The sequence below is a fragment of the Erigeron canadensis genome, chromosome 8, assembly GCF_010389155.1.
Source record: "Erigeron canadensis isolate Cc75 chromosome 8, C_canadensis_v1, whole genome shotgun sequence".
NCBI classification, from domain to species: domain Eukaryota; kingdom Viridiplantae; phylum Streptophyta; class Magnoliopsida; order Asterales; family Asteraceae; genus Erigeron; species Erigeron canadensis.
Window position 1 is genome coordinate 31429354 of NC_057768.1, and position 61524 is coordinate 31490877.

At 31.5% G+C, this 61524-nt stretch overlaps 7 protein-coding genes and 1 non-coding gene across 10 annotated transcripts in view; all 8 read right to left on the reverse strand.

The window, feature by feature from the left end:
• LOC122578607 (uncharacterized TPR repeat-containing protein At1g05150-like) overlaps positions 1-2030 on the reverse strand; it is a 2788-nt gene extending 758 nt beyond the window's left edge. The window contains exon 1 of the mRNA XM_043750601.1: positions 1-2030. This exon is cut by the window's left edge and continues 758 nt beyond it. Coding sequence (XP_043606536.1) covers positions 1-1870 — 1870 coding nt within the window. The 5' untranslated portion in view covers positions 1871-2030.
• Positions 2031-4477: 2447 nt separating this feature from the next.
• On the reverse strand, positions 4478-11311 carry LOC122578333 (probable 1-acylglycerol-3-phosphate O-acyltransferase). Its single transcript, XM_043750275.1, has 9 exons — positions 10956-11311; positions 9885-10121; positions 8260-8306; positions 6776-6894; positions 6497-6657; positions 6133-6242; positions 5958-6057; positions 4876-4999; positions 4478-4772 (listed from the first exon to the last, which is right to left on the reverse strand). Exons 1-9 carry the CDS (start codon positions 11159-11161, stop codon positions 4647-4649), a joined length of 1230 nt encoding a protein of 409 aa, XP_043606210.1. The 5' UTR covers positions 11162-11311; the 3' UTR covers positions 4478-4646.
• Positions 11312-20366: 9055 nt separating this feature from the next.
• LOC122579723 (aldehyde oxidase GLOX-like) lies at positions 20367-23273 on the reverse strand. Its single transcript, XM_043751947.1, has 2 exons — positions 21515-23273; positions 20367-20647 (listed from the first exon to the last, which is right to left on the reverse strand). Exon 1 carries the CDS (start codon positions 23201-23203, stop codon positions 21539-21541), a length of 1665 nt encoding a protein of 554 aa, XP_043607882.1. The 5' UTR covers positions 23204-23273; the 3' UTR covers positions 20367-20647; positions 21515-21538.
• A 5770-nt stretch (positions 23274-29043) lies between these two features.
• LOC122579784 (histone H3.3-like) lies at positions 29044-30044 on the reverse strand. The gene is made up of 3 exons (XM_043752019.1): positions 29785-30044; positions 29443-29533; positions 29044-29350 (listed from the first exon to the last, which is right to left on the reverse strand). The coding sequence occupies exons 1-3, from the start codon at positions 29985-29987 to the stop codon at positions 29180-29182; spliced, it is 465 nt and encodes a 154-aa protein (XP_043607954.1). The 5' UTR covers positions 29988-30044; the 3' UTR covers positions 29044-29179.
• Positions 30045-38787: 8743 nt separating this feature from the next.
• LOC122579786 (histone H3.3-like) lies at positions 38788-39880 on the reverse strand. Of its 2 annotated transcripts, none has more exons than XM_043752021.1 (4): positions 39809-39880; positions 39574-39641; positions 39102-39192; positions 38788-38958 (listed from the first exon to the last, which is right to left on the reverse strand). In XM_043752021.1, the coding sequence occupies exons 1-4, from the start codon at positions 39878-39880 to the stop codon at positions 38788-38790; spliced, it is 402 nt and encodes a 133-aa protein (XP_043607956.1). The 2 variants fall into 2 exon arrangements, with proteins under 2 accessions (XP_043607956.1, XP_043607955.1); XM_043752020.1 differs by having other exon boundaries at positions 39574-39656.
• A 3398-nt stretch (positions 39881-43278) lies between these two features.
• LOC122579638 (histone H3.3-like) lies at positions 43279-44482 on the reverse strand. Its single transcript, XM_043751845.1, has 5 exons — positions 44432-44482; positions 44055-44167; positions 43843-43925; positions 43586-43676; positions 43279-43449 (listed from the first exon to the last, which is right to left on the reverse strand). The coding sequence occupies exons 2-5, from the start codon at positions 44124-44126 to the stop codon at positions 43279-43281; spliced, it is 417 nt and encodes a 138-aa protein (XP_043607780.1). The 5' UTR covers positions 44127-44167; positions 44432-44482.
• A 3737-nt stretch (positions 44483-48219) lies between these two features.
• Positions 48220-49069, reverse strand: LOC122579639 (histone H3.3-like). Of its 2 annotated transcripts, none has more exons than XM_043751847.1 (4): positions 48965-49069; positions 48759-48826; positions 48497-48587; positions 48220-48390 (listed from the first exon to the last, which is right to left on the reverse strand). In XM_043751847.1, exons 1-4 carry the CDS (start codon positions 49043-49045, stop codon positions 48220-48222), a joined length of 411 nt encoding a protein of 136 aa, XP_043607782.1. In that variant the 5' UTR covers positions 49046-49069. The 2 variants fall into 2 exon arrangements, with proteins under 2 accessions (XP_043607782.1, XP_043607781.1); XM_043751846.1 differs by having other exon boundaries at positions 48759-48839; positions 48984-49045.
• Positions 49070-59234: 10165 nt separating this feature from the next.
• Positions 59235-59318, reverse strand: LOC122580721. The gene has a single exon (XR_006320863.1). It is a non-coding gene; the product is annotated as a small nucleolar RNA R38 (small nucleolar RNA).
• Between the last annotated feature and the right edge of the window lie 2206 nt (positions 59319-61524).

Consider the following 61524-nt stretch of genomic DNA (forward strand, 5'->3'; position numbering starts at 1 on the left):
GGTTGATTGCCTTGACTGCCCCTACAAAAGTCTCGGCTTTCAAGAAACTTAGTAACCTTCTAAGAATGCACTCCAAAGCGGCCTTACGTATAGACTTTTCAGGTATACCATAACCAGAATAGCTTAAAGGGGTCTCGGTTTCATTCATTTCCTTCTTAAGAAGCTCGACATCACATTTAAACAACCGGGTTATTCTTTGAAAAGATCGAATATCAAGAGCAGTAGCCAATTCTTGTCTCAATGTCGTTTTTTCACTTAAGGTTTTGAACTTTGAAGGCTCTATGATAATAAATGAATCTTCCCCATTTCCGTTACCCTTTAATTTCTTTTTCTGAAGTTGCTTCAAGTGAGATAAAGCATCATGTAATTCAACCCTGCTAGTCATCTTTAAAGCTTCTTTTAACGATTTTTTAGCTTCGTCGGTCTCACCAGCCCCTAATAACGAAACCGCCTTGTTCAACTGAGCCCTCCAATGGTTAGGCCACAATCCCAAAACCCGAATGTAAACCTCAGAAGCCCGTTGGTACCGACCCATATCCATATACAGACCACCTAGATTATACAAAGCATCAACATGACCAGGCTTCAAATCAATGGCTTTTTGGAACTCTTTAACCGCATTATCATCATTACCCATTGCGTGTAAAGCGGAAGCAAGGTCACAATGTGCATCTGCATAATCATTTTTCAAATAAATTGCTTCTTCTAAGGCCTTAACAGCAGCTTTATACTCGCCCACACCGAATAACGCACTACCTAAAAGCTTTAAAGCTCTAAAATGAGTCGGACAAAGAATTGCAGCCTCTCTATAATGTTCACAAGCACTAATAACCATACCTTCACCTTCAAGTGAAATTCCAAGATTCACATGAATTTGAGGAAGTAAATATGCCCATTGAGTACCACCGGCTTCTGCTGCATCCAAAGCTAAAATAAACTCATCCTTAGCTTCACCATGCCTTCCAAGAACATAATAACAATTCCCTGTTCGAAAATGAGGCCTAACATCAGTAGGTTGTAACTCACAAGCCCTTTTAAAACACACTAATGCTTCTTTAAACACCTGCTGATCATATAAAACACGACCAATCGCCATATGCCCATCAAACGCTTCTTCTCTCGACCTAGCACCATCTGCTCTAGACCTCAAACCTCCTAACTCCTTAACAAAAACAGCATACTCATGCTTACTTTCATCCCAAACAATCTGTTTATTATTACTATTCATCTCCATAGACGGTCCAAGCTCCCTAGACCACCCCGGATCAGAAAACACATCCGAATTCTCCCCTCCTTTCATCTTCAAATCCTTCATTTGTTTAGTTTTTAACCTCTTAATCAAAACCTCCAAATCATCCACCAATTTCCAAGTATCATCAAACACAATCCCATGGTTTGGCGAAGCAGCCCAATTAGCAGTCCTCAACTGCGTATGAGGCTGCTTCTGGGTCGTCTTCCCTTTATCCTCAGCAACAACAATAGAATTCGAATTATCCTTAAAAGACGAAGACCCGACTTCATTCACATTGCCAGTATCAACAACAGCCCCATTATTAACACCAGTATCCTCATTACTCTTCAATTCGAGGCCTAACGCCTCAAAATCTCGATCAACATCACCAGCACCGTCATCATAAGTCCTTAATAGACCATCATAAGTAAGACCCTTTTCAGAATCAATAAAATCGCTATAAGTACGAAAAACTTCATCAAGTATTGCACTAATTTGTTCATTACTAAACTTAACTCTAGGGTTTACAGCTACAACAAGTGCAGACATTTCATCTCTATTTAAACCCCCATCTCTATTTAAATCAAACTGCTGAAATATTCTTTTTACTTTTTCTGATCTGCTACCTCTAGTCGCCATTATTCACTATTTTCTTAGCTCACAAGTATGCAAAACAAATATATTTAACTAAAGAAACCTAATTGGCCGAATAGTTAGGCTATAATATAGGAAATTTTGTAAGGCCTGAAATAACTACAGCTAGAAAATAACGATACTAATAATAATAATAAGAACAAGAGAAATTAATATAAGAAAATTAATACTAATAATAAATATAGAATGAGAAAGAGTGGATGTGAAGGTGTGTGTGTGTGTTTGGCTGGGTGGGATGAAAGTGAAGGTAGGGACTGAAGAAAGTAAAGTAAAGCAGCCGCACGAGATTCTGTTGATTTAATTCTCTGAAAATAAAATCTTGTTTATAGGAGGATGTTTATATGCAACTAAACTTGATTAGGTCGGCATGTGTACCTATATATTTATATTTATATTTATATTTACATTTATTTAATTTATTTCTTTTTTGCTTAGTTAAAGTATGATTTTAATGACTTTTTCTTTTCTTTTCCATGCCTCGTGATTTTCAATGACACACATATGTGTATCAAGAGATGTTTATCATAATGTTTTCAGTAACTTACTTGATTATTACAGTTGCGTAACATAAATATAACATTTTGAGTGACTTACTTGGTTATTACATTTGCGTAACGTAAATATTAAAAAAAAAAAAAAAATTGGTTATAAAAGTGACTTTTTGCATTTAGTTAGCAAGAAAACTCAATTTTAAAAAACAAGTAAATACAAATTCTAATTTCAAAACATAATTTCATACACGCCTTATTGTTAAGACACCTTAAACAAATGTTACCCTACTTGTTCTACTTGATTGGTTAAAATAATATTATTATCAAAGGGTATAATGAGTAGATTTTCTAAGACTCCTTATAAATAGCTATATAAAGGATTTACCCTCTTGGGGCATCACTTCAGGTTATCAAACGTATATCGAAGCTCTAAATCCAAATAAACTTGTCACACTGATTGATATTTCTTTGTTAATTTGGTTGATCTCATGTCACTAACAATTAAAGTAAAATTTTATCGTACAGACTTGCATTGTGAATACATGAGATATTGAGAGTAACATATATGTTGAATCTAATTGCTCATCAAGACCTCAAATATTGCTGATAAATCACATAAAGAAAAAGAATTAAAATGATAACATGTTAATGAATTGGACTTAAATATTATTAAGCGGAAGAATAGCTATATGCACCCGTGTTACATCCAATATAAACATTTTGTTAAATACCAAAACCGATGTCGAAAGTTTCTAGGAAGCAAAACTTAATTCATTCGGTTGGGGATTTCCGTACAAGTACCGATTCAATTCAGTTTTTTTTTTAACCCATCCACAAAACACTCGGATTATTATTGTTTTACTGTTGGGGCCAACATTTATACGTCCCGTGCTTTCAGGGATTAAACCTACAACCGGTAGAGCTTAAGAGGGTAGCCAATGGACTCGTCCCTGAGCTCGTTCGACATCTTCGGACGAGTCCACACCGTTGGGTGGGACTCTTCCCTGGGTCGTTTGGGTCGCTCGTCCGGGTGGCTTTCCTGCAGAGACGAATGTGTTTGGTTGTTGTTGTTTTTTTTTTTTTTTTAAATGCAATGGCTATAAATTCAAAAGGAATAAGACAAAACTAACTTTCACCATTTGGCAAGTTTAGCCCCTAAACGGCTATGTAGTTCAAAACAGGTTAAAAAAAGTGACAACTTTAGTCCTTAACGGCTAGTTTTTCAAAATGGCTATATATACACTTCAAGTGAACCACCATTTGACGTACCAGAGCGTACGTTCGAGGAAAGGATTGCACATCACCAACGTACCGGCAAGGAGCTTCGAGATCGCATTGTGCATTATGCTCTTCGTCATGATCTTACGGAGCATATATGGCGCCTCCCGGCTTAATGTGTGTTTTTTTATAATAAACTATTGTTAATGTTTTTATTTTAATGTGTGTTTTCTTTACTTGAAGTATTGTAATGTTTTTTTTTTGGTGTGTTTTTTTAGATAAATTGTGTAATGTTTTTATTTTTAATGAAGTGTTTTTTATTTGTGTATGTTTTAGTTCGTTATAATTTTAGAGGGTTAAAAGTGTAAAGTTTGGATAAATGGATAAAATTAGATAATTTGTGGGTCCAAAACTAGTCCTTAAGGGATGAGTTCATTGGGTGCATTTTGGAAGGATTAGTCATTGGAGTATTTTTTGCTGATGTGATGCTAATAGAGACTAGTCTTTGATGGATAAGTCCTCACCATTGGGTACCCTCTAAGTGATTGACCTTCTACCCAAGAAGAGCACCATCCCAAAGCCATAGAGCCCCAATCCGAACAATAAATCCCATCAAGGATTTTGTCAAGGCCCAGGTATGAGATAGCTCTAACACATGACATTCCTAACACCATTAACCTTCAAGATATAAGCATTCCCTTTTCCAAAAGCATTAAACGAGTAAATAGAGAAGGTTTTTCTTGTATGTACATGACCAAAGGACAAGTTTTTAACTTAAATGTGCACAACTTAGCCGGGGTCTTGACATTGCTGTTTTCATCCCTCCATTGATGTTACCTTGCTATGATACAATCTTGGCAAATGAAATATTTGAAGGGTGCAATGGTGCATGAAAACTTAATTCATCACATAAATATGTTTCTGTACATAATGCCAATAGGCATCAAACCAATCTTGCTATGATACATGTGCCGAAACACGGGTGTTTTCTAATATGAAAAGCGTATGAAGGTTTATTTTTTACATGATTGATAAATGGTCGTAAAATAATGTTAGACGGATGTAACACCTTCCTCAAGAGGATAGTTGGCTGATTCCGGAGGAAGAAATCTGCTGCAAGCATGTAATACTGCTGAGTGGAATCCTTTTGCATTGTCTAAAAACACAAAGTGACCGGCCTGCAAATCATATCGTATAAGCATAAGTTAGAACCATCAGATTTTTAACTGAACTTCCTATGTACCAATTACTAAAAATCTATAATATATCACAAAATCAGACCTGCGGGACTCTTATGATTTCACATGGAACAGTCATATTCTTGCGAGCTGCATCTGCTCCCAGATAATCCATCCAGTCATGGACACCATATATAAAGGTTGTTGCCACTTTCCACTCGGAAGATCTGCACGCCAAAAAAAATAAGAAAAGGAAAAAAAGAATGACATTGTTACTCCTGATTAATAAATTTACTAGCCAAAAGCTTGATTCTATTTTTCGTATGTGCGGGGGACTGAAAAAATCAGAAAGAAGTTGCAGTTTATAATGACAGGGACTGAATTGCAGAGAGAACATTTCATTGCATTTACGTGATGAAATATCTTAGGTTTGCTGATATTTCAACCGCCTTTCAGAATCGTAAGTTCATAACCTAAGTTATCCGTACAGAATGAAAAACATTGATCCCACAAAGCTCTCCCCTATTAGAGCTTTCATTTACAAGATAAGATTCATTCTTCAGAAAAAGGTGATTTAAAAAAAAAGGAAATCCTAGAGTTGAGGTTAAGGAGTCAAGCTTGAAGCTCCAATCACTTAGTAAGCTAAAAGCACCAAATATAATGTTGCAAAGCTTCAATAAATAGTTTACATTCGTCAAATCACAACATATAGGATAGAAAAAAAATAGAGGTAGCAAAATGACCTGGCTGGGGTTATGGGTCAAAATAGGTTCGTGTCAAAAGGTGATAGTGTCTGTAAAAACTGGTCCGATTGGGTCAACTTGCAAATACCTTTTTATAAAACTTTTATAAATTTAGAGATATTTAATGTGATAAGTATGATTACAAAAATATATTTACTATAACTATTGTGCCAGTGGCTAATAGCTTCTAGAGGTCGCTTGATTATTTTGGTGGTGTATGACTGATACAATCAGTCTCACATAGTGGTGCTGTCACAGTGTAGGATAGATACCCAGTCACTCACTTGCAACCAATTTCCATTTTCGGATTTGAATAGCCCTCTTTCTTGATTTAACATATATATGAGCTAGAGTTACCTATTGGCCCATCATGTCACATGGAGTCATGGATAGAAGTGTTGCAATAAATAAAAATCTTTCCAAAATATATATACAAACTCACCTTTGTAATAGAGGACTCCGAGCAAATGCACCAAATGAGAAGATATGCTTCATACACAACTCTCCACTAGCCTTTGCCACCGAAGTGTGGTAAAGATAATCTTCAATAAAAATATCAGCTATTAAAAATGATTTTCCTGAAATATCGATATGTCAAAATGGTAAATTTCAATCACCTGTAAGTAATTTTGACTCTTCCTCGGCTAACACTTCGCCAGTTGCGTATTGACCAAATCTTGCACTTGTATATTTGTGGACCAAATTTGGACCAAAAGGGCCTAAACCTCTGCATCAATAAACTCCACATTTATATATGCTGAAGTACATTAGTATTATTTCTTACTACCTTAGATAAGAAACAAATAGGTGCATCTTCAGATCTATTTCTGTAAACAATCCATGATGCCCATAATAAAAAGTTCATTTTTATTGTTACTTTAAAAAAAGAAATTTTTTGCACAATCCAATATAATTTCATGTAAAGAGTAATGTTTGAGAAAATACAAAGAAGAAGATAAAAGCAAAGAAAGACTAAATTACCTGATGATCTTCAAAGGAGTAAAGTTAGACTCCCACAGATGATTCAAAATAGCACCCTTCCATGTTGCTTGGAATTTAGTAAGTCGTTCTGATTTATGTTCAGTTTCTGAAGTAAACCCAGCAGGTCCTACCAAAATCAGATGTTGTACATGCTCCGGATGCTTCAATAATTTCAAGAATTAGTATACAATAGTTTTTTGATATATAGAGAGTGGCAAGGAACTTGTTTGTTTCTGAATAATATTTGGGTAATTAACAGAGTAACAGCATGAATCTTACTTTTAGAGCATATTTGGCTGCAATGTACCCTCCAAATGAGTGCCCAAGCAAAATAAAGTTGCTAAGGTTTTTGACTTTGCGCCATTCCTCAAAGGAATCAATAAACCAGTCCTCAGTTTCTGCATTACACACATTAAAATGATTATATTATATTGATTACAAATATATACTACTATACTAGCACAGTACCCGTGCAATGCGGCGGCGGTGGTGGCAGCGGCGGTCGTCTGGTGGTGGCAACGACTAGTGGTGATGGCGGGCGACTATTGGTAGTGGTGACGGCGTCAAATGATGTAGATAAATGTAATTGATGTAAAGGTGGTAGTTGATATATGATGTGTATCAGACCCGAAAGTAGCAACACAATAAGAATAAAACAGAAAATAAGAGAAAGAGAAGACAATCGATAGATAATCTGGATTAACGCCCCAATGGCCCTATCTGGATTAATGCCCCAGCAGCCCTAGTTCCTAAGAACAATAATAATAATCTCCATACTCGAAACGGTGACCTAATGACCTTATTTAACCAAGCTGACAACTTACCCTAACTTGGTGCACAAGATACTAAATTAATAATAATAACGCCCCATTGGGTTGGGCCAGACAAGAGGGCGCATATTATCATTATTAGTTATTATTATTATTAATTTAGTATGTTGTGCACCAAGTTAGGGTAAGTTGTCAGCTTGGTTAAATAAGGTCATTAGGTCACAGTTTCGAGTATGGAGATTATTATTATTGTTCTTAGGAACTAGGGCTGCTGGGGCATTAATCCAGATAGGGCCACTGGGGCGTTAATCCAGATTATCTATCGATTGTCTTCTCTTTCTCTTATTTTCTGTTTTATTCTTATTGTGTTTCTACTTTCGGGTCTGATACACATCAATTGGTATTAGAGCCAGCCCTACCTTTCGAGGTTCTAACACTCGGAGTGGTGGCCTATGGAGTGGTGGCTTGGACCCAAGGAGAAGGGTGTCAACCGTGACCAACATAGCCGTGACCAACAAGGACGTTGGCTCCTCAAAGGATGGGGTATTGATATGATCCCACATCGGCCAAGTATGGGATTGGTTGGTGGTTTATAAGCCTAGATGTCCCTCCTCCTTTGAGCTAGCTTTTGGGAGTGAATTCTACACTTAGCTTATGGCATGATGCGAGCCTATCAAGGATGGGTTCGTATCAATATATTGTAGTAGATAAGGGTTTAGGGAGTAAATTAGTAAGATAAGGGTTTTGGGTATAAATTAGTTCATTAAGGGCAAATTGTGTAATTTTTATAAGTCTTTCCTAAAAGGGGAGTTCATTAAGGGTAATTCCAATGTCTCATTTTTTTATACTATTTCTGAAAGGAGAAAGGGGCTAGAATTTTTATAATGTAGTATAGGTTATAATGTTAAATTTCACAAATTCAAGACTGCTAACAAGTGTGCAGTACAAGTGTGACCGCTAACAAGTGTGCAAGTACAATTAATAAAAACTAACCTTCAGTACTTTTACAAGTGAAGTCTGGTCTGCTAGATCCACCCCAACTGCCAAACAAACAATATCAGAAGAAAGAAACGACCGGATGAAAGTACAGCGAAGACAATGAACACCTTTAAGCTGAATAAGTAAATTGAAGAATGAATAGTAGCAAGAAGAAAATATTTACGAATTATAACCAAAACTAGTATAGTGGTGAGTTGTTCTACTAGCAAACATGTTGATTGCATGCCTGCATACATACATACATACTATAAAAAAAAGGGGTAATTGGATGGAAACCCCTTGATCCCATGTACCATTTGGTACCCACTAATCCCCCAGCCAGGCTAGTGTCCAGGTGATTGATTCTCAACCACTTAATAATCCCCTGATCATCTCAAGTTTGCCTTTGACAAGACTTGAACCCAAGACCTCCCCTGGAAAGTAGCGGCTGGTGACCACTGGGCTATTACCCAATGGTTACATACATACATACTATATACATATACATATATATATATATAGTGAAGTGATCAAGTGAGAACCAATATAATGGTGAGAACCGTGAGAACCACTAAAAAACTATCTCTTAGACCTTAGAGTTAAGGGACGCCCGTACCGTATTCAACCGCCATTATCTCTTGGATCGCCACTCATCAAATCCATACCATTCTCATATGCGTCCGGTGACAACCCCTTTAGAACCGATAAGGGCAACGCCCGTACTGTATCCATACGTTTTCAACACGTAACCCATTTTTTTTTTTTTGGAATGAGTTTTTGTTAAAAGAAATCAAAAAATTAAAAAAATCAAAAACTAAAAATTAAAAAATTAAAAATTAAGAAATCACACCAAAAGGGAAAAAAAAAAAGAGAGAAACTAGTGGTTCTCATGGTTCTCTCCCAGGTTTTTGTTCTCACATTAACCCTACCCTATATATATATGGGAAAAGTGAAGGTGGTGTTATCTCACACCCAGGTTGGGTGAAAACCACTCGCATGTTAAAATTTTTAATCCACCCAAAACAAAAATAAAAAATCATTTACTTTTTTGAAAAATATATTAAAAACTCATGTTTGACCACCAAATAACCTGAAAGGCGACCATGAATTTTGAAAACTAGAATGTATGGCCGCATCAACTAATTTTACACTAAATGTTTTAGTAGATGTGGTTCTCAAGTGTTTGTATCTGGTTCAATAAAAGGACAACATTCAATTCGAATTTATGTCTATTCAAGAGAACCAGTGGGGGTTTTGAGAATTGAAGTGCCTAGGCAGATTCAGTAAAAAAAGTCCCCTAACGTCTAACAAATTCAAAGGTATAAATTTTTTTTCTAATAAATGATAACTAACGTCAGAACAATAGATTATATACATAACAAAATCATAATATTAATTAGTTAAATGGAATCAGATGCATATTTATTTATATATATAACACATTTATACATTATATATAAAAAAAATTTAAAATTTTGTGCCCCTCCTCTAGGTCTCCCCTGAAGTGAACATAGCATATGAACCTCAGCAAGTGAAATACACATACATTTCCCTTCTAAAGGAACAAAGATTTGAAGCACAAAAGATTAGTTTCCAAAAATAGCAACCAACATCGCAAACTAATCGAGTACTGAGCTCACCCAAGCTGATCAATGGCAATAACCCTGAAGTGCTGAGCAAGGGCATCAAAATTTCTAAAGAAGAAACCTTGAGAAGCCGCATATCCATGTACCATTACAAGAGTAGGAGATCCCTCTTTGCTATTGAAGGTAATAGTATTGATAAATCTTGGTTCATTTGTGGCGGAGCGAAACCAGCTCACTTTAGACCCTGGTGGACCAGACCCGATATTAACCAGCTCTTGAGTATAAGGTGTCCTGATATTCAATCCAAAACAATTATTGATCTAAAGATAATAAGCATTGCCAATTGCTAAGAAAAAGTTCAAAATGAAAAAAAACAACCACATATCAATCCATCAGACTGCTTCCTGATTTTAGGTGTATCGTGCTACTATGAACTGAAAAGTGTACAAATGCCGCACTTTTTCGCCATTCCACTTGGCACATAAGGACAGATCAGTAATACCGACAAGCACATTCACCACTCATGTTTTGTAAATACATGTACATCAGAATTTGGCTAATTACACCAAAAAGGTATCTATCTGTCCTTGTTGTACTATTACGTGTATTGAACTTTAAACCTAAACTTTTAACGTATCAAACACTCAAATACATCCGCCATCCGGTATCTTTCCATCACCTAAATTCAGTAAAAACAGTAAGAACTGACATGACAGCCATGTAAGTTCCACGTCATAAAATCTGATCCCACGCCACCGCTTATAAATGTCATATCGATATGATAGCAGTAAGCTAAAAGTTCATTACATACAAATGTAAAACCAATACATATACAGTAGTAGGCCAATAACTAAACATGGATAGTTTACATACACAGCCAACCTACTCAAGTTCGATTAAATCCGAGTGCCCGAGCCTAAACAAGCTAGTGGCAACTTCAAACCTAAACGACCTAAGGCCCGAGCTATGATCAGTCAACTTGATTTGACTCGCAAACAATTAACATATACTAAATTTCAATAAACATAAAAATCTAACAGATAACACATACACTTAGAATATAGGAATACATAATTCACAACCATATAAAACAATATATATATATATAATATATATAACACTTACTTAACGAGAGATAGAAGACGTTTTTCAGCAGAAATAATGTGATCAACTGAAGTCGGAATCCACCGGAGAACAGATGGCCATAACGATCTCGTCGCCGTTACCGGTGATGCATTTTCCGTTGCCGGAGGAGATGAGTTCAATTCATGTGCCATATGTTTGGCCGGAGAATTCGGAATAGAACGTCTCAGGCCAAACCTAGGGTTCATACAAAGTGATAAACAGTGAGCTGTATGTATATATATATATACAGGTTGATTGATTGCGTGGCTGGCGGTTACACGCAGATCCGAATTCTGACTTTTAAAGGAAGTAAAATTCCGGAGAACAAAACGGGGAAAGGAATCTGATTGAGTTACGGGATTTTTGGGGGAAATGTGAAATTTTTGTTATTAGTCCCTCTACTATAATTTTACTATAAGTTTGACTATACATTTTTGGGAAGGATGGAAGTAGGGATCTGGTCGAAATCTGGCCTGAACCGGGTTGATTCATGACCGGTGAGTGCATGAAAAATGACACCGTGATCCGAACCATGAAGCTTCGAGTCGGGTTCAAGCAGGTCACAGATTTTCTTAACATTTTCTTTTTTTTGGCATCACCCGACCTGGCCCGACTAACCCGTGACCCGGGAATGCAACAAACGATTGACCCGTGACTCAACTTGTTAGGGCTTCAAGCGGGTTGGTTTCGAGTCGGGTTCAAATTTACAGGTCTTTTGCTCATCCCTATATAGAAGTGTATTTATAAAGGATAATGATTCTTTAAATTAAAAATTGGAAAGATTTTCATTTTTAGATTAAATTTGACCCGTGATATGTATGTTTGAATTCTAAGAAAAAATAAAACCAAAGATTATAAATTTTGGAGCAAAAAGATTTGGTTAATATATTATAGAATTAGCATTACCGCATTACACTTGAGCTTGAGTTAACATAACAATAACAATTATTATTATATAGTAGATAATAATAATAATAATAATAATAATAATAATAATAATAACTTACAATTAATTTATGTCAAAATAAATAATAAGGTTAATCTCTTGCAAAATAAATAATAAGGTTAATCTCTTGTATTTTCAATTTAAACTTCAAAATATTATAGCTACATAATTAAAATCAATAATATCACAAAGGTTTGATTAAACTCAAAATCAATCATATATGCCAATTCTATTATAAAATCCACTAAATTTAAACTTAAATCATTAAATTTCGAATTTTACCCATAATATAAATTAACACAATAACTTGAAACAAAAAACATTTCATTATTTAACTATAATAAAGTAGCACAAAGCCACAAACATAAAGCCTCCCTTTAATTATGATCAAAAACATAAGATTTTAATAAGCTTAAGGCTGTTTGTTAGTCTTATGTTGGTAACGTTAGATGCGTGTACGGTTTTGGATGATATAACTAGCACAACATCTTCAAGTTTCGTCTTTGTGGTTTCTTCTTGTTTTAGACGTGTTGAACGTTGTAACACCTCAACAATGGCGGAATCATGAGGGTTACACCAATAGCATAGCACGACATGAAAATTAAGTAGAGACATTCTAAATGCATAAAAAGGATTAGACAATCCATACAATTTAGTTCAAATACAAGTACCGGATTATATAAAAATGCATAAAGAGCACACCCATCAAACGTTTACAAAATACTAGTTCAAAAGATGGTAAATGATCCTAAGCATAACCTATAAATCGGGAACTATGAATCACGGATCCACAAAGTCCAAGTCCAATCCTAGCACAATTAAGCAATAACTCATCCAATACGTCTTTGATTAACTTGTTCACCTGAAAAGTGTACTAAAACGCGTCAACATAAAGTTGGTGAGTTCGTAGGTTTAGGTAATGTAAATCAAGTGTCGGGATATCAACCGTTATCGATAAGTGAGGATTAGGATACCTAATCACGTCGAAGTCAATACAATAAACGTTAAATCACAATAATCGTCAATATATATATATATATATATACGTCATATTATGGGCTCAAAAACCCTTATCCCATGTATGATCATGTCGGGTGTGGATTCGTTAATCCACCGTCACGTCAATACATAACTATATATAATATACGTCACATGTCACAAGTATAACATCATAATAAAGTGGCCATGATCATACCGGGTGTGGATTCGTTAATCCACCATCACGTCAATACATAATAATAATATATATGTCATACGTTACAAATATAAATGTCACCTATAAGCGTCACATGACACGTATCATAACCAATCAATTATATATCTAACGTCTCATTTCATATCACAACAAATTGTATCAACCGACAAACATTTAAACAACGAGTACACTTTCCATTTCAAATAAAGTAAACGTAGGGGCTACGAAACTCATATTTGCCTTAAATGTTGGATTAAAATCGAGTTATAAGTATTCAACGAAATATAATTGCCCCGAATTCTTCAAAGTTTACGGCCTATCAATATGTTTTTACAACATTCATATTAATATAAACATGTTGATTTAAATACTCTTGCATGTATATATTTATTTGTATATATTACATATGTTTATTTGAAACACTTACATATAATAAATATATATATATACACACACACATATATGAGTTGTATTCATGAGAAACCACCCAAATTTGTGAGATCTGATGAGCGGTAATTATATAGACTTTTACCGCACTTGTTTTGGCCATTTTATAGTCATTTGAGTGAACTTATGATACTTAATGACAAGTATGTGTGATTTCAGGTTCATTGCCCGTGGCATGAAGGAAAACATCAAGAAATGATGATAAAGGACTTAAAGGAAGATAAATGATGGTTCGATGAAGATTCGGGTCGAGATTTAAGACTTAAGATGAAGGAACTTGTGTTAACTTGAAACCTATGACCATGTGTTAGTATTTTGGGCATAACTTCTTCATACGAACTCCGTTTTAGACGTATAAGCTATCCACGGAACCGGGAGAGAAAGATCTACAACTTTCATGTTCAGCTCCAGGACCAGCGCCGCTCACAGAAGAGCCAGCGCCGCTGGAAGTAGGTCGGCCAGATTTGGACTTTTCGTAAACCTATAAATACCAACCCGAAACCCTAAAATTCGACACTCTATTATTCCAGACAACTTTAGGGCTGCTCCTAGGGTATTTTCTCCAGATCTAAGCCGTCGTAACTCCTCCATATCACACCAGAGATCAGACATCGATTCTGTACTGCAGCATCATCAATCTAATCTCTATTTCACTTTTGGTACATTATGTTTTCTTATATTATTGATTGTGATTGTTCTTTTACCATGAGTAGCTAGATATTTTATCATCTACTAGATGAAGTGACATGATTATGTGACTGTTGTGTTTATTATTGTGACTGCAGCTAGTGTTTTGTCGTGATCTTAATGTATTGAATCTTTATTAACTATTATTGTCTTGTTGATTGTATGATTATGCTTTTAATGGTATTACTTGCATGATAATATTATCTTGCTTGTTTGGTAAACGATTGCTTAATTCATGGTATGATAAAGTACAAGATAATACTAATAGGAATCAACGTGTCAGTAGTTTGATAAACTAGTACACAAAATTACTGTTGTATTAATCTATGCAACCTGAACATGTTATGGATCTGATTCGAAGTAGATGATGCCTTTAGTTATTATTGTTTACAAAAAACTCTTTCAGATTAATTCTTCGGAATTACTAACTTGCTTAAATTACTAACTGCTTTCAAAACAAACTGACATTGGGTCACTAAACCAACCCCCAACAAATCTTAGTATTACTTGATCTTGCTTAGTTCTTAAACATAGTCCCTGCGAACGAACCTGGTCTTACCTAATAGCTATATTACAAACGAACGGATCCACTGTCTGTGAGTGTGTGTTTAGTTTGGTATTTCCTTGATTTTATAAATTTAAAACTTGACTGCTTTTAATTATACACAAACGACACATCAAGATCCAAGGGCTTAATCTCAACCATCGGATCAAATCTAATGAACATTCAAGATTAAAAGGAAGCTTACACATGGAATTGAAATCTACATCTCGGGTTGTTTTCCGTCGTCATTTCCGGCGATATCTTCAACTCTCGAGAAATCCCGGCGAATTATTCCGATCACTGTCGGCGTCTAAAAACTCCGACGATCTACTCCGGTGAACCAGTATCCAATCAAATTTGATTGGTAATCATCACCGCCGTCGAAAAACTCCGGTGAATTACCCCGACGTCTTTTTTGGGTGGATACGGTACGGGCGTTGCCCTCATCTGTTCTAAACTGTTCGTCACCGGACGCATATGGGAATCATATGGATTTGATGGGCGGCGATCCAAGAGATGGTGGCGATTTGATACGGTACAGGCTATGTCGGCGCGACGCCGTGGACATGAGAGACAGAGAGAGGGAGGGATGGACTATGTTTGTTTTTGTATGTTGCTGATGTGTCAGTGATGATGGTTGTGGCGGTGGTTGTCTCGCCGGAAAAGAAGGAGGAGGTGGTAGTGGTTGTCTCGCCGGAGAAGAAATGGTATGGTGGTGGTTAGCAATACTAGTGGTGGTGGTGGAGGTTAGGTCGCCGGAGAAAAAGAGGTTGCCGGAGAGAGAGGGGGAGCAGAGAGAAAGAGAGCTCCGATGTGTGTTTGTGTTACGCGGTGGGTTGAGAGGGAAAGGTTTTATTATTAAAGGAAGGCAGTGTGATCTCATCCATTGGATGGGGTAAAATGGATGGTTAGGATTTAGTTTTTGGGTTTCAAAGATAATTATGGTTTTAAATGAATAAAACTCATATATATATATATATATATGTGTGTGTGTGTGTGTGTGTGTGTTTATGTACGTATGCATACATACATATATTTATATATACTTTATACATGCTTGACATCAAAAGAGAACCAAAAGGACCCCAACACAAGAGCTGATCGACACAAGAAGGAAGATAAGAAGTTAAATCAAAAATCTGGAAAAAGAAAGTTTTACACCACCGTAAGGTACGGTGGTGATTGGCGTAAGGTACGGTACCAGAAAAACAAGGGGCGTAAGGGCGGTATGGTTGGCGTAAGGTACGGCAGGCAAGGCATAACTGGCGTAAGCTACGATGGTGACCACCGTAACTTACGGTGGTCTGCATTTAGCGTCTTATACAGCAAAAACTACCGTAAGCAGGGAGTTTTGGGCGTAAGGTCAAAAATGGAGTTGCAGCTCAGCGTAGGCTACGATCAGGGGGCGTGGCTACGCTGCACAGGGTCATCTTGGCGTAAAGGACGCTGAAAATTGCGTAGGTTACGGCTAGGGAGAATCAAGGGAAATTTGGGCAGAAAATAAGAACAGACAGTTGACTTTTGAAGTCAACTTTGACCTTCGACCTTGAAACCCTAATTCAAGTGACTTTGTTCGATTTGGTGCTAATTCAGAGTTGTTTTAAGCTTCAGTAGTCTAGATGGGTGTTAACAAATCCAAATCCTTTACAAAATCGTCCCATAATCATTATTTAAATTAAAATTTGATTTTTAACCTAATTTTAAACTAAAAACCTTAATTTCGGTTCAAAGGGGTTTTAGTCCAAATTTTGTCCAATTATTGCTTCTATTAGACTTGAAAAAAGTTTTCAAACACAACCCACTCCAAGATTTGGCCCGAAACATCAAAAATCTGATTTTTACCCATTTTATAACCAAAAACCCTAATTTGACTAAAAACGGGTTTGACTTACATTTTTGACCCAAAATTACTTTGTTTTACTTAGTGACATGATAATAAATATGAAATAAAGATGTAGGAACAATTTGCTTACCAAAATCTTCCAAACAAGCTCCGAATTTGACCCGAAAATGACTATTCATTGCACTTGAAGATTTGATCTTTTGATATGGCGATTAAATGATATATTGATGATTATTCAAACTTAAATTTAGCCAAACTAACAATCAATGAGATGAGAATTTAGCGAGAGAGAGAAATGAATGCAAGCATTTAGTGAGAGAAAGATAGATGGTGAAAGAATTGAATGAATAAAAATAATAATTGATTATGATATCAACGACAATATAATTACCTATTATTAGTGATATATAGATGGAAAGCTTAAAGACTTAGATAATAAATAAATAATTAACTAGTATTACCTAAATTCTCATTGCCATTAAATTTATGTTGGACACAAACATCACAAAACCAAAAAATTAATGATCAAATTTTTTTTAGAAAAATAATCAAATCGATATCAAAATCAAATTTCTAGAAGTTGATGTACATGGAAAACTGGTGATGGCTATGGAGATTTGACGGTTACGCTAGATAGAATGTTTGGAATGTTGGTATATATATTTCTTTGAGGGATAAAAATATTTATCTTTAATATGTGGTAGTTATCCTTCTAATCGTTTCCAATCATCTCAAAAATTAGACAGAAAAAAGCTGGAGCATTTACAACTTACAACTTTCTTCCCTTGTCATCTATTTTTTTTCCTTTCCATGACATCTATAACTTAAGAATGCAATTTATATATTTTTTTTCCTTTCTCTTTAATAAAAAAATTAAAGAATATAGTGTTGGAGTCCATTAAATTATGTTTGACAATTTTTACTTAGAGACAAAATATTGACAGGCCATTTTTGTCTTAAGGCCTCATGTTAATTCGTAAACTTCAATTTCTATTCCTCAAACTTTTTACATAGTAGTAAGAGGTTGCTTGTCGACATGGTTTGCAATTACATACAACATATGCAAAATACCTACTTCTGCTAGTCTATCATATCACACGATTTAGCCTATTTACTTGGACATATGTGGTGAATTTATTTTAAAAACCTTTTTTTTTATGCGAGAACCTTTGAGAACTTTTTAAATTAAGCCCAACCGATGCTTATTCTTTACATGAAAATTGTTTTTTGATTGTTTTCTGAATAACTTATGTGTAATTTTGAAGTTTATAATTGTGTGGAGGCATGGATTATCATCCGTTATACAATTATGTGGAGATTTGGATTCTTGATCACACGTGCACGAATATTGATATGATCATATGTATGCAAGTCGATCACATGTAATCATAGCAATATTCGTGCACATGTGATCAACAATCAGAATCTCCACATAATTGTATAACGGATGATAATTCATGCCTCCACACAATTATAAACTTCAAAATTACAAATAAATTATTCAGAAAACAATCAAAAAATAATTTTCATGTAAAGAATAAGCATCGGTTGGACTTGATTTGAAAAGTTCTCAAAGGTTCTCGCAAAAAAAAAGGTTCTCAAAATAACTTTTCACTATATATATATATATATATATATATAATTTCCTTGTTTTGAAAACCATTTTTTTTAAGAACCATGAAAACTCTCAAATTATGTATTGGATCACATATTTTTTTTGTTCATTCACATGTTAAATGATATAAAAAAATATATTGTAGAAGAAACTTTTTTAAAAAACCTTTAAAATAGCTTTTTGCGAACTTGTGAATGAATATGTTCACGTTTTCGTTTACATGTTAACAAATGAGTATATATAAGGTTTTGAAAAAAACTTTCTTCTACAACATGTATTTTTATAACGTTTTACATGTGAATGAACAAAAATAAAACATATGATCCAATACATAATTTAAAAGTTCTCAATATTCTTAAAAAAAAATGGGTTCTCAAAATAAGGCTCATATATATATATATATACTCTTTTCATACCAACATAAGTGTCTTGTTGATAAAAAAAACACATTTTTTTTTTTGTAAAATGTTTAATTATTGTATTGGCTAGTTACAAGATAATATTTATTTTGAGACACTAAAAAAGTCATCTGGCTAAAATTGGTTTATCCGTAAGGAATTTTTTTTTTCTAGACATATTATTATCTCACATTATATTATATTAATTTTTCACAACAAATTTTATTGTATAATTGAATTAATTTTTTTAAACGTTAATAATGTATTGTATTAACTAAATAATTATCTTCCATGATTAATAAAGTATATATAAAGTTGAATTCAATAAATAAGTCTAAATTATTTTTAATGATGTATTTATTCTTTATTGTCGATGTCATGGAAGTTTACATTAATATATTATTGTAATTTACCAATAAACAATAAAATTACTGTATATAAATAAAGGGTTATATTAATTTTTCACAACTGAGTTTATTAACATATTGAATTAAGTTTTTTTTTAACTTCAAAAGTATATTGATATAATTGATTAATTATCTTTCAATTATTATAAAGAGCCCCTAAATTGCCATAATGGTCCGAATCGATCATTCGGGTCACAAATGACATAAAAACATAAAATAATAACGTTATTAGAAAGTGAAAATTGATACAATACTACTCAACAAACTTTAAATTTTAAAATTTCATCATAAATTTTTCATTACAAATGCCATCTACCAATATATATGATATGGTCTTAAATTATTTTACTAAAAGAAAAGATTATTAAAGATTAAGTTTTAATTACAATCTTTATAGTAAAATTATGAGGTCATTATTTACTTTATTAGTAGTCAATCACAACATTAGTGTTTTAACTTTATATGTATTGATTTGGACCAAAAAGTTTTAACAAAATTTTCTTTTTTCCTTTTTTTTATTTAACGCATCTAAATTTGGTTTGTATTTTATTATATTTTTATTTAATTATTTATCTTAACAAAATTATATTAGTCAATTAAATAATATTTAAATCGGAGTATGATTAAACATAAGAAACATAAGATATGATCTTTATAGACAATTATGAGCCTATAACATCAAATGAGGTATTCATAGACATTTGAGTCAAATGCGTCCAATCTTTATTACGTGCAATAATCTTGTGATATTTACATAAAGACTTATGTAATAGTGAACTTTTTACTATTGGTCTTTTATAAATTACAACAAATTTTTTTATTGCTAATCAGAGAGAGGACAACTCACAAAAAAAGACAACCACCAACGCTTAAGGTTTGACTGGATACTCTGAACTTTTTACCTTTCATTTTCTCTAATCCCAATGGTGATTCTAATAACCAAAAGTAGTTAAAGCAACTTAGGACATTTGTATGATCCTAAGTGCGAAGTTGTTCATCATAACCGACTTTTACACTCAACTTTTATATAAAACATTTTTAAAATATTTTTACCATCTTATTTTAACATGTTATTTTTATAATTACTAAATATGTTATTATGAAAACTTAATATGTTTATCTCGCGTATTATACGGGAAAATAATCTAGTATATATAATATATTAATATATTAATAAAGCCACTAGCAAGACATTAATAACAAAAAACATTTACAAAGTTAATTAATCGAGGGATTCAGACTTAAGCTTATATTGCGCTGTATATCTATACTACCATTTTTCCTTTTCTTAAATTATTCGAGTAAGTTTGAAGCCTAAAAATTCCTCATTATTCGAAAAACTTATCACCTAACATACATGGTTAATCAAAAATACCATTAATGAAATAAGCCTCAACTCTTGTAAAAACTAAACTACTAATATTTTTGCATTAATAACCTACACTATCGCGATCGAAGCCGCCACCGGTCGCTGCTACCACAATCGCTTTTTGGATTCGTCAACGGGTGCTTTGAAATCATCCAAGTTTGCATACAATGATAGGATTAATAAACTTGCGGTCCTGTGAATTCTTCGAAGGATTTAGTATGTGCATTCACGGGTTCAAATTCTGTCAACAACAATCATACTACAATGTAATCCCAAGTTAATGAAATAACGACATTTCCGTTATTGTTGGCAAATAAACCTAAATATTGTAAGGCCAATATTATAAATAGATCATCATGCAAAGAAACAAGGTTTGTTTGAAGACGACAATATGAATTTCGGCAGACTAGACTAATTGACAGCGAAACGCGTTTATTGCCCTTCAACTCATTGAAAAACAGTTGGCAACATAACTTTCAAATATTATACTCGATATTTAAAATTAATTTCAGTTATTTTTATTATAAAAAAATGGTGGCATATTAACATGCAAATTAACTTCTATGGTCTAAAAAAAAGGTTATTAGAAAAAAATTTTGTGCGGGCATATATGGACTTGTGTTGTTTATTTAATATTTCGTGTTTTTTTTTTTTCAGTTTATTATTATTATTATTATTATTATTATTTTTTAACGGTAAATTTGAGATCAGCGACATGCATTTTCATATATCAAACTCTAATTTCAGAAGAAATCTATAATGGGAAAATCCTTGTTTTTATTCATGAGAGCATTTTGTTAACAACTCTATCAAAATAATTATTATATTAAGGGGCAGTTTATTTAGAAAATCACAATATATTACATTTTGTTTGTTAGTTAACCGTTTGTGTCACCAATCATGTCACCATACCTTCACGGACCACATCCACAAACATACTGCCTATAATCAAATGTACTTTATAGAGCAAGTTGATTTTATAAAGGAAACAAATTAGATCCTAGATCTGTAAAGAACTAAAGAATATTACGTAGTACAATACAATAATTCAACTATTAAAATTATCGATATATATAGTAGTTATGTAAACATATTAATTAAATTAAACCTTTATAACGTATCCTTTTATGGCTCAATGCATGACGATCCAAATGCCTTCACTTGGGATTTTTTGATGTACTACAAATAGCATATAATACCCGGGTGGTGCAATGATGCCGGACATTGGTGCTGTTATGTTAACCTCGTATGTAGATTTCCCGACACTGTTTGTGGTATTGCCGCTTTCAAGAACCAACAACCTTTGGTTCATCGAAAACGAGTGCGTGTTAAATGAGGGTGGCACCATTGTCACCGCAACTCGATTCATATCCACCTGGTTTTGGATTGTGAACCGAACAAATATGTGTTCACCATATTTAATACTAGTATGGGTCTTTGGTGAAATGATTGTGGGTCGAACTCCAAATGAACTTGAGTCCAAATATGATGGTGAAAAAGCCTCCAAACTTAATTCAGTAGGAAAAAATACGTTCGTGAAATTATAATACACGTGAGGATTACTTCCCCCAACCAAAATTCTCCCATCTCGAACCAAAATTGCAGTCGAATGGTACATTCGGGGTATGGTGCTTGGATTTTGCACCTCAAAACGAGAGTTAATCGGGTAACAAGGTCGGTAAATTACAGGATTGAAAACCGGATTCCTCCCATATTCCCAACCAGCGGTCCCACTTGCCCCACCATTAATTATTAAAACATCTCCATTTGGTAACAATACCATATCACCCATAACCCGACGCAAAGGCATAGTTTCCATAACCCATTTTGGATTTGGGTCAGATATTCTAATACGACCACAACTATCCAAAGCAGCATCATATGTCTTATTTTGAGCTTTCTCAAATGCACCTTTGGGTGCGCCCCCACAAACCAAAACTTCCATCGCTGGCACATCCCCATGTACAACGTGCATGGGCAGCAAAACAGCTGAACCCGTACTTGGATAATTCCTCGGATGTCCATCCGGAATCTCGGGAAACGTTTTCAAAACCACATTCCTTGAATAATCAAACAAAATAGCACGGTTATTGGCGAAAATAAACAAATGTCCATCCGTATTAAGAAACACAAATGGATACAAGTTATTTTCAATATTTTGATCATTAGTTTGTACTAAAAAGGGCAAACTAAAAGCTTTTTCATTCACCATTTGTTTAGGATAAAACTCGTAGTTAAATTGTCTGCGACCTCCTATCACAATTTGTTTACCGTCCGGTAATATATGATTAGTAGCATACCATCTACGATTCACTAATCCAGAGTTAATCTCTTCCCAATCACATTTACTACTACTACTACTACAAGTATTATTAAACACCCTAACCACATGATCACCATCATTAAACCCACCAGTTTGAATTAAACTACCATCCTTCATTAAAGCACCAGAGGAACACCACACATCCGTGAGAACCATAAGTGGCCGAATGGAGTTCAATACGACATCGTATACTATAGAATGAGCCGTACAATCTTTCTTCAAAACTAATTCATGTGGATCTTCACGACATTTACCATCCGGGAGTGAAATATTGGATGGACCAAAGTCTGTTCGGTCGAAAATGATCACTCGGTCAGATGGGAGAAGTTGCATGTGCATGGCGGATATGCCTATGTTTTTTTGGACAAGTGACCAACTTCCACCAACTGCGACGACGGGCACGGTGGCGACGTTGATGAAGAGGTAAAGGAAAGAAAATGAAAGGATAAGGAGTAGTGGATTTGTAGAAGCCATTGGTGTAGTGGGGTGGATTTTGTAGTAACGTTTGTCCTTATATGTTTGGAATGTGATAATTTATTGTTGTAGTTACTTCAAAGTGTAAATGATATTATTATAACTTATAAGTTTTGTATATATATACAATGGAGGAAAAAGACCCGTGAGAGATGGCAAAAGTGTCATTGTCAATTTTTATGACGTACATGGTCCTATAGATAAATAACCAGAGGTTATTTGTATTCATCCCAAACTGAAATTGTAAACTTGAATTTCTATGGTTGCTCTTGTCCTCGGTCTCTTTTTTTTTTTTCCCTCTCTATATATATTGATGCACATATCTTTGTTTGTTTAATTTAAACTGTATAACGTATATATTATAATAATATAAACCATTAAAAGTTAGTGTAAATGTAGATCATTAATTTTGTTGTTTTTGTTTTCAGTTTACCAACTAGTTAATGACAAAAGTAACATTTGTGAGATGCTACTAATTAACGTCTCTCAAATTAATACATATGGATACTAAATGCTTGAAACGTAAGTAGTACACGGATTTGATCAAGGAAATGTAGATTTCGTATGTTGCATTCCGCTTGTTTTATTCCTTTATATAGTTATTTTCCTTTATGGTTTCCAACTAATATAATACACTTTTATTTTTTTTTCATTTTTAATTTTTGGTTTCCTTGCACGTACAAATTAAATATATGTATTTGACACTATAATCATTTTTATTTTTAATAGATGTGCTTTGTGGTATTATTGTCCTTAAAAAATTATCAATTTCATATGCTAAAGTTCTAAAAATGTATAGCAACATAACATCAATAACAAAAATGTATTAATAATAGAAACCATGCAATGCATAGACAAAAACTAATGTAGTATTGCATTTAATAAAATTTATTTGATATGACAAATTTTGAACTAACTTATCCATAAAAGACATAATTGTTTTTAATTAGAAGGTTGTAGAGTTTTGATTCCATCACGTCACACCTGGTTCCATCGTTCGGATTTCGTCATAACTCAATCTCGTTCAAGTTTTTTTCTTCGAGTTTTCCTTGGTATCTTGCAAAGTTTTTTTTTCCTTCTTGGTATCTCGTTCAAGTTTTTTTTTCGTCATAACAATTATCAATTAACATTTCAACAATTATCAATGTATTTTGTTTGTTATATTTGAAACTGTATAACCTTTACTACTGGAAAAGTTAGCGTTTATGTATATTGTTCATCAATTTTGTTGTTTTTGGTTTTAGTCTACCAACTAATTAATCACAAAAGTAACGTTTGTGAGATGCTAATAAAGTCTCTCAGATTATAAATTACATATGGATACTAAATGCATGAAACGTACATGGATTTGATCAATAAAATGTATCTGTTCCTATCTAAATTAAAACTGAAAATCCATATATCCTACATTTAATTAGTTCATCCTCAATCTTTAATTAATATGTCATATTCAATTCACTTAGCCTATAAGTTTGCTATATTCTAATTAATTTGATTATCCTAAAGGACTAGACTTGATAGCAACGCTGGCTTGCACCAATCGATCACCATTACTACATATACGAAATACCTAACCTAGTTTCCCCCTCATAATCCAATTAATATGTTTAAGTTTTGTCATTTAGTCATTGTTCTAGATTAGATTGATCTTGGTTTCTTGAATTGCTTCAAACTAATATTAAGTTAACCAAATTAAAAAAAGAAAAGAAAAAAAAGGTAAATGGATGGGAACCTTCTGATCCCATGTACCATTTTGGTACCAAAGCGCACACCGTATAAAACTCATCTGATAAGTCATCATCCCCATACATGAAATCACAAGATATAGTTTTTTCACTTGTCTTTGATAAGTTTTAAATTTATGATCTTTAGCATTCATTTGTGGGCATATGTGGTTACGTGAAGGTTTACCCCATTGGTAGTTAACCAAATTAAAGCCAAACCATCAACCAATCAAAGCCAAACAATAAACCAATTCGAGTTCCGCCCAACTCAAAAACCGTTTTTAAATTCAATTCGGCATTTTTAAATTTGGTTTTGTTTGATTTTTGGGTTAAACGGTACAAACCCAAAGTGCCAATGTGTAAGCATGAAACTTTGTCGCAAAATAAAAACTTGGGTGATGATTGATACTTGAGACGTACAATCAATGCAAAGGAAACCAATTGGAAGACGAAAACCTCCACACAACCTGGCTCAAGGTTGGAAGTATCGTAGTTCATTTTCAGCTACAAACATAAGTGTTTAGGCACGCTCTCTAATGAGTGATCAAATGAACAAAAATGTGCTACATCATTTTCAGCTCTCTAATGAGTGTTTAAGCTCAAGGTTAACTGGAAGTATTAAAAAAAAAAGTTCAGCTTAAATTGTTTGTCGTAACATTACGACACGTAGACAGAACCTAATGAGTGACCAAATGAGAAAAGATGTGCCACATATTAAAAGGTGTGACTGGTGAGACAAGTTTGGGACATTTCAATTATGGTGCATCATTTTGTAATTTTGTAGGTCTTTTGATATTTTTTTAACAACGAGTTTTGTCCTTTGATCTATATGTTTATAAATATAAAGTTTGTGCAGTCAAACATCAAATGTAATCAATTAAAATGAGGGGTGTAAGTGTGTAACAAGCAGCACCGTGCTGCCTCTCCCAATCAACTTCACTACATGAGTAAATGAAAAAAAGAAAATAAAAAAGATAGCTGGCAGCACTGTACTAAATAAGTAAATACAAATAAGTGTATATAAATAGATATGTTGTTAACGTGAAGGGTCAAGTGAGAACCAACATATATGGTATGAGAACCATTATATCATTTTCATATATGTCCGGTGACAACCCCTTTAGAACGGATGAGGGCAACGTTCGTACCGTATCCATACGTTTTCAACACTTAACCCATATGATTTTTTACAAAAAAATAAAAAAATAAAAAAATAAATTTTGGGATGGGTTTTTGTTAAAAGAAAATAAAAAACAAAAAAAATTCAAAAAATTAAAATTAAAAAACCACACAAAAAAGGAAAAATAAGGAGAGAAACTAATGGTTCTCACGGTTCTCTCCATATTTGTTGTTCTCACGTTAACTCTACCATGTTGTTAATAATCTAACCAAGTTCTGCCATTGTGTATGAAGGTTTCACTACAAATCATATTGCATTTGTTCATACTTTTAGGTGAGTGTGAACAAATTAAAAATTTTGTCACGCTTTTTAGTGTGTAGAAATATATTGAATTAAAAGTGTGTGGATAAATTTCCATACACTTTTAATTTAATATATTTTTACACACTAAAAAGCGTGACAAATTTTTTAATTTGTTCACACTCACCTAAAAGTGTGAACAAATGCAATATTGTTTATAATGTTTGTCCTAAACAAAATACTATTAACCCAAGCCTAACCACATGGAATGTTAATATCAAGTACAGTATTATCTTTTTTATTAACAATATATGGTCGTTTTGAAAATTTTGGATTTAACGTATTGTTTTATGGGGTTATCAAATATGCTATTAACAGCAAATGGTTATCTGCTGTTTCATCTCATATTCAGCAAGAGGTTGAGTTTTTATTTCATCACCTGGGAAAATTAATATGAGGGCAGAAACTGATGTTTGCGGTATATAACATTTTCTCTTCTTTTATATCCTATCATATCATGTGTGTCTATACATGAAATGAACATGTCATGTTCAGTTGGCAGGATATGGTCCTATAAACACTTTTGGACTATGTCCGATTATTACATGTTAATGAATCATTAGATTTGGGATTGATTAGTTTATGTAAAAGCATGGTGCTGACCTTTGGCAAAAACTTTATAAAATATTACTAGACAATAAAAAGCATAATTAAACTATAGAATGTTACAATTCACTCGATCCACTTTTCACCTCTTATTCAACTCAGCCCAACCTTGACCCGTTTGACTTTTACAAGTCAAACTAGGTTCATAAAACAACTAGTTAATCACCTCTTAATTTCTACTAACTTAATTTCAACCTTTCAAGTTTCCATCATCACCAAAACCACTTAGTATCGTTTTCGCTACTACTGACTAGGTTTGATTAGTTTGACTTTTGGAGTCAAAGTAGCTAAACACAACTAGTTTTAACTGTAATCAACAATTAAACTAGATCAGTAACTACTATTTAATATCCATATCAAAGACATAAACATATATCGCATACATAGCGTATCAGACCCATTCTATTCCATCATTAAGCTTCAGAGTTCAGTAGACAATATTCATGTTTGAACTACAGAATGATCCTGCAAGGCACGCTCTCCATAGATACGATGAACAAACTGGATGTCTTTGGGCATGACGGTAACCCTCTTGGCATGAATTGCACACAAGTTGGTATCCTCAAACAGTCCTACTAGATAAGCTTCTGCTGCCACTTAATTGAATTGCTAAGTGCTAACAGAACATGGCTCTGAAACTTCAAGTTAGTCTTTGACCAAATAACAACAATTGAATCATTAGCAATTTTACTACAAACATGAGTGTGTCACATCAACATATCTACAAAACACAGTAATCACTAATAATGACCCTGAAATCCTAGGCGATTTCATGAATTAGCCTCTGGAATGGCAGTTTGCAGTAAAAAGTTCAGCAATTTTTTGATACTTGCGGATTTCATGTACTGTATTACTCAATATACTAGGTAAACAAAAAAATTATAGAGCATCACCGATGGTTTAGCACTTTAGTCATTGAAACAATGCTTTTCGTGCGGACAATATCCCACTTTACTTCTATATTGTAAAAAGTCATTTACTAAAATCTATTACAATGCAAAAAAAAAAAAAAACTTACAAAAAACACACATCAAAAGCTTAGTAAACTCTGTCTTTGGACGAAAGGTCTTTTATAAGTCATTATAATCTCCGATGCTAATAAGCTATAAATAGCTTGTTCTGGAAATTAACAAGCCATTGAATATATAAGTACCGCCCAGTGGGGATACTCTGACAAAAGACTTTTTTAGTCGACACAAATAATTCACCACATTATATCTGAAGACTGGCAATGACTTTATTAACTAATGACTGCTAATCTAATTCAGAATTGGAGTACACATTCTCTATGTACTCATAATAAACTACCTGAAACTATATATAAGCAAGGATATTCAATGACAAAATCGGTAAAGCAACAAGTTAATTGATACAAATTGTTGTGAAGCGCCTAATCAGCTACAACGTACTAAGTGGTATCCATACTTGGCACAAAGCATTCAAATGGGCAAAATGAGCTGAAACTTGATTGAATCTAATCTAACAAGGTATCGATCATATGAAAAAAGTCAGGTTCACATCTGGTACGGTCCAGTTCAAACACTGATCAACGGTTCTAATTGAAATGACTGTAAATTATGATGCCTCTTATATCATCAACAAAAGTCTGAGTCCGGTTTAAGCCTAGTTCTAAACCAACATTGAACGAGTGTTATGTAGTTGAGTAATCCAGTTTTATTGTTTATAGTTTTCTGGTTTTAAACCATTACACAAAGAATCAACCAGACTAACTGAGGGCAGACTAATCATGATTCGCTCGAAACAAATTTGTACTGGTCAAATTAATATTTATATTATACTTTCAAACAAATCCTTAATATATTTACTGTGTCAACAACTTTCCTATCTAAAAATATAACAAGAATTATTCATCAAACAAGATTTGGCAAAAGAAAGGAACAAACAAACTTTTCAAGTATGTAAGGCCCTGATTGTTTAGGACTAAAGGAACATAATTAAAAAATATTTCATCCATTAAGTATATAAAAAGTGTTTGTTTTATGACTTAATAAACAAAAAAAATAATTGTATTGACTTAATCTATAAATTAGATATTGTATTCAGTTACTTTATCAATTAAAATAACACAAAGGCCTTAAAGCGACATAAACTAGTCTCCAAGCTAATCATTAGTATTAATTAACTATTGTATTAAGCTGAATGTATTTAAGTATGCTCCCCACGGATACGACGGGCCAACTGCACATCTTTGCGCATGATGGTAACTCTCTTGGCATGAATCGCACTCAAATTGGTATCTTCAAACAGTGCCACAAGGTACGCTTCGGCTGCCTCTTGAAGTGCCAACACAGTATGGCTCTGGAACCTCAAGTCAGTCTACAAACCAACAATCGAATCAGTAAAAGAATTAAAACCAAGATAAATATATGAACTCTTTTGAAACAGGGAATGTATAACTAACTATTCACCTTGAAGTCATGAGCGATTTCACGAACAAGTCTTTGGAATGGCAGTTTTCTGATCAAGAGATTGGTACTCTTCTGATACTTGCGGATTTCACTGTAATATTAGTCAATATATATAGTTAGTCAAATTAGTTAACTGCTATACTAACTTGGGTTATTTGATGTGGTTTATTGATTAGTATTTCTAATCTTACAATATATATGGATCAATTTCTTTGGCCTAATTAGGTTTAATTACTAGGTTTTTTTTTTATAGACTAATTGAGTAATAGCTACCTAAAATACATCAAGGTTTAATAGGAAATTAGAAATCGATCGGGAGGCTATAATTAGTTAATTACTTACCGAAGAGCAACAGGACGATAACGATGAGGCCTTGTTATTAATATTGGAATTCTGTTCCTGCCGCCACAACCACAACCACATACTTTAAGCACCTTCCTCGGAGCTTTTCCAGCACTAGCCATGCGAGCGCTTTGCTTCGTACGAGCCATATGTATTATTGCGTTTTGGATTATTCTTTCAGAGGAAACTATGTTACTAACCATATAACTATAATATTATTATATTAATTTAGTTACGTGCATGTCTAATGTTAGTTTGGGGTACTATATGTAAGGCTAGCTAGATTAGATGTCGGTTTCATGATGAATTTATATGGTGATCTTTGTGTTTTTTTCCTATTGGTTGTATTGGGCACAATTTAGATTAATTTTGATTGGTTATATATTATTTTTTCCGGATGTATATAACTTGTGTTTTTTTTTGTGTCTACAATAAGTACAAATATGATTTGTTTTCGCTCCTTTTAGCTATTTATTTATTTCTTTTTTTCGTTTGAATGACCTTCATCTTACTTGTTAAACTCGGTTCATAAAACAATTAGATAGTCGATCACCTCTTAATTTCTACTAATTAATCTAATTTTAACCTTTCAAGTTTCCAATTTTCATCATCATCAAAACCACTTATTTACATCATTTTCAGCACTGTTGACCATATTTGATAAGTTTGACTTTTAGAGTCAAACTAAATAAACACAAGTACACAACTATAGTTTCAACTATAATCAACAAATAAACTTGATCAGTAACAGTATATTATTCAATTTCCATATCAAAGACACGAACATATATTACGTATAAAATGTATCAGATCCATTTCATTCCACCATTAAGCTTCAAATAATATCCATGTTCAAACTAAATAAAGAATGATCCAGCAAGATTTACCAAATTAAAGAAGTCTCTGGAATGGCAGTTTTCTAATCAAGAGATCCGTACCCTTCTGATACTCGCGGATTTCACTGTATATATATATTCATCAACATACATAGTTAGTTAATTAAATTAGTTAACTGCTATACTAACAAACATGAGATAATGGTACTTGATGTGATTTACTGTAATTTGTTTAATTAGCCTGATTAGGTTAATCAAATTACTATGGTTTTTATAGACTAAGAGCTATTTATTTAGAATTTATAAAAACTGATCATCAGCTAGCGTAGTTAAGTTCTAGTGATTATAAAAACTAGAGATATGCGTGGTCTGGTTTGGTTGGTTTTTGCTAAAAATCTCAACCAAATCAATGTTAATGGTTTAACATTTTTTCAAACCAATCCGTCCAAATTGTTATGCCAAATCAAACCAACCAAGACCAAATAACCGGTTTCGTTTGGTCCGGTTAAACGGTTATCATACTTTTGACGTTCATATATAAAAGCTTTTAGTAATACTAAATTGCAAAAGTTTCACTTATACTTAAAATAAAATATAAAGTATTTTGAAAAATATAAATCATATAATATTGATTAGCTTGGTGATTTAGGGATCGTATCTTTGAAAATTTTAAATCTAGAATTTGAATATGTTCAACTTTATACCAACTAATAATTTGTTATTTATAATTTAAAATATTGAATATTAATATATATATATATATATATATGATGCAGTTTCACATATCAAATGACTCAAGACTAAAGATTAACCAAAAGACCGAAAACATTGACAAAAGTGAATTTTCATACTTATAATAATAAATAAAAAGATAACTTATAAAAATAAAATATAACTTATTAAAATAGAAAGAAGACAATCTAAATTAACTGCATTGTGGGTTGGGTCAGGTTACGGGTATCCTGCATCATTCTCTTCCGCTTCGAAAAAACTCGTCCCCGAGTTTTCAGCAAGCTTGAAAAGATCAAACGAATCACAACTACCCGGATCGAAAGGAACATCAACACGATTCTTATTTTTTATTATAATTATTACTTCCACAAACATCTTAACTTTATAATGCATCGCACCTCGCTCAAAATCTGTACCATCTGAATCGTACATAACATTGGAATGTAATTGAGTCCATTGGTAAAATTTGGTAGATCCGATGTCAAAATTTGCTTGTAAAATCGGACATGTTTTATTTTCCAAAAGCTTGCACTCCATATTTTCTCTCAAAATATCAGAACCCATTATTTTGATACCTTCTTTTTTGTTTAAACTAACCACTTCATCAGCTCCACCCATACTTCCTTGCATGAGTCCCACGTAACCTAAATTCTTAGAAAAACTCACATTACTAGCTACATCAACCAAAATAGTTTTACCACCGATTGTAGAATCACTTCTAATTTTAAATTCCATATTAGTAGAAAATGATATCTTGTATCTTTCAGAATTCAAGCTTTCCGTATTTGAAGGCCACAATATTGTAACATTCACAGCTTGCGCATTACCACCACTACCTAACGGAACTTCAACCTTGTTCTCAAAAAATTCATCAAACACAGGTGACAACTGATACATACCTGATGAAACATCTTCATCTTCCTCATATGCATCAAACACCGGAGGAAAAGCATAGCCAAACTCCTCTTCATATTCACCAAATCTCGGTGTCTCTTCTTCTACAAAAAGCGGATAAATTGGTTCAAAGAACGGGGGATTGGAATCAAAAGAAGGATACTCCTCCTCCTTGTTCACATCGTCTCGGACGGTGTATCTCGATTCGGTTTCCTTCCTTATCTGCCGTTGCAGCTTGAGCTTGAGATCTCGAATCCTTTTTCGGATTTGCCTGATCTCGTGTTGTATTTCAAGATCTCGTACTCGCCGTTGAAGCCGTTTGATCTCAAAGATATCCCGTGGGTCACGGACCACCATAAAAAAATGAAACTTTTGTGGCAATAGTTAAAAAAACATATGTTTAAAAACTAAATAAAAGCAAACTTTTGTGCTAAAAGTAAAATAAATTAAAGTTATGTGACAAAAGTTAAAACGTTAAAGTTATGTGGCGAATATTAAGAAACCTAAAGTTAAAAGGTAAAGTTAGCTGATAGGGATCATTGTTGTAACAAATTTAATGACAGGGACTATAATTGCAGGAAAAAAATTAGCAGCAGTTAGCTGATGAGGACCATTGCTGCAACAAATTTAACGATAGGGACTAAAATTGTTGAAAATGTATGGCGCACGCAAACCAATTCATGCTTTTTAGTATATATAATAATAATAATAATAATAATAATAATAATAATAATAATAATAATAATAATAATATGCTTATCGAACCCAATTTTATAGCATTATTTTTTAATAATTTTTAGTAGTAGTCAATATTGGACAGAATCAATTAATGTTAAAAGAAATTCACAAACAAATTTATAAACGTGCTTCTCGGACCTACATTAATTCCAAAAACAAATAACTTTAATTTATTTTAATCAAGTAACCATATAATAAATCTATTAAATACTATTAAAAGTATATATATGTAAGAGGGATATATTTTGACTAATCATATAAAATATAAGTATTATTATTATTATTGTCATTTAATAAAGATAAAATAATTAAATTTGATCTAATGGTTTTAAATTAAATTAAATTGAAATTCATCTAAAAATTCTTATTTGATAAACTCAAGAGTTATATATTGACCATGATACTAATATCATTAATTAATAGCGAAAAAGATGAATATTAAAATCTGTTCGGTCTGATTGGAGCCTTCCACATATATGTGTTATACTCGTATACAAATTAATACGTTATTTTTTATTTTTTTTGTGTAATACGCGACATATTTATATCTATATAATTATTAAAAGAATAGTTAATCAAGCATTAAGCATTTTTAAGCCTTTTGCAAATCTAAAATTATCTTAAAAATTTGCCACATAGGATTTTATCCATGTGGCGTCTTCATAATTTTTTTTCCACAATATTGATATTTTATTTTTTATATATCAAACAAACCTTAATTTTTTTGATAAAATAAAAATAAGATACATCTTAAAAATAGGCGACCTTAACAAACCCACCCATTTAATTCAACCGGTTTAAACAACCTTTTTCAAACAAACCATTTGTTTTTCAATGATAGCTAATTTTCTTTTAACCTTCAAAGGCTCTCCCATTTTTATATATTAAGCCAACTTTAATTATTGATTGTAATGCTCAAACAATCTTCCATCAATTTTTTCAAAGCAATCTTGAGGTTTATTCTTTGATCAGTATAAAAAAGTAAACATATAAATCACCATAATTTCTTTTGTTTTTCTTCGTTAGTAGCAAACGCATAATCAAAACGAAAAAACTATACATAAATTGTATTATTTCCATAATTCTCATTAGTAAAGAAAAATATTACAATGATAAAATGTTTTTTGATGTCAATTATTAATTTTTTTTTAAGTTTGGTTAAGAAATATTAGTTTCATTTATCAGGTCATGTGAACTTCAGATGAATTAATTTTACATTAAACAATAACTTATAACATCTCGCGCATCGCGCAGGTAAAAGACCTAGTATATATATATATATATTGATGTTGTATTCTAATACAACTTATATATCTTAATTGGTTATTTAAAGTCCTCACGCGTATAACTTTTTTCTCGTCAAAAACCAAGAATATATATACGGAGTAATAGTTTTTTTTTTACAACAAGCTATATAACCCAACTTGGAAACTTGATAATGGAGCAAACTTGACAACAATTAGTTTGTTTAATTAACTTGTTTTTCTCTCGTAAATATATATATATATATATATGCCACAAATACGTATATATATTCGTAGGGTTTTGTTCCCCGGCCAATTAAACAATAAATCATTCGCATGCATGCAAGATCATCCAGCTTGATCATCTTTTATATTCGTAATAATAAACATTGGAATGGCGGCTGCAGGAGAAGAAGAGAAGAAGGAGCATCGGATCGATCTTCATATGGATATTAGAAGTGCTAGTACTAGTATGGATGATCATCGTGTAGACACCAGCAAGGCGGTGATGTCATCATCATCTATCATTAAAGATAACCAGCAGTTGCGGCGGAAGATGAAGAAGGAAGAAGAAGAAGAAGATGCCTGTTGCTCATGTTGTGGCGGGAGGATAGGGGCTTTCTTCTCTGGTTTAGTTTTGGCTCTAATAATTGCCTTTTTTTCAGGATTTTTCTATTTTGATCGAATGCACCATCTTAACCGTGCGTGATCGATCTATCAATTAATTACTTGATTCTTGATTCTTCCTATAGCTAGCTAGAGCTAGATTTATTTCTCATGTACTTGATCAATAAAATTGTACGTACGTTGACCGTGGCATCGATCAGTTTTATATACAACTCGCTTTTTTAAATCTTATATTTTTCCTTTTTACTTTTACTTGTATTTCCTTCTTCTTCGGCTATGATTTTATGTTATGGTTATCTATAATATAACTAAAATAGGAGGTTGGGATTTAGGTTTCGACTTCATATATATTCTCTTTTTGTTGCTATTTTTTTATGGCAGTTTTTTGGTTCTGTTCTTGTTTACGCTATTCCTCAAGTTGGGATTAAGGAGTTTATAATTCTGTTTTTATTGCTGTACTCGGAGAAGAATTATGGCTGTTTTAGGTTACTACTTTTGCTGCATGATTAAGGTTGTGCAGATTCGTGGTTTCTTACAGTCTCTCTTGCTTCAGAATTTCATGTTGGTTTTGCTGCATAATTTTGGCTTTTTGCTGCTTAAGTATATATATGGCTACGTCTTTGGCTCTATTTTGGTGATCTAGGTAATTCTTATGTTGTTTTACTTAATAACTAGATTATTTTCCCGCATAATACGCGAGATAAACAAATTTAGTTTCAAAATAATATAATTAATAGTTATGAATAAAACATGTTTAAATAGAATGAGATTATTATTAAAAAAATACTTTGTATCAAAGATATAATTATAAATAAATGACATGCATATACTTATCCCTAACAAATAAAATGACCTCATCACATAAAAAATATACATCATACAAATGAATTTATTTGAAATATATGTTATATATAGATGAATTAGCTTTAACCTTAGCCTTAATTATAAAATTACTTCTTTTTTTGCAATTGTATTTCTTCATATTCTGTTTCGTTTTTTCTTTTACATTTTTTAGAAAGTCATCATAATTTAATAGTTTTAAAAAATAAAAATAAAAGTCTAACACTTATTTGCAGATAAATAAGGTAGTGTATATTTTTTAATCTGACTTATCATTAATGCTTAACAATAAAAAATAATGTTTATTTTTAATTAGGTATTTATACATTATTAAATTAAGTCATCATACTTTTTTACTTTGTCAGAATTCACCCGAGTTCGGATCCACTTTTTACATTTATGGGGTGGGTTATTTACGGGGTTTTTCAAAAGTTATAAGTTCACATTTTACTTATTTACCTATAATTTACCTATAATACCCTTAATGAAATAACTTACAACATAGATTATTCAACCCCTTAAAGAACCATATTAATCCTTCTTACATCAATTAATTTACATTCACCACCATGTCACCACCACCGTCACTGCCGCACATCACCGCCACCACTGTCGCCGTCCCCACACCTTAAATATTCGTATAATTTAAAAGTACTGGTGAAATCATATGTCGTTCAAAGATTAAAAAAAAAAACTTAATATTTGAAATGTATGTTTAATATTGATGAATTAACTTTATTTATATAAGAATATTCTTCTTTATATAATTATATTTCTTATTTATAGTATGGCTCTTTTAATCTTTTTTGGAAGCCATGACAATCTATTAGTTATAAGAAGTAAAAAAAACAGAAAGAACTTAAGAGAAAAAAACGTAATAAATAAGTGGGATTTGGAGATTTCATCTTAAATTTTTGTATCTCTACTACATTGTAAATTATTTGTCCAGCCAAATTTTTTCACCTTTTCAACTATAATACCCTTAGAGGAAATCTCAGTTACTCATTTTAATCTCTCTCCTCAAATCTCAAGTATTGATATTGTCATTCAATAAAGATGAAATAATTAAATTTGATCTAATGGTTCTCAATCAAAGAAGGATTTCGTATATGCCGTAACGATTATTTACATAAACGCAAGAAGGTACATACTCTTAATATCTTATCTTATTATAATCAACAAATTGTAATATTACTATTATTAGTAATTGTAATCAAAGTATATTTTGAATATAATTCTTCTTATATAAACCGAACTCTACAAGTAAAATTACAACACACAAAATCATTGAAAATCCACAAACCAACTACTACTTTTATTGTTCTTAGAAACCATAACTAATGGAAACAAAATTATTTTTTTGCAAAACATCAATGAGAACTCAGTCAATTATAAAATTAAGGTTAAGATATAGCTAATTTGAAAGAGTTTGTATACAAGAAACTCTGCTACACCATCCAACCTCAATATGATTTAGCATTCAATATTTATATTTGAATATTTGGAAAAAAAAATTGTATATTTTTACATTTTAACGTATAATTATTTTTATGTTACATATACTGAGGCCATGTTCTTTTTTCCGAAAATAGACTTAATAATTAAGAACTTAATGCATTCAGTCAAAATTCATGTTCTTTTTTTGATTTAATAAACTTAAATAACCGTCAATTACCTATTTTTTTATTAAATGTATAATTGCATACAGACATTATTTATATACTCAGTCACTTAATATAATTATCACTTAATGAGTACAAAAAAGAACGGGCCTTAATTCATATATTGATAATATTTTAAAACCTGTGTATTTGACACAAGTCTAATATACTAATAAAATTTTTAATATTGTAAAAAATTTTACTCTTTAACAACGCTATTATTATATAACTTTTTTTATGTTTGTAATTGTGACCCGAACCGTCTCACCGACCCATTATTGCAATTTATGAGGCTCTTTATAATTTTTGGAAGATAATTAATTATTAATTTAATATACTAATAAAATCATTTGTTAAAGATTAATATATTAATAAAACATGTTACGATCCTTTTTAAATATAGTATCAACGTGTGATGTGAAGTAACTTAGTTCGAGAAAATCTATATATTAATTTTATTTTTATATATTTCGAATGTGTTAGATATGTGATGTGTCTATTGTGAAAGTTTAAGCAAAATCAAAGGAATAATGTCGTTTTTACTTAATAATAAATTTGGTAATAATACAATTATTTTGATTTAAGGGTTGTAATTAAAAGTTTTAACTCATCTAACGGTCTTTGTTTGTTTAGGAATGAATTTAGTACCTTGTTATATATATATTGGTACATCATTAATTAAAAAACAATAAATAATATAATGCAATTTGACAAATTGTAATACTCCGTACCATATAATAATAATTGAGAAGGGTATATTTTGACGAATCATATAAAGAAATAGCATTAATATCGTCATTTTATAAGGATGAAATAATTAAATTTGATCTAATGGTCTTAAATCAATCGTTATATATATATTGGTAGATTGGTAGATTCTTTCTTCTAGATCAATCGTTAACACGAAACTTCTTGGTTCATTCCACTTATCAAGGTTAATGACTTCACCGTTACGGGCCTTAAAAAATTGCAATATTTATCAGTTTAATTACATGGCCCAATAGGCCCAATTTGCGCCGTTAGTTACCCTATATATTCTCATAGTCTTGTTTGTGGACAATAACACCCTGCTAGCAATCTTGCATTCATTCCAAAAGAAATAACTCGTACATCAGTGCTAATGTGGACAAAATAGATTTACTAAAGGGTTATAATTAATCAGAATGATTGAATCTGGTATAAATGTTTGACAGCTTTGGTGGAAGTTTTTGTTCATCAACAACTAAAATTAAAATTCTCAATTATCAAACGATCAGAGTGTTATTGTGTACGTATTCAACTTTCATATATCAAAATTAAAACAAGAATCTATCATCCAACAAGATTGCCAAAAGAAAGAAACAAACAAATTAACAAAGTTTTCAAGTCTGCGAATTAAGCAACATAAAATTATTCAAACTAATCATTATTAATTATCAGTTATGATCATAACTAAGCACGCTCCCCACGGATACGACGAGCCAACTGAACATCTTTGGGCATGATGGTAACCCTCTTGGCGTGAATCGCACACAAGTTTGTATCCTCAAATAGTCCCACAAGGTACGCCTCCGCCGCCTCTTGAAGTGCCAACACCGCATGGCTCTGGAACCTCAAGTCAGTCTACAAATTAAACCAACAACATATCGTAAATTGATTAATCAATAAAAGAATTAAAGAAGTTTAAAAGTGTGCTTGATATATAATTGTAAGATTAAGATACATATGAACTAATTAATGAAACAAGTAACAATTGACTGTATTACCTTAAAATCCTGAGCGATTTCACGAACAAGTCTCTGGAATGGCAATTTGCGGATAAGGAGTTCCGTACTCTTCTGATACTTGCGGATTTCACTGTAATATTCATCGTCAACATATATAGTTAGTTAAGTTTAATTTAAGTATATATCTATATACTAACATGGTTTGATTGCGTGGTTTATTGCTTTCTAATAATCTTACAATAGTGGATCAATTTCTTAGTCCTATGCTTTATTAGCTAGGTTTTTTATAGCGTAAATATTAGCTAGGTCGAAACCTAAAATAATTGATCAAGCATTTGAGGGATAAGAACGAATTGAATGATTATTTTCAGTAAGCAATGATTATTATTATCTACAATATATATGAGTTACATAAACATTGTTAAATTTAAAGACATCATAATGCATTGAATCAATAACATTGATCTAATGATAGTTGCATTAATCCGATTTAGGAAGAACAAAGGCTTACCGAAGAGCAACAGTTCCAGGACGATAACGATGAGGCTTCTTCACTCCTCCGGTTGTTGGAGTCGTTTTCTTACAAACAGCGTTCTGTAAATAATTTCCAAACGATTTACAATTAAAATCATAGTTAAAATTAATCTTATATATTAGTAACATTCTTTGAACAAATTAAGATATAAGTAATTACTACGCACAACAAAATATATATAAAACACTAATTTATAATCGAAATCACATACCTTGAGAAGAATAGACTTCCTTGGTGCTTTTCCACCGGTAGACTTGCGAGCGGTTTGCTTGGTACGAGCCATAGATTATTATTCAGAGAAAACTATACTAAACGATGATATATGTATGATCGAAAAATATAAGATTAATTTTATTTTACGTGCATGTATATATATGTTAGTATGGGGTGCTATATATATAGGCTAGACTAGATGATAAAAAAGAGTCGGTTCCAATCCATGATATATTAAATGGTGATCTTTGTGGTTTTTTCCTATTGGTTGTTTGGGGCATTTAGATAATTTGATTGGTTATTATTATTACACTACGGATACATATATTTTGTGTTTCTTTTGTGTCTAGATAATGTACAAACATTATTTCTCAATTTGATTTTGTTTCTTTTAGTTTTTTTTCGTTTGAATGACTTCCATCTTAAGTTTATAATAATTAATAATTATATTAATTATTTCAAATTTCAAATAATGTTTTATGTATCTATAAAATTTTTATTCTATTTATTTACTCATCTTAAAAGGTACGATAAACTTTTCTTTTAGAAATAATTGATCTAATTATCATACTACACAACAATTAGTTGTTTAATTAATTTAACAACTATTATAAAATTATTATGATACTTGTTTTATAATGTTGAATCTTTTTTATTAAATTACATATTTTTTAAAATAATACAACATCTTTTGTTTTTAAAAATATCTAGTCATGTAACATGATAGTGCAAATGGTTTGGCAGTTTTATACTTTGTGGTTTCTTTTTAATAGGTCAAACGTTTAAATGTTATCACATGCAAATGTGAAGAGGGGATCTACTCATCTACATTTAAAAAAAAAAATTTTAAGACATTATCAGAATTCGAACACAAGATAAGTGCATGAGGTTTAAAACTCTAATGTTCAAAAACTTCCTGATGACCCAATAACCAAAAATCATTAGCCCAATTTCAATCGTAATACCTTAATACTATAACTTTTATTTATAATACTAAATGTAGTCTTAAAGTTATATTTAATGTACATAAAAGTTATTTTTACTTTTCATGTAAATAACTCACACCTTGAGTTTTATGATAAATATATATAACCATATAATATGTACCTTATATAAAATTCTTAAGGTTTTATTTAACAAAATCTTAATAATAATAGTAATAACATCTAACTCACCAGATCAATTATACGGGTTTAGGTTAACTTTTGTTGAATAGTGACATTTCTAAATTTGAATTTAAGAAATTTGGAAATTTTGAACCATTTTTTTAAAAAAGGTTATGTTAAACAAAGCATTAAGGGTTGTTGTTAATGTGAACTAAATAGTTCTACGTTTACAATAAACTTATGGGGGTGAACATTTGATAAGAAATATACTATTTTTTTATGCATGTTAAGTGTAACCTTGAATTTTTTTATAAAAAAAAATATTCTTTATTAGTTGTCTAATTGCGAAGGATAACATATATAAATTTTTTATTCAATTCTTTTTAAGTAAATATTATGCAAGTATATAAAAAATTGCATGTAAAAAAGATTTATAATAATGAATTATAACTTTGTTAAAACCTTCCTCATCTCTTTATATAACTAAAAGAAAATAATTTTTTGATTAGTTGACAATTATTAGAAAATATCATGTATGATTTTTTATTATCTGTCATACTTACATTAATTTTTTAATTTTAAGCATTCCTTTAAAAATCATTCTTTATCCTAATCATCATTTAACTAATAAAAAAAAGTAAAAAAAAAAAAAAACTATATATGTAATTATGTAGTAGTAAATCTCTTAATGATCGGCTACAATATATGGTGGATATGTAGTCTAATTTTAATAATTTAATTAGATTTTAATATATATATATATATATATATATATCTTAATCTCTTAATGAGTTATCAATTTTTTATATTTAAATTACTATATTTATGATGTCATGTATGATCTTAATCATCACTTTTAATTATAATTCTAATTATTAATATTTTTTTCTTTTTTTTTATAAGTACAAAGATGTTTATATACATTATACTATGTTTTCTTTTATTAATTCAACAATAACTTTTTTTTATAATGAGATTGTTTATTATATTATGTTTATCTTTTCGAAAAGTATTTATTATATTATATTTAATGAATATATATTATACATTTTTTAAGATTTATAAATATTTATACTTATTAGTCATGCTTTAACATATTTTACGCATATCATATATTCATAAAGTATAATTTTATTGTTTGAATCAGTTGTTATATGACAGATTTTAATATTATCATAAATTATAAATAATAATGTAATTATCTGTTATTGTTTTTTTAATTTATGTTCTCTATATATTAGTCTCGCACAATGTACGGGTTTAATCTAGTATTGTATGAGTGAACATAAATATGGATGCAATCATGCCACGATGCGGAAATCAGAAACCCAACATCTTCGAGCTGGGTTTTTCAGTCTGTGTGTATACGGGTCAAGAGTCGAGTATATATGGGGGTTAATTGTTTAAGTTTTTTTAGAAGATTCGAATCTGGATACGATTATAAATGAAAATCCCCCTAACCAATCATATACCCAAAAGGCCAAGACCAGTCTAAATTGAACCCGTACACCTGACTCCATATCTCGAGTATTATATATACATTAATAATATGTTTACATTTGGAAGCATATTGATTATTGATATCAATTCTTCAATGTTCAATCAATAGAATTCAAGTTCATCCTCTCAAAATTACATACTACTAGTTCTTTTTTGATAGGTATACATAATACTAGTTAATACAGTTAATTTTTTCTTTTTTCCAAGACCAGCCCAAATGTGATTGATATATTGTATATAATCTCAAAATCAGTTAGCAATGTCGAACAACCACAAAGCTCAGTTATTGATAAATGAACATCGATCAACACTATCGATCCGTCATTGATTTAAGCCACAGATAATGTCATCATTATAAACGTTATGACTAATTGTTGACTTAAAAAATATTAATGCTAATAACGGATCCTCAATCACCCGTGTGGAAACCCGGTAAGTAGTCATAGACTCGTCGGGTTGGAATTTGAGACAATGATTTTAATCGGATCCTAGTTCGCGGCTACTTAAACCAGGCCGGATGGCCGGCATCCCTAATTGGGGGAGGTAGTTGATTGTTCATGATCAACAACTGAAATATATCAGAAACTATATATCATTAAGAAGACACCAATAAAGATTAAATGTAATTGTATGGAGTAATACTCGTATATAAATCTCAATTGATTGTAAACCCCGTTTAATAGATTTCCAAAAGTTTCAATTCCACATCAAAAAAGCAAAGCGAGAATCATCCAACAAATTAAGATTGCCAAAAGAAAGGAACAAGCAAAAGTTTCAGTATGTAATGCAACATAAACTTATTCAAGCTAGCTAGACGATCAAAATTACATGATGATGATTAACAAAATCAAGATTCTACTACTTAAGCACGCTCCCCACGGATACGACGGGCCAACTGAACATCTTTGTGCATAATGGTAATCCTCTTGGCATGAATGGCACACAAGTTAGTATCCTCAAACAGTCCCACAAGGTAAGATTCGGCTGCCTCTTGAAGCGCCAACACAGCATGGCTCTGGAACCTCAAGTCACTCTACAAGCAGGAAATATCAATTGACAATCGAATTAGAATATGTATTTCAAACTATGTGACTATATAATTAATATCATCATTATATAACCTATATGCACTAAGATCGATATACATATAACAAGTAATGCTTAAGCACCTTGAAATTCTGAGCAATTTCACGAACAAGCCTCTGGAACGGCAATTTGCGGATCAGGAGTTCGGTGTTTTTCTGATACTTGCGAATTTCTCTGTATATATTCATGATGATATCACAAACATATATATATAATTGATTAGTAAAAGTTAATTCCCATATAGCACCGGATGAATATCACTGTATATATTCATATGTATGATATATTCTAAGGTTAATTTAATTAGAAGAAGAAAAATTAAGTGGAGAAGCTAGCTGACCGAAGAGCAACAGTTCCAGGACGATAACGACGAGGCTTCTTCACCCCTCCAGTCGCCGGAATAGTTTTCTTACAAGCAGCATACTGTACGTACGTATATAATTATATACCCAATAATTTAATTACAAACCATATATAAAAATAATCGAGCAAAGGTAAGTAACAACTGTTTATTAATTGTTTACGAAAATCACATTGATTAATAATATATACCTTAAAAATAAGAGACTTTTTCGGAGCTTTTCCACCAGTAGACTTGCGAGCAGTTACCTTGGTTCGAGCCATTGCGTTTTAGCTAGATTCAGATCGATCGATCGATGAGCTAGCTAATAACGATATATATATATATAAAAACAAATCTTAGTTAAAACATTAGATATGTATATGATATATATGGAGTAGTATATATTAAAAACAAAACTTGATATATATATAATATACGTACGTACTACTCGTAATTAAAAAAGTTAAACGTATCAAGAAACCTTATGAAGAATACAATCGATAAACAATTAGGTACTGTATTATATTATATTATATATAGTACTAATTAAAGATTTAAAACTAATTATTAAGAGATCAAAAGAAACCTGCTGTGTAGACAGAGAAGATATATGCGACAGATGAACATGTAATTAGTGTGGTACTGAATGCATGTATACGTATGTTTGTATGGGGTATATATACACACACAATCGTAGAGTCGGTTCCGATATGTTCGGAATGTTTTGGGAATAGAAAAGAAATTAATGATGATCTATGTGCTTTTTTCTGATTGGCTGCTTGAATTATTTAGACAGTTTTGATTGGTTGTTGGTATATCACCCGGGATCGATATACACATGTATATATTTTGTGTTTCTTTTGTACTAGTAAATGTTATTTTTGTGTTTCTTTTTCGAACATTTATCATTTGTTTCATTAAAAACATCTCTACCCAAATAGTCAAATACTAATTCTGCCAATTCGATCGATCAGCCAAAGTTAATTTGAGACATCAAGGACGTATATAGTAGTTATTGGTGATTTATGAATCATCGATTACAGCACAGATAACTTAACACTGCATGCAAAAGATACTAGCTATATATCTGGTTAATTATCTAGCTACATAATCATCTCGGTGGATTTTACCTTCAAAGTTTGATTGCACTGCAAATTAAAAATCCTAATTAATCCAACATTCGTATATGTATGGGTCATATTTGGCAAACACTATGTCTCTGTTACTTCTCGAGGAATAACATATCGTGCGATTAGACTGGGGCGGTATCACATGGTGGGCAAAGGGGCAAATGTCCCCTCAAAATTTAGATTTTGTTATGTATTTTTAAAATTTTTTTATCGATTTTAAAAAATTGCTTATAAGTTTTTAACATTTTAACCACTTTTATATTTATATTTCATGAATTTTTTAATTTTGCTTCCTCTGAAATTTTTTTCTAATACCGTCTCTACGATCAGGTACTCCACATCAATCTTCTTGGTTTCACAGACGATAGTCATATATGCCAATTATAATGGCTTTGTCCGAGGAGGTGGTCGTCGACAGAATGATCAATTACAAAATGGCGTGTACATCCTGGCCCATTCCTTCTCGGACCGGAACCATTAGGCAGACCCATTGTTGGCACAACTTAGTAGACATGCACAAAAAAATCGGTTAACTTAACCGAACCGGCTAGAAACTGGTTAACCTAACCGGTTAGTAACCGAGAGAGTACAAACCGATCATAGGTTAATAAAAACCGACGATTCTTGATCGATTACCAATTCCATGACGAGAACCGATTATTAATCGGTTATTATAGGTTAACCTATAATCGGTTAATAATAATAACCAACTATTATCAAAATACCACATGCTCTTTTGTATTCCACATGCTCTGTTCTAATACCCACATGCTCTGTTGCTGTATTTCTTCATCCGTGGTCCATCAATATAATCAAAATCAAATCTAACTTCAATTACGATTAGTATTTACATCTGAAGTTATTATTTGGAAATGGGTGTGCTTCATCTGCAACAAACGGCTCTGGTTTCTTTTTTTTTTGTGAACTGTGAAATATGTGTCTTCTATAATCGTTTATATATGTGGATATATATGAGTGTGTATATATAATACAGATAGATATAGATATTATCATTATCATAAGATATACATAACGTGTCATTTTATTATTTACACAAGATAAGAAGACACTAGCCTATTGCATTAACGTGTCATCATAACAGCAGCCTATTATATTAACGGTTAAAAAAAACCCGAAATAGGTTAACCGGTTATTATTAACCGAAATCGATTACACCGGTTAAGGTTTTTCCAAACACAAACCGGTTATTACCGGTATAGGTTAACCGAAACCGGTTATTTTTATAAAAAAAAAATAACCGGTTTCGGTTACTAAAAAAAATAACCAGAACCGGTTAACTGATATTTGCACCTCTACAACTTAGTAACCTCAATAGCCCATCACAGCTAGCAGAACACGTATGTACGTGGATTTTAATGGGCCGCTAGCTAAGCTAATTAATACTTCGGCTGAGCACAACAGGCCTTTGATGCCACTAGGCACATCAGCATGGGGACAATGGGTTAGCTGTCCCACTTCGATTTTAATACAATGTAATTTTTTAAAATTTAAATGATATATTTGTAAAAAAAATTTCAAAAGTAAGTAGGAAATAAATACAAATGTTACTTTCGTTGTCAACTTGTAATAAGGTTATTATTTGAATGTCATTGGTTATTGAAACATTAATTTTAAGATAGATTTTTTCATTGGGAGATTAAAAAAACTTGAGTTGTTTTGTTTTTTAATAAAAAGAATGAAGTATTGTATTTTTAAATATAAACGTTAGACACGGTATGGATAACAAATTCTTTTGATGGTCCATTTTTTATTTTCGATCTAGGTCCCGTTTTTATTTTGGCATTCTCAAATAGGACTCTTATAATTAGTATGACCTAAAGTTATCCCCTCGCAAAAACTTTCCTGGCTCCGTCCCTGAGGCACATCACACTTTCTATTCAGGCCATCTCTTATAATTTTTATTGGGCCTTCTAATTAATGGGCTATCGTCGTCTCCTCCTTTAGTGAAACCACTTACAATGTTATGCCGCACTATAAAATGGAAAACTTTGAGTCATGCGCGACACACCACCATTTGGTACGCCACACTACAAATTTGAAAGTTGTTTTTGATTTTTTTTTATTTTTTTTTCTTTTCCTTCTTATAAGGTGTTTAACAATTAATTAAGGTCATATACGGGTTAAAAATATAAACTGTTGATTCGTTGTTCCCTTAAGTCTATAAGTTAATACTAAAAGTTTTTCAAAAGACAATAATGTTTCGAGAGTCCTAAGTTTCACCCCAAATATGCGTACGTGTAATTTAGAACTAGGAGTAGATTTAAATATTATTCTAAAAATAAAAAATGTTTTTATAAGTTGTAGAGTGGGTGATTAATATTATTAGTGGCAAACCACTTGGTCTTAGATCAAGTGGTCAACTGGGCCTCTCTGGGGTTCGGGGGAGGGAATGTGGGCTTGGAGATCAGGGATTGAATCTCAATTCTGTATGGTTTCGAACATTTACCTTTTCAGATGCGTGCAGGCCGTATGTTATCGCACCCTTGATTTACAGCGGTGCCTTCGAGTTCCAACCGTTGCCCGCTTGGATGTCACAGTTAGGGTTCGAACCACTAAACAACTAACACGTTATTTTAAAAAAGAATATAAGTAGTGGGCCGGAAAAAAGTTCTTATATATGTATAGATTCTCGACTCTTTTAATTTAAAATCACAAGTCCTCATAATAGACCTATAGCACGAAAATATATATATATCCTCACAATTGCTCAAGATCATTTGCAGGATCTAAGTTTTAGCATTGTATAAAGATGTATATGACATTGGAATTAATCGACCAATTAAGTCACATGGTTTGCCAATAAATTGAATGTTATTTGATTATCTCAATTTTAAATGTATGTAACTTAGGATTCTCATACGTACGTGGTGGTCAAGTAAACCTAGGATTAAACTAGAATACTTGATGGTCATCTTGGCCAAATCAAGCCGATTTTGGTATAGCTTGATGATTAAGCAAAAGTAGTGAGTAATTGCATCTGTATTTGGTGCATTCTTGTTTGCTGTTGTTAAGCAAAAGAATAAATTGTGTGTGAAGCAAAATAAGAGATCCTAATAAGCAATTTTCATATATATCAAGAGTAATCCCAAAATCAACTAACAATGTTGTTACCAAAAGAAACTAAAAAAACAAAAACAAAAGTTGCAGTATGCAAAGCTAACATAAACTTCAATTCAAGCTAAACAAATCTAATTGATTACTCAATCATTAACTAATGGAGATTCTAAGCACGCTCCCCACGGATACGGCGAGCCAACTGAACATCTTTGGGCATGATGGTAACCCTCTTGGCATGAATCGCACACAGATTGGTATCCTCAAATAGTCCCACAAGGTATGCTTCGGCCGCTTCTTGAAGTGCCAAGACAGCATGGCTCTGGAACCTCAAATCAGTCTACAAAACCAACAACATGCATATATCATCAATTGAATCCTTAGAATACTTTTAACAGTTCGCTTGATTAATATTTATTTGAAACAAGTAGTAATTAATTAATCACCTTGAAGTCCTGAGCGATTTCACGAACAAGTCTCTGGAACGGCAGTTTTCTGATCAAGAGATCGGTACTTTTCTGATACTTGCGGATTTCACTGTAATCAAGAACGTACATATATTAGTAAAGTTTAATTCCCGATGCAAACATGATTCAATTGGTCAGGGTCGTAAGGCAAGTTAATCCAACATGAAACTCGATCGACATATATTCTAAGATTTAATGTACGAAGAAAAAGTTTGAATGAGAGGCTTAATCAATAAATTACCGAAGAGCAACAGTTCCAGGACGATAACGATGAGGCTTCTTCACACCTCCGGTTGTTGGAGTCGTTTTCTTAAAAAAAACTCTCTAATTAATCAACTAAACATAAGAATAGAAAGCAGAACGAATTTTCGGAGAAAGTATCCCACATATATTTATATATATATAACTAATTAATAAACAATAGTAATTGGAGTTTATATATCGAACCTTATGATATTGAGTAGACAGCTGCTTCCTTGGAGCTTTTCCACCAGTAGACTTGCGAGCAGTTTGCTTTGTACGAGCCATCGGGCGTTTTAGATTCGAGATACTGATGATGATATAACAAACGTTCAATTAGGTATATATGAATATTACTAAACTAGTTAACTAACTAAAAAAGTGTTAAACATATATACAAAATTAAGAAACCTTTCGAAGAAAAAAAATCTACAAACGAACTTTAAGAAATCGCTATATTATATTATGTAAAGAAAAGAAATACTACTAACAAACATGATTAATAGAAACCTGTTCTGAGAAAAGATGAGACGGGAATGTTGGTGCATGTATTCGTATGTAGCCTAGGGGTATTTATACACCTACATTGATAGAGTCGGTTCCGATAAATACGGAAAGTTTAAGATTACTACCATAGGAAGGATATTAATGATAATCTATGTGCTTTTTTCTGATTGGCTGTTAGAGTTATTTAGACAATTATGATTGGTTGTTAGTATATCACCCGGATACGTACACACATATTTGTGCTTCTTTTTGTGTTTTTTGAACATCATTGTTGGTTTCACTAATTAAAAACGTATATCTACAGAATTCAAGATCGATACTACTTCTTCCAATTCACCCCGAGCTAGAGTTAAGGTGTGAGGCACCAAATTAATCGACACAAAAAGACGTGGCACATACGAAAATATTAAAATTAACTGACCTTGAATATTCAAGTTAACATCAATCATCTAATCACATGTATCCACATAACTATAAACACATAATTAGCAACTTACACATAGATCCATCATATTTCATTTTGAATATATGGTAACATAACTATCGTGACCCATTATGACATCTTATTTGACCCGTTTTAATAATATCCATCAGATTCTCTCTTATAAGACTTAATTAAAAACGAACTTTTTGATAACATTTTAATTTAGAAATATTCCATCAAGTTTATTAAACTTCGTTTTAAACGTTAACAGCATTTTCAGGCTAAACCATATATCCATTATTATACATTATGCCTCTTTTGAATCGTTTGGGTTAAAATTATTAGTTTTCAAATATAATCACATTTAACACTTTCTAATGATCCAAGTAATCATCTAAACTCGTTTATAGCCCCACTAATGACTAACCCATTTCAAAGTCGATTACCAACCTTTATCCATTTCTTCTAATGTATTTGGTCATTATACCCAATTAGCCATATATTAGTCAAACAACATTTTCTATCTTTTCACCTATTTTGCATACAAACTAATTTTATCCTAATTATTCATTCATGAACACATTATCTAAAACCAATTTGAGTCATTTATAACAATATATGTTTAATACAATTGTACACTAGCTATGCAGTATAATATATATACATCTGTTTTAGATATCTAAAGTTTTTGTAGATGTACTGCTACCCATGATAAATGGCCTAATGAACTATATATATGAACTTGTTACATCTCTAATAACCGCCGTTTATTTTTTGATTTTTTTCCCTCATGTCACGCAAACATATACATCTAATTAGAGGTGCAAGAAGTAAACCCATTTCGGTTTCGGTTATTTTTTTACACAGTAATAATCGTTTACGGTTAACTTGTACCGGTTTCTAGGTTTTAACACTGGAACCTATCTAAGCGATTTTGATTAATAATAACCGGTTAATCAATACCGGTTAACCTATTTGGTTTTTTTAAAACCGCCCATTATAATATTGAGAAAGTGATGAACAATGAGGAAAAACAATCATTACAAGTATGAGCAATGAACCTATATTCAAAAAAAAAAACTCATATTTCAAATAAACATCATTTTCTAAACACAAAACAAAATTCATCATCCCAAATTTCAAAATAACTAAAAATTGATGTTGGATCTGATTAAATAAGCATTAATCTATATCTAGTATAGATATATGAAAGCTTATGAAATCATTTGATGATGCGATCTTTTCGGTTATATATCAGTGACTGTATATAATATGATTGACATATATATGTAATATGTATATAATATGTAATTAACAGGTTAACCGGTTATTATTTGAAATAATTAACCGGTTATAGGTTAACCGGTTAATAATCGATTTTGATTTTGAAAAGAGTAATTGGTTAATAACTGATGGTTTCCGGTAACCTATAATCGGTTTTTACTATTCCGTTTACTAATCGGTTTTGGTTACCGGTTATAAATCGGTTCGGTTTGGTTAACCATTTTTTTCTTGCACATCTACATCTAGTGTACGAGCAGTCATAAATTAATTCTTCTTTATTACGAGGATGTCAACTATACCAAATTATATCAAATTAGACTCATGAAATTGTAACATGAAGGTTCCGAATATTATTAATGATTTAATAGGAGTGTATTTATTTTATTTTATTTTAACAACAAATAGTGCATTAGTAATGTGTTTTTTTAAGACAGAGATGGAATATTATCAAAAATATAATCTAGGCATCTAGCTATGTACTAGGAAGATAAAAAGATACAAACACTAATTTTATAAAAAATAAAATTAGGTGAAAATGTTTAAATTAGTAAATAGAAAAAAAATTATTTTCTTTGTTAAGCAAAAAAAATTTGAAAAAGTTCTAAGACAATTACAAATTACAGAAAGGTTTGAGACTTTGAGGAAAACTCCGCTAAATAGCTAGATGCCAGGCAACTGGTTGTTTTGGTGCAACCCGCAACTAGCTTCGGTGACAATAATATGCACAATATTACATTACATGATGGTGTAGAGGACCAAAGGTAAAATGGACCAAAAAACACGATTGGTGCATAGAATCAAAACATCAGCCCTCTTAGTAGCATTTTTAGTAAATTTTATTAGATCATATACACATGTTAAATACACGAGTTTTATAACATTATTAATATAAAAATTGATATATGGAACAAAAAAGATATTTATATGTTAAATGTAAAAATATACTTAAAAAAAATTGAGATATTCAGATGTTAACTAAATGCGAAATCATATCAAGGCTAGATGATGTAACAGAGTTTCTGTTATACAAACTCTTCCAGAGAAACAAATATATTAACTTTGATTAGATAATTGACTGAATTTTCATTCATGTCTTGTAAAAAAGTAGTAAAGTTTATGTTCGTTAGTCATGGTTGTTAAGAACAATTAAAAGTAGTGGTTGGTTCGTAGGGCTTTCAAAGATTTCGTGTGTTGTGATTTTATTTGTAGTGTTCACTTTATATATGAAGACTTTGTAGCCTAAATATATTTTGATTCCAATTATCAATAACAGCAATAATTATCCTAATAATAGTTTAGAGAAAATGTCACAAATGATCCCTGTGGTTTATCACATTCGCATTTTGCCCCCTGTGTTTTTTTTTCGTTGCAACTAGTCCCTGACTTTTTCATTTTCATTGCTAGAAGTCCCTGACACTAACTTCTGTTACTTTTGGCCGTTAAACCCCTCACGTGCATACCACGCGAGGGTATAACCATCCTTTTGCCAACCACAAGGACTATTTGTGATAATGATACATATACAACATTCATCTTCCTCCTCATTCTTTTTTTTCCTTTTTCCGGCCACTCCCACATATAATTCCGACGAAACATGTTTTTCCGGCTACTTATATACATAAAATTATATGCATATATCTACATAACAAGCAGATTCAATCTCACTAAGAAATCGGATAGAAAAAAACCTTACTTCTTCACTACCCTTTTCTAAAACTTATGTGCACCTCACATAAATATCTAATGTATTATTTCAGATTTTATTTCACTCATCACTACCAATGACTTTTTCATCATTCCAATCTAACAAAATATTTACAAGAAACCAAAACCATGAGGAGTGAATTGTTGAATATAAGTAATGTTACTAACCCCTTCATTTTTTATAAGCTTGTTCCCATTTACACCGTTTGATCTTTACTAAAGATGTTAATGACACAAAAGCAAAATGATCATGGTCTAAAAGATAAGCTGCAACGTTCTCACCTAGCCACTGCCATCGCCATCATCCCCAGCACCACCACCACCCAACCATCGCACCCATCAAAGAAAAAGAAAAAGATACAGCGCCGCCGCCACTGGAATTGCTATGCCGGACCACCCTCCTGATGTTTGATCTGACCATCCACTTTTACCGCACCACTACCGTCGTGAACCCACCACAATCGTTACCATTCTTCATTTGATATTTTTGATCCAAAAACTCAAATTAAAAAATCCACTAATTTTTATTTTTAAGGGTTTTTAGAAATGATTATGTACAGATTTGTTTATATGGTGTCTTCATTTATCATCATCTGTATCTTGATTTGGTGCCTCCAGTTTGATACATTGATGTATGTTTTGTGGTGCCAAATCATCATCATCATCATCATCATTATCAACGTTTTCTTTTTCTTCTTATGAACTATGATGTTTGTAATGCTTCTTATTTTTGATAGACATAAATAATGGATACAAAAACTGATGATTCATGCTTACAAATTAGGAGCATATAAACTATAATTAATTAAAAATTGTTTATATCACAAATAGTCCTTCTGGTTGGAAAATAGACGGTTATACCCTCTCGTGATATGCACGTGAGGGTTTTAACGGCCCAAAGTAACGGAAGTTAGTGTCAGGAGTTTCTAGTAACAAAAATAAAAAAGTCAGGGACCAGTTGCAACGAAAAAAAGCACAGGGGGCAAAATGCGAATGTGACTAACCACAGGGACTATTTGTGACATTTTCTCTATAGTTTAATTACAATTACTAATAAAAACAATATTATAATTAGTTTTATTACAATTAAAAATAATATAAAATAAATTATTGATATAAATATTAATTCGTATTAATCAAAATGTATATCTTTCTAACTTTCAGTTATATTTTGTTATTTGAGAACCTTATGTAATAAAGTATTAAAATTTTTTAAAATTGAGTTAAAGTGTAAATTGGTGATTAAAAACCAAAAAGTATAAATTAATTTAGACATGCATTGATTTAATTAAGTTTGAGAAATTAAGGGTTGTGATTGATCAATTAAGGTTAGGTTAATTGCATTTTAGTGTATATTAACATTAAGATTAAGATATTGTCGTTAAAAGAAAAAAACATAATTCCACTTAAAAATTAGCAGCTCCAAACATTCCAATATATCTCTGTGTTCTTTTTTGGTCTAAAGATCCATCAAGGACTTGAGTTCAACTGTTCAACCACCCAGTTAAATTTAACAAGCCAAACAAACAAAATACAAAGAGTGAGAGACAAAATTACAACATAGATTTCACAAAGAGATTTGATTTTTGATCTACTACAGATTGTGCACCAAACCACGTCAATAGGACTTATGATTCGGAGGTGAAACCCTAAAGGGTTTTTAGGCTTTGTTGCAAATTCTCCGAAGGTAGGAACGGTGTTCCTTTACGCCAACGAAGGTGTATGGAAGTGGTCGTCAAATTGTATTCTACTTATAGGGTTATGGTTCGATCAATTATCGTATGATTTAGGGTTTATTCGGTGTTGTTCCGAATAAATGTGATCATCGTATATGAAGGAGTCATCCTCCTTTTATAGGAGGATGTTCCTTGAGGGAGAAGGTTAGGTTTTTCACTCTTCCTTTTTTCTAGTTTCCTTTGAGAGTTTATCCCTTAGAGAGATCGAATTAGGTAAAGATTGTGTTTGTTATTTGGAAAGGATCTATATTAGTCATTTTTGTATCTTGGTCAAGTTAAGCACCTTCGTGCTTCTTCCCTTTATAAGGGTGCTTCGTATTGATATCCTTCATACAGTGATTCGGAGGGATACATCATCAACTACCGATCCAGTTTTAATTAGAACATTCAAAGTACTCAAGTAACCTCAAACCTTCATCAATTTGCTTTTGGAAAAATCCATTTTTGACCTTTTTCTTACCAAGTTACTCCATCCATTACATTTACACACTATTACATGTACTATAATAAAGGATAATAGACAATTTTGTTTAGTTTCTTTAGTCTTCGATGCTTGGAGTCTTTTGCGTCTTTTGTCAATGTAAAGTACTAACGTTATTTTGTCCTACTTTGTTAATTAAATCGATCCTATGTTGTCAAACTTTTGTAATTAAATGAGGTACTTATGTAAGTCTTACTAAAGTTATGTGTTTTACGATCTTGACTATCGAGTATTATACTACTTATATGTGCATCTTAAGTATTTCGCTTTAACGGGGTGTGACATAGAGGCTTATTTATGACTGATTGACTTGCGAAAGCCCTTGAGCAAAAGAACTATTAAAAACCTGTTTTTTTTAAAGACACTATGACCTTGTATCTTTTTTACTTAATGAACTTAATAGCTAAGAACTTAATAGCCCTTGTCAAATTTCATGTTTCTTTTTTTACTTAATAAACAAAAATAACAGTCAATTACATTTATTTTACTTATGCATTCAACCACTTAATACATTCAGCACTTAATGACTAAAAAAAGAAACGAGCCCTATGATTACTTAGACTAAGTTTTAAATACACTAATTACTATTCCCTTCGTCCAAATTTAAATGTCTTGTATTGACTTACTAAGGGGGTGCTTGGTACAAAAAGGGGAAAGGGTAAGGGTAATAATAATGGGAAAGGTAATGGGTAAGGAATACTATCATTATAAAATATATTATATAATAATTAATAATAATAATAATAATGGGATGTTAGAGAAGGAGTGGGGTATTGATAGTCATTCCTCCCAAATTATTGTATAATGGGTCAGTCATTACCTACTTTTAGTATTGATTACCCACTTTTTTCTTAACCAAGCATCATTAATGATTATCTTACCCATTCCCCACCCCCCTAAATACATCCAACCAAGCACCCCCTAAGTCTTTCTTTCACATATTGATCATAAATAATTTTATATGTTTTATATAATACTTAATGAAAGTTATATTATTCTAAAATACATTTAAAATTCTATCTATTCATATATTTTATAGCAAGTTTTATATAACACAAACAAAAAAACTAAGAGTCAAAGTTAACCAAAAGAGACCCAAAATGTCAAACTATGACATTTAAATTGGAACGGATAGCGTATAATTTAACAATGGGCAGACTATGCTTCCAAATAGAGTTAGAACTCATTTGTAATACATTAACCCATACAATTTTGTTAAGAGAAAATCACGTTATCAGCCAAATTTCATTGCGATTATACCAAATTAGAAGATTTTGTTGAATTTTCACAAAATATCCAACAAAATCGCAATAGCTCACAAAATAGCAATGAAATCTTTAAAATTGCAATGAGAACTTTAAAATAGCAATGAGACTCTGCAGATTCGCAATGCAATTATGATAATTTCGTAGAGATTCTGCACGATCTTATAGAGATTCTGCAGATAATTGTGCATTGTGATTCTCATGATCGCATAGCGATCCTACAAAACCTTTGTTATTTTAATGTTCTCATTTCGATTTTGAAGATTTTATTTCGTCAAGATATTGCGACTTTGTTGGCTATTTCGTGAAAATCCAAGACTTAGCCAATTTCGTATAATTACAATGAAATTTGGTTAATTACGTGATTTTCTTTTGTGAAAATAAAAAACTTTGTAATATTTACTAGATTTAAGACCTGTATCCAACACTGGACGCGGGGTTTACGATATTATTATTATTAGATCTTCATGCATTTAAATCATAAAAACTTATAATTTCGAAAATACACGGTTCTAAGTGTTATATTTTGTAAGTTGTAGTACAATAACCATAGATTCGTCACTGTGATTATTAGCCGAGACATATTGATGGAATTATTTGCCGTAGTCATTACACAAGGTACATGCTATAATAATTTCTCTATTTTATAATTTTTTAAAACAAGTTGTACTCATAATATTATATTATTAGAAGAAGATAATTAAGATTTAAAATATAAACATACTTGTGATCTTGTACTTGACATTCAGGTATACATGTATTTGATCATGATGTGGACCCATAACACGCATAAGGTTTTTTTTTTCCAATCACATGTCCTATGATAACTAGATAACATTTAAGATTGTGTTTTTGTATTCTTTGTAACAATTAATACTCTTGATTTGAGTAACAATTGTAACTTTAAACATTAACACGCAAAAAACATATAATTAAAAAGGAGAAAATTATGTACCTTTTTGATTGAGATATAGAATGAGTTTTGAATGGAGTTCATATTGATTTGGATTTAGTATTCAAGTAACCCTCTGTAGTAAATCGTATTTTGTTTTGTGATCGCTCCATGTTCTGTGAAACCTATTGTGTTAAGGATAAGGATGTTGTATATCGGCATATGTAATCTAGAGTTCAAATTATGTTTCTATTAAATATTAAACTAAATATTAATATTTCTAATTTATAAAAATCTAATCTAATATTTATTAATAAGTCATTAGGTTTTAAAATAATTTTTTGAAAACGATATTTCATATGTTAAAATTATTTTAGTTAATTAAATGATTGTAAATTTAAAAATAAAATGTAACTTAATAAAAGTTTTTCTACAAATTAATATAAATATTAATATAACAATATATTTACATAATGATTATTAAGATGTTTAATTTATGATTAATCTAAATGATCAATTTGATAAAATTAAACGATTTGATTGGTTAATAAGTCATTAGTTCAACTGTCTTATAGTATATACTAACTAATTATATTAATAAAATATTTGATAATGAATTAATTTTCCAAATTTCTTTCCTTACATTTAATTTAACAAAACATGGATTAACAAAAATCCTGAAGATAATAAATAAAATTTTAAAGCTACTCTTATGAAATTGAACCCTTCTTCATTTGGTAACCGGCTAAGTAAAAACAAAGACCAAAAACTTGGCTTTTATATAGGCGCTATATTTCTTTGATTATGGTAAGTCAAAGCCCAATACAATATATGATAAAATTTTCAAAATTGTGAACAATCTAATATTTTATGGACTAATCATTATGGAATTGTCACATATTGGATAACGCTACGCTATCGGCTATACTATAGAGTTGATTGTTTTTTTTAATATAAATATTATTAAAAGTATATATGTAAGAATGATATATTTAGTCTAATCATATAAGGTATATGTATTAATATTGTCATTTAATAAAGATGAAATAATTAAATTTGATTTAATGGTTATAAATCAAAAGTAGAATTCATCTAAGGTTTCTATATGTTTGAAAATAAATTTAGAACTTTGTTATATATATATATCGGTAGATATGTCTTTTAAAATTATATATTAATGATGAAAATTGACCAAAAGTATAAATTAACGATGAAAAACAAATAAAAAATGTAAATTGATGAACGGGACTAATGTTATATTTACTTAAAAAAATTAATTAGGTAATAATATTATTATTTTGATCAAAAGGTTATAAAGTGTAATTAATTATGAAAAACAAAAAGTGTAAATTATTGGTAGAAATTATTAATAAAAAATAAAAAAGTGCAAATTAATGAAAAAGACTAATGTTGTATTTACCTAATAATAATTTAGGTAATAATACCATTAAATCAAAGTTGGAATTTATCTAGGGGCTTCTATTTGTTTAGTAATGAATTTTGGAATTTGTTATATATATATTGGTAGAGTAAAATAAAACTCTTTAACCACTTTCAAAGGTTCCTGTATTTTGCAATTTGAATACGGATTATTGGCATTCATTACACTAACTTTTGAGTCTTTGATAGATCATACCTCTCTAGGTTGGCATGTTATATAGTTTTTACAACAAACGATCAGTACATATTAGAAGCGATAACTTGTCATTAATCTCATATATAGATGAACTTTGTAAACAATCCCAATTCAAAAGTCAATTACGTATTTCCTTATACAAATTATATACGGTGCGTTTTGATTTCAATGATTGTTTTCAACTATATTCCAACAGAAGATATTATGCCGGTAGCCAAATTACATGTTAACTAGTCATAAATTAGGGAGTTAGCAGACTTCAAACTTAAATGAAAACAAAAAGATAATAAAATATAAATTTATGCAGCTCACCGGCTAATATAAACGCCCCAGTGTGTTTTTATTGCCAATATTCTCTTCCTTTCCGTATATGTCAATACATACAACACCATATGAATATACGCCTGATTCCAAATATCAAAACTACCACAGATTTGGTGTCAAACATAAGAATCAGACGTATACTCATTTGGTGTTATATCTTGGACATACGATATATATGAATGAATACTTCCGGTTAAAAAACGAAAATAATGATAGTAGTGGAGTTATGTGTCAGATCACAAGTATACATCAAAAAATTAATCAGACAGGGATAACTGTGTAAATAAATGATCTCATAATCCACACCCCCACATCACAAAAACATCATTAGAACCTCAAAAAGATAATCAAAACAAGAGCTTTTTTGTTTTATAAATAAAATTTAGTAAAAAGCAAGACATGAAAAGAAAAGATTGTTTTTTTTAATTGATGATAACGGCGACTAAATCTGTTAGGGACTAGGGTTGTATGTGTGATGATTCTGAGAATGAGATTCATTGCTTATTTATAATGCATTTTTGTTGGGCTAGGTCAAATTCAGAAATTCCGATAACAACTTTACCAGGGAACCAGGCTCAGTCTCAGGCCCATTCAAAAGCCCATTTTGAATACTATCCGTGTTTTTCCTCACGAATGATAGATAGCACTTAAAAAATTACCTATTTTATTCTATCTTGGACAATGAATTATACATTTTCTCATTTTTTTAGCATACAGATTTAGTTAGCATTTGAGACATCATATTGATATCTAATTGGACAGTATATGTAGCTCAAATCGTGCGTGTCTAAGATGAAACCCAAGACTGAACACCCCCCCCCCCAGTCCACTCCTAATATAAAGTGAAATTCGAACCTTGATAGATTTTCTTAAAGTTTACGACCTTACCAATGAGCCGCCAATAACTTTTAACTATTGATTTTGTTACGTGTCAATCATTTTTTGTTACACACAACTTAAGGTTTAATTTTTAGACACATTAAACATTTTCCTTTCACTACAACCACATTGCGTTTTGAAATAGCATGTTCATACAATCTTATATGCTTTTTAAAAATTGTGTTTTTACTCTTTTTAAACGTTAATAATCACTTTTATAGTTATACATATTCTTTTAACTATTATGCAAATGTAATAACCAAATAATTGATATAAAACATAAGTGACAACACTACCTTACTTTACCAACGATTAAGTTACCTCCTTTGATGTTACACTCACTTCGCTTGTACTGCAAAAATTGCGATGTCATTGTAGATTACAACTTACAATTTGGGTGACACAGACATGTACAAATGGGAGTCTTTATACCATTACTAATTTTATTGGGGTTTGCTAAATACAGTCTTTGGGATTGTGTTTAAGGTGCATAAATTGTTTGTATATTTACCATGAAAATCAGGGGGCAGACTTTTAATATGAAATGTACAAGTTTTTTTATGCACGTTAAATACAGCCCTCCCAATTTTATTTAACTAAAACCAAAATTCAGCCAAATATGTATGGTTGAAAGATGTTGAAACCATTTGGGTATCAGTTTTATTAATTTGTTTTTAGTTTTTTGATTTGCTTCAACTCAAATAATTTCAACGCGATAAGCTACACTGTAACTATATTTAGAAATTTAGGAATAATGAACGTAAGAATGTATAATGAATGTAAGAGTGTGATACGTAAAATCCGACATCAAGGAAACAAAATGGCAACAGATTATGCAATAACTAAAAAGGTGATTCATATTTTTGATAATGTCTTGTATTGAATTTTGTAACGAGGAACGAACAACCCAGACAGACCAAAGTGTCAATGTCACCAGGTCATTGGCCCAACTTGACAGGTTAGCTTTACGGTTCTCGGTTCAGTTTATCAGTCCAGATTTGAAAATCTTGGTTTTAATTTCGGAATTCCTTTAATTCTATAGCCCGTTGAAAGATGATTTTTAGAAATTTTATTAACAGATCCATCAAATTTATAAATGATTTGATATTTCAATACATCTCACGTTTTCGATTAGGTAAAAGATACTTATGCTTAAAACATAGCTCTAAAAATATGCAATAATTGATGACACAAGAATCACATACGTTTTATTTTCTCATCTTCACAATTCACATTGTCCTGGGTCGTGAACTTTTTCTTATTTACATGTTTAGAACAAATTTTATGAACATATCTATCATTTTACTTCTGATGTTCACATCTCAAATCAATAAAGTTCTAAGAATAAAGTTAAAAAAACACAAACCATAAATAATTTATTTGACAACAGTTATACGAGGGATCCTTATTCAAACTACTAAAGAGAAATCGAACTTTTAGTTCTAATGTACGCAACCTAAATCGATATATTGATTTTTATTATTTTTATTAAGTGCCATCACACCATATTAACTAGTGAAGTTTGGCTTCGATTTTTTTTATTTAATCGTGACACCTTATTATGATACTACATTTGAGATTGTTATCCAACATATTTAGAAAAATCAATATTTATTAGATAATCAACCGAACATA

Bases quoted from the DNA above. Each gene is read 5' to 3' on its own strand.
- LOC122578333 (XM_043750275.1), bottom strand. From the start codon at position 11,161: ATGAACCCTAGGTTTGGCCTGAGACGTTCTATTCCGAATTCTCCGGCC. The intron at 8,307-9,884 runs GTGAGCTCAGTA...TTTGTTTGGCAG, and splicing joins ATTGCCATTGATCAGCTTGG to TTGGGGTGGATCTAGCAGAC. The intron at 6,658-6,775 runs GTAAGATTCATG...AAATTATTGAAG, and splicing joins CAGCCAAATATGCTCTAAAA to CATCCGGAGCATGTACAACA.
- LOC122579723 (XM_043751947.1), bottom strand. From the start codon at position 23,203: ATGGCTTCTACAAATCCACTACTCCTTATCCTTTCATTTTCTTTCCTT.
- LOC122579784 (XM_043752019.1), bottom strand. From the start codon at position 29,987: ATGGTTAGTAACATAGTTTCCTCTGAAAGAATAATCCAAAACGCAATA. The intron at 29,534-29,784 runs GTAAGTAATTAA...CTAATATTACAG, and splicing joins TATCGTCCTGTTGCTCTTCG to TGAAATCCGCAAGTATCAGA. The intron at 29,351-29,442 runs GTGAATAGTTAG...GTTGGTTTGTAG, and splicing joins AAATCGCTCATGACTTCAAG to ACTGACTTGAGGTTCCAGAG.
- LOC122579786 (XM_043752020.1), bottom strand. From the start codon at position 39,880: ATGGCTCGTACCAAGCAAACCGCTCGCAAGTCTACCGGTGGAAAAGCA. The intron at 39,657-39,808 runs GTATGTGATTTC...AATTATTTACAG, and splicing joins GGAAGTCTATTCTTCTCAAG to AACGCTGTTTGTAAGAAAAC. The intron at 39,193-39,573 runs GTAAGCCTTTGT...TGAATATTACAG, and splicing joins CCTGGAACTGTTGCTCTTCG to TGAAATCCGCAAGTATCAGA.
- LOC122579638 (XM_043751845.1), bottom strand. From the start codon at position 44,126: ATGGCTCGAACCAAGGTAACTGCTCGCAAGTCTACTGGTGGAAAAGCT. The intron at 43,926-44,054 runs GTATATATTATT...ACGTACGTACAG, and splicing joins AAAAGTCTCTTATTTTTAAG to TATGCTGCTTGTAAGAAAAC. The intron at 43,677-43,842 runs GTCAGCTAGCTT...GAATATATACAG, and splicing joins CCTGGAACTGTTGCTCTTCG to AGAAATTCGCAAGTATCAGA.
- LOC122579639 (XM_043751847.1), bottom strand. From the start codon at position 49,045: ATGGCTCGTACAAAGCAAACTGCTCGCAAGTCTACTGGTGGAAAAGCT. The intron at 48,827-48,964 runs GTTCGATATATA...GTTTTTTTTAAG, and splicing joins TGTCTACTCAATATCATAAG to AAAACGACTCCAACAACCGG. The intron at 48,588-48,758 runs GTAATTTATTGA...TCTTGATTACAG, and splicing joins CCTGGAACTGTTGCTCTTCG to TGAAATCCGCAAGTATCAGA.